The following is a 72089-nucleotide window of genomic DNA, read 5'->3' as shown; positions in this document are numbered from 1 at the left end:
TAGCAGCGCCGCGCGGCCACATGCGCACCGGCTGGTATGACGGAGGACGCCCGCGTGTGACCGCCGGCTCATCATCTAACCAGCGCCCGTACATCATCCGCAATAAAGGCTGGAATAACTACCGACCGTGGCGGTATCAGCAGCCCATCCGTAAGTCAAACAACAATCCCAACACACCAGCTCAGAACAGAGTCCAATGCCAGGATCCGGACTTTACACACAAGGTCCGCTCTTTTCTATTCACAATTGATGTGGACAGCCTTTATACTAAGATTGATACACAAGACGACATCCAAGCAATTAAAAACTTGATTTATTTATTTATTTATTTATATTTGAGGAGGAGGAATTTGTAATGTTTTTGTACATCTTAACAAGCATAATCGCTGTATAAAATGTAAATCCATAAGTCATCACAATTTGGTTAATTTCTTGGACACAACCACATTCAACGGACCCATATTCACTCTACACAACCAATTGGACACAAAAGTTTATTTCAAATGACAATTATCCCGGTTCCACAGAATATACACACAGACAGAGGACTTTAAACAAGCCACCAAAGTGCTGTTCTCGGCTTTATCCAGCAGAGGGCACTCCTGGGCCATATTTGGAATCATTTCGAACGACAAGGATTGCTAGACGACTTGCGCGAATAAGAGGGGTTTAAAAGCGCCAGACAGGGGAATATTTCTTTCAAAAATGTGTGTATATGGTGATTTGTAAATAATGTGGCAAAAGATATGTGGGAGAAACAAGCCTGACAATACATGTACAGATTGCATGTCATAAATACAATATTGTAGAACAAAAGAATACTGACCGGCATGTTTTCCAGCATTTGTCTCCCCTGACTGGGATCCAGTACATGCCCTGACCCTGGAGTGTAAACCAAAATGGTCCACGGCCCAGAGAAGAAGAGCTGAGAGAGATTGGGTTAATTAATCAGGAACAGCATATCCACACGGCCTTAATGAAAGTGTCGAGGAGGAGAGCAGAGGGTGGGGAGGGGAAATGTCAATCGAAGACAGTTTGACACATAACAACAGCTGAGTTTTAAATAGTGACATTCATCTGATTTCACTGTCAATCTCAAACTGTACGAGCGAGACAAGCACAAAATGAGACGTGTTGCATTTTTCACAGTAACCAAGTCAAAATAAATCATGTTGTCCTTCAAAAACATGCACAATTGATGTTTCTAAAGTGGGATTGTCATTCTAAGACAGTTTGACACAGAAAAAGAAATGAATCTTAAATATTGACTTTCCTTTGATTTTCCTGGCAAAATGACGCTATATGAGCGAGACAAGCACAAAATGAGACAAGATGAACACTTGTTACATTTTTCACAGTAACTACATACGGTGGTCAAAATAAACAATGTTGTCTTTCACAAACATTCACAATTGACCAGAGCTGACCAGCAGTCCCGCCGTGGTTATCCAACAGTCCCCGAAGACTTTTGTAGCAGCGCCGCGCGGCCAGATGCGCACCGGCTGGTATGACGGAGGACGCCCGCGTGTGACCGCCGGCTCATCATCTAACCAGCGCCCGTACATCATCCGCAATAAAGGCTGGAATAACTACCGACCGTGGCGGTATCAGCAGCCCATCCGTAAGTCAAACAACAATCCAAACACACCAGCGCAGAACAGAGTCCAATGCCAGGATCCGGACTTTACACACAAGGTCCGCTCTTTTCTATTCACAATTGATGTGGACAGCCTTTATACTAAGATTGATACACAAGACGACATCCAAGCAATTAAAAACTTGATTTATTTATTTATTTATTCATATTTGAGGAGGAGGAATTTGTAATGTTTTTGTACATCTTAACAAGCATAATCGCTGTATAAAATGTAAATCCATAAGTCATCACAATTTGGTTAATTTCTTGGACACAACCACATTCAACGGACCCATATTCACTCTACACAACCAATTGGACACAAAAGTTTATTTCAAATGACAATTATCCCGGTTCCACAGAATATACACACAGACAGAGGATTTTAAACAAGCCACCAAAGTGCTGTTCTCGGCTTTATCCAGCAGAGGGCACTCCTGGGCCATATTTGGAATCATTTCGAACGACAAGGATTGCTAGACGACTTGCGCGAATAAGAGGGGTTTAAAAGCGCCAGACAGGGGAATATTTCTTTCAAAAATGTGTGTATATGGTGATTTGTAAATAATGTGGCAAAAGATATGTGGGAGAAACAAGCCTGACAATACATGTACAGATTGCATGTCATAAATACAATATTGTAGAACAAAAGAATACTGACCGGCATGTTTTCCAGCATTTGTCTCCCCTGACTGGGATCCAGTACATGCCCTGACCCTGGAGTGTAAACCAAAATGGTCCACGGCCCAGAGAAGAAGAGCTGAGAGAGATTGGGTTAATTAATCAGGAACAGCATATCCACACGGCCTTAATGAAAGTGTCGAGGAGGAGAGCAGAGGGTGGGGAGGGGAAATGTCAATCGAAGACAGTTTGACACATAACAACAGCTGAGTTTTAAATAGTGACATTCATCTGATTTCACTGTCAATCTCAAACTGTACGAGCGAGACAAGCACAAAATGAGACGTGTTGCATTTTTCACAGTAACCAAGTCAAAATAAATCATGTTGTCCTTCAAAAACATGCACAATTGATGTTTCTAAAGTGGGATTGTCATTCTAAGACAGTTTGACACAGAAAAAGAAATGAATCTTAAATATTGACTTTCCTTTGATTTTCCTGGCAAAATGACGCTATATGAGCGAGACAAGCACAAAATGAGACAAGATGAACACTTGTTACATTTTTCACAGTAACTACATACGGTGGTCAAAATAAACAATGTTGTCTTTCACAAACATTCACAATTGACCAGAGCTGACCAGCAGTCCCGCCGTGGTTATCCAACAGTCCCCGAAGACTTTTGTAGCAGCGCCGCGCGGCCAGATGCGCACCGGCTGGTATGACGGAGGACGCCCGCGTGTGACCGCCGGCTCATCATCTAACCAGCGCCCGTACATCATCCGCAATAAAGGCTGGAATAACTACCGACCGTGGCGGTATCAGCAGCCCATCCGTAAGTCAAACAACAATCCAAACACACCAGCGCAGAACAGAGTCCAATGCCAGGATCCGGACTTTACACACAAGGTCCGCTCTTTTCTATTCACAATTGATGTGGACAGCCTTTATACTAAGATTGATACACAAGACGACATCCAAGCAATTAAAAACTTGATTTATTTATTTATTTATTCATATTTGAGGAGGAGGAATTTGTAATGTTTTTGTACATCTTAACAAGCATAATCGCTGTATAAAATGTAAATCCATAAGTCATCACAATTTGGTTAATTTCTTGGACACAACCACATTCAACGGACCCATATTCACTCTACACAACCAATTGGACACAAAAGTTTATTTCAAATGACAATTATCACGGTTCCACAGAATATACACACAGACAGAGGATTTTAAACAAGCCACCAAAGTGCTGTTCTCGGCTTTATCCAGCAGAGGGCACTCCAGGGCCATATTTGGAATTATTTCGAACGACAAGGATTGCTAGACGACTTGCGCGAATAAGAGGGGTTTAAAAGCGCCAGACAGGGGAATATTTCTTTCAAAAATGTGTGTATATGGTGATTTGTAAATAATGTGGCAAAAGATATGTGGGAGAAACAAGCCTGACAATACATGTACAGATTGCATGTCATAAATACAATATTGTAGAACAAAAGAATACTGACCGGCATGTTTTCCAGCATTTGTCTCCCCTGACTGGGATCCAGTACATGCCCTGACCCTGGAGTGTAAACCAAAATGGTCCACGGCCCAGAGAAGAAGAGCTGAGAGAGATTGGGTTAATTAATCAGGAACAGCATATCCACACGGCCTTAATGAAAGTGTCGAGGAGGAGAGCAGAGGGTGGGGAGGGGAAATGTCATTCGAAGACAGTTTGACACATAACAACAGCTGAGTTTTAAATAGTGACATTCATCTGATTTCACTGTCAATCTCAAACTGTACGAGCGAGACAAGCACAAAATGAGACGTGTTGCATTTTTCACAGTAACCAAGTCAAAATAAATCACGTTGTCCTTCAAAAACATGCACAATTGATGTTTCTAAAGTGGGATTGTCATTCTAAGACAGTTTGACACAGAAAAAGAAATGAATCTTAAATATTGACTTTCCTTTGATTTTCCTGGCAAAATGACGCTATATGAGCGAGACAAGCACAAAATGAGACAAGATGAACACTTGTTACATTTTTCACAGTAACTACATACGGTGGTCAAAATAAACAATGTTGTCTTTCACAAACATTCACAATTGACCAGAGCTGACCAGCAGTCCCGCCGTGGTTATCCAACAGTCCCCGAAGACTTTTGTAGCAGCGCCGCGTGGCCAGATGCGCACCGGCTGGTATGACGGAGGACGCCCGCGTGTGACCGCCGGCTCATCATCTAACCAGCGCCCGTACATCATCTGCAATAAAGGCTGGAATAACTACCGACCGTGGCGGTATCAGCAGCCCATCCGTAAGTCAAACAACAATCCAAACACACCAGCGCAGAACAGAGTCCAATGCCAGGATCCGGACTTTACACACAAGGTCCGCTCTTTTCTATTCACAATTGATGTGGACAGCCTTTATACTAAGATTGATACACAAGACGACATCCAAGCAATTAAAAACTTGATTTATTTATTTATTTATTTATATTTGAGGAGGAGGAATTTGTAATGTTTTTGTACATCTTAACAAGCATAATCGCTGTATAAAATGTAAATCCATAAGTCATCACAATTTGGTTAATTTCTTGGACACAACCACATTCAACGGACCCATATTCACTCTACACAACCAATTGGACACAAAAGTTTATTTCAAATGACAATTATCACGGTTCCACAGAATATACACACAGACAGAGGATTTTAAACAAGCCACCAAAGTGCTGTTCTCGGCTTTATCCAGCAGAGGGCACTCCAGGGCCATATTTGGAATTATTTCGAACGACAAGGATTGCTAGACGACTTGCGCGAATAAGAGGGGTTTAAAAGCGCCAGACAGGGGAATATTTCTTTCAAAAATGTGTGTATATGGTGATTTGTAAATAATGTGGCAAAAGATATGTGGGAGAAACAAGCCTGACAATACATGTACAGATTGCATGTCATAAATACAATATTGTAGAACAAAAGAATACTGACCGGCATGTTTTCCAGCATTTGTCTCCCCTGACTGGGATCCAGTACATGCCCTGACCCTGGAGTGTAAACCAAAATGGTCCACGGCCCTGGGGAGGGGAATTGTCATTCGAAGACAGTTTGACACATAACAACAGCTGAGTTTTAAATAGTGACATTCATCTGATTTCACTGTCAATCTCAAACTGTACGAGCGAGACAAGCACAAAATGAGACGTGTTGCATTTTTCACAGTAACTCAACACCAAGTCAAAATAAATCATGTTGTCCTTCAAAAACATGCACAATTGATGTTTCTAAAGTGGGATTGTCATTCTAAGACAGTTTGACACAGAAAAAGAAATGAATCTTAAATATTGACTTTCCTTTGATTTTCCTGGCAAAATGACGCTATATGAGCGAGACAAGCACAAAATGAGACAAGATGAACACTTGTTACATTTTTCACAGTAACTACATACGGTGGTCAAAATAAACAATGTTGTCTTTCACAAACATTCACAATTGACCAGAGCTGACCAGCAGTCCCGCCGTGGTTATCCAACAGTCCCCGAAGACTTTTGTAGCAGCGCCGCGCGGCCAGATGCGCACCGGCTGGTATGACGGAGGACGCCCGCGTGTGACCGCCGGCTCATCATCTAACCAGCGCCCGTACATCATCCGCAATAAAGGCTGGAATAACTACCGACCGTGGCGGTATCAGCAGCCCATCCGTAAGTCAAACAACAATCCAAACACACCAGCGCAGAACAGAGTCCAATGCCAGGATCCGGACTTTACACACAAGGTCCGCTCTTTTCTATTCACAATTGATGTGGACAGCCTTTATACTAAGATTGATACACAAGACGACATCCAAGCAATTAAAAACTTGATTTATTTATTTATTTATTCATATTTGAGGAGGAGGAATTTGTAATGTTTTTGTACATCTTAACAAGCATAATCGCTGTATAAAATGTAAATCCATAAGTCATCACAATTTGGTTAATTTCTTGGACACAACCACATTCAACGGACCCATATTCACTCTACACAACCAATTGGACACAAAAGTTTATTTCAAATGACAATTATCACGGTTCCACAGAATATACACACAGACAGAGGATTTTAAACAAGCCACCAAAGTGCTGTTCTCGGCTTTATCCAGCAGAGGGCACTCCAGGGCCATATTTGGAATTATTTCGAACGACAAGGATTGCTAGACGACTTGCGCGAATAAGAGGGGTTTAAAAGCGCCAGACAGGGGAATATTTCTTTCAAAAATGTGTGTATATGGTGATTTGTAAATAATGTGGCAAAAGATATGTGGGAGAAACAAGCCTGACAATACATGTACAGATTGCATGTCATAAATACAATATTGTAGAACAAAAGAATACTGACCGGCATGTTTTCCAGCATTTGTCTCCCCTGACTGGGATCCAGTACATGCCCTGACCCTGGAGTGTAAACCAAAATGGTCCACGGCCCAGAGAAGAAGAGCTGAGAGAGATTGGGTTAATTAATCAGGAACAGCATATCCACACGGCCTTAATGAAAGTGTCGAGGAGGAGAGCAGAGGGTGGGGAGGGGAAATGTCATTCGAAGACAGTTTGACACATAACAACAGCTGAGTTTTAAATAGTGACATTCATCTGATTTCACTGTCAATCTCAAACTGTACGAGCGAGACAAGCACAAAATGAGACGTGTTGCATTTTTCACAGTAACCAAGTCAAAATAAATCACGTTGTCCTTCAAAAACATGCACAATTGATGTTTCTAAAGTGGGATTGTCATTCTAAGACAGTTTGACACAGAAAAAGAAATGAATCTTAAATATTGACTTTCCTTTGATTTTCCTGGCAAAATGACGCTATATGAGCGAGACAAGCACAAAATGAGACAAGATGAACACTTGTTACATTTTTCACAGTAACTACATACGGTGGTCAAAATAAACAATGTTGTCTTTCACAAACATTCACAATTGACCAGAGCTGACCAGCAGTCCCGCCGTGGTTATCCAACAGTCCCCGAAGACTTTTGTAGCAGCGCCGCGTGGCCAGATGCGCACCGGCTGGTATGACGGAGGACGCCCGCGTGTGACCGCCGGCTCATCATCTAACCAGCGCCCGTACATCATCTGCAATAAAGGCTGGAATAACTACCGACCGTGGCGGTATCAGCAGCCCATCCGTAAGTCAAACAACAATCCAAACACACCAGCGCAGAACAGAGTCCAATGCCAGGATCCGGACTTTACACACAAGGTCCGCTCTTTTCTATTCACAATTGATGTGGACAGCCTTTATACTAAGATTGATACACAAGACGACATCCAAGCAATTAAAAACTTGATTTATTTATTTATTTATTTATATTTGAGGAGGAGGAATTTGTAATGTTTTTGTACATCTTAACAAGCATAATCGCTGTATAAAATGTAAATCCATAAGTCATCACAATTTGGTTAATTTCTTGGACACAACCACATTCAACGGACCCATATTCACTCTACACAACCAATTGGACACAAAAGTTTATTTCAAATGACAATTATCACGGTTCCACAGAATATACACACAGACAGAGGATTTTAAACAAGCCACCAAAGTGCTGTTCTCGGCTTTATCCAGCAGAGGGCACTCCAGGGCCATATTTGGAATTATTTCGAACGACAAGGATTGCTAGACGACTTGCGCGAATAAGAGGGGTTTAAAAGCGCCAGACAGGGGAATATTTCTTTCAAAAATGTGTGTATATGGTGATTTGTAAATAATGTGGCAAAAGATATGTGGGAGAAACAAGCCTGACAATACATGTACAGATTGCATGTCATAAATACAATATTGTAGAACAAAAGAATACTGACCGGCATGTTTTCCAGCATTTGTCTCCCCTGACTGGGATCCAGTACATGCCCTGACCCTGGAGTGTAAACCAAAATGGTCCACGGCCCAGAGAAGAAGAGCTGAGAGAGATTGGGTTAATTAATCAGGAACAGCATATCCACACGGCCTTAATGAAAGTGTCGAGGAGGAGAGCAGAGGGTGGGGAGGGGAAATGTCATTCGAAGACAGTTTGACACATAACAACAGCTGAGTTTTAAATAGTGACATTCATCTGATTTCACTGTCAATCTCAAACTGTACGAGCGAGACAAGCACAAAATGAGACGTGTTGCATTTTTCACAGTAACCAAGTCAAAATAAATCACGTTGTCCTTCAAAAACATGCACAATTGATGTTTCTAAAGTGGGATTGTCATTCTAAGACAGTTTGACACAGAAAAAGAAATGAATCTTAAATATTGACTTTCCTTTGATTTTCCTGGCAAAATGACGCTATATGAGCGAGACAAGCACAAAATGAGACAAGATGAACACTTGTTACATTTTTCACAGTAACTACATACGGTGGTCAAAATAAACAATGTTGTCTTTCACAAACATTCACAATTGACCAGAGCTGACCAGCAGTCCCGCCGTGGTTATCCAACAGTCCCCGAAGACTTTTGTAGCAGCGCCGCGTGGCCAGATGCGCACCGGCTGGTATGACGGAGGACGCCCGCGTGTGACCGCCGGCTCATCATCTAACCAGCGCCCGTACATCATCTGCAATAAAGGCTGGAATAACTACCGACCGTGGCGGTATCAGCAGCCCATCCGTAAGTCAAACAACAATCCAAACACACCAGCGCAGAACAGAGTCCAATGCCAGGATCCGGACTTTACACACAAGGTCCGCTCTTTTCTATTCACAATTGATGTGGACAGCCTTTATACTAAGATTGATACACAAGACGACATCCAAGCAATTAAAAACTTGATTTATTTATTTATTTATTTATATTTGAGGAGGAGGAATTTGTAATGTTTTTGTACATCTTAACAAGCATAATCGCTGTATAAAATGTAAATCCATAAGTCATCACAATTTGGTTAATTTCTTGGACACAACCACATTCAACGGACCCATATTCACTCTACACAACCAATTGGACACAAAAGTTTATTTCAAATGACAATTATCACGGTTCCACAGAATATACACACAGACAGAGGATTTTAAACAAGCCACCAAAGTGCTGTTCTCGGCTTTATCCAGCAGAGGGCACTCCAGGGCCATATTTGGAATTATTTCGAACGACAAGGATTGCTAGACGACTTGCGCGAATAAGAGGGGTTTAAAAGCGCCAGACAGGGGAATATTTCTTTCAAAAATGTGTGTATATGGTGATTTGTAAATAATGTGGCAAAAGATATGTGGGAGAAACAAGCCTGACAATACATGTACAGATTGCATGTCATAAATACAATATTGTAGAACAAAAGAATACTGACCGGCATGTTTTCCAGCATTTGTCTCCCCTGACTGGGATCCAGTACATGCCCTGACCCTGGAGTGTAAACCAAAATGGTCCACGGCCCTGGGGAGGGGAATTGTCATTCGAAGACAGTTTGACACATAACAACAGCTGAGTTTTAAATAGTGACATTCATCTGATTTCACTGTCAATCTCAAACTGTACGAGCGAGACAAGCACAAAATGAGACGTGTTGCATTTTTCACAGTAACTCAACACCAAGTCAAAATAAATCATGTTGTCCTTCAAAAACATGCACAATTGATGTTTCTAAAGTGGGATTGTCATTCTAAGACAGTTTGACACAGAAAAAGAAATGAATCTTAAATATTGACTTTCCTTTGATTTTCCTGGCAAAATGACGCTATATGAGCGAGACAAGCACAAAATGAGACAAGATGAACACTTGTTACATTTTTCACAGTAACTACATACGGTGGTCAAAATAAACAATGTTGTCTTTCACAAACATTCACAATTGACCAGAGCTGACCAGCAGTCCCGCCGTGGTTATCCAACAGTCCCCGAAGACTTTTGTAGCAGCGCCGCGCGGCCAGATGCGCACCGGCTGGTATGACGGAGGACGCCCGCGTGTGACCGCCGGCTCATCATCTAACCAGCGCCCGTACATCATCCGCAATAAAGGCTGGAATAACTACCGACCGTGGCGGTATCAGCAGCCCATCCGTAAGTCAAACAACAATCCAAACACACCAGCGCAGAACAGAGTCCAATGCCAGGATCCGGACTTTACACACAAGGTCCGCTCTTTTCTATTCACAATTGATGTGGACAGCCTTTATACTAAGATTGATACACAAGACGACATCCAAGCAATTAAAAACTTGATTTATTTATTTATATTTGAGGAGGAGGAATTTGTAATGTTTTTGTACATCTTAACAAGCATAATCGCTGTATAAAATGTAAATCAAAAAGTCATCACAATTTGGTTAATTTCTTGGACACAACCACATTCAACGGACCCATATTCACTCTACACAACCAATTGGACACAAAAGTTTATTTCAAATGACAATTATCACGGTTCCACAGAATATACACACAGACAGAGGATTTTAAACAAGCCACCAAAGTGCTGTTCTCGGCTTTATCCAGCAGAGGGCACTCCAGGGCCATATTTGGAATTATTTCGAACGACAAGGATTGCTAGACGACTTGCGCGAATAAGAGGGGTTTAAAAGCGCCAGACAGGGGAATATTTCTTTCAAAAATGTGTGTATATGGTGATTTGTAAATAATGTGGCAAAAGATATGTGGGAGAAACAAGCCTGACAATACATGTACAGATTGCATGTCATAAATACAATATTGTAGAACAAAAGAATACTGACCGGCATGTTTTCCAGCATTTGTCTCCCCTGACTGGGATCCAGTACATGCCCTGACCCTGGAGTGTAAACCAAAATGGTCCACGGCCCTGGGGAGGGGAATTGTCATTCGAAGACAGTTTGACACATAACAACAGCTGAGTTTTAAATAGTGACATTCATCTGATTTCACTGTCAATCTCAAACTGTACGAGCGAGACAAGCACAAAATGAGACGTGTTGCATTTTTCACAGTAACTCAACACCAAGTCAAAATAAATCATGTTGTCCTTCAAAAACATGCACAATTGATGTTTCTAAAGTGGGATTGTCATTCTAAGACAGTTTGACACAGAAAAAGAAATGAATCTTAAATATTGACTTTCCTTTGATTTTCCTGGCAAAATGACGCTATATGAGCGAGACAAGCACAAAATGAGACAAGATGAACACTTGTTACATTTTTCACAGTAACTACATACGGTGGTCAAAATAAACAATGTTGTCTTTCACAAACATTCACAATTGACCAGAGCTGACCAGCAGTCCCGCCGTGGTTATCCAACAGTCCCCGAAGACTTTTGTAGCAGCGCCGCGCGGCCAGATGCGCACCGGCTGGTATGACGGAGGACGCCCGCGTGTGACCGCCGGCTCATCATCTAACCAGCGCCCGTACATCATCCGCAATAAAGGCTGGAATAACTACCGACCGTGGCGGTATCAGCAGCCCATCCGTAAGTCAAACAACAATCCAAACACACCAGCGCAGAACAGAGTCCAATGCCAGGATCCGGACTTTACACACAAGGTCCGCTCTTTTCTATTCACAATTGATGTGGACAGCCTTTATACTAAGATTGATACACAAGACGACATCCAAGCAATTAAAAACTTGATTTATTTATTTATTTATTTATATTTGAGGAGGAGGAATTTGTAATGTTTTTGTACATCTTAACAAGCATAATCGCTGTATAAAATGTAAATCCATAAGTCATCACAATTTGGTTAATTTCTTGGACACAACCACATTCAACGGACCCATATTCACTCTACACAACCAATTGGACACAAAAGTTTATTTCAAATGACAATTATCACGGTTCCACAGAATATACACACAGACAGAGGATTTTAAACAAGCCACCAAAGTGCTGTTCTCGGCTTTATCCAGCAGAGGGCACTCCAGGGCCATATTTGGAATTATTTCGAACGACAAGGATTGCTAGACGACTTGCGCGAATAAGAGGGGTTTAAAAGCGCCAGACAGGGGAATATTTCTTTCAAAAATGTGTGTATATGGTGATTTGTAAATAATGTGGCAAAAGATATGTGGGAGAAACAAGCCTGACAATACATGTACAGATTGCATGTCATAAATACAATATTGTAGAACAAAAGAATACTGACCGGCATGTTTTCCAGCATTTGTCTCCCCTGACTGGGATCCAGTACATGCCCTGACCCTGGAGTGTAAACCAAAATGGTCCACGGCCCTGGGGAGGGGAATTGTCATTCGAAGACAGTTTGACACATAACAACAGCTGAGTTTTAAATAGTGACATTCATCTGATTTCACTGTCAATCTCAAACTGTACGAGCGAGACAAGCACAAAATGAGACGTGTTGCATTTTTCACAGTAACTCAACACCAAGTCAAAATAAATCATGTTGTCCTTCAAAAACATGCACAATTGATGTTTCTAAAGTGGGATTGTCATTCTAAGACAGTTTGACACAGAAAAAGAAATGAATCTTAAATATTGACTTTCCTTTGATTTTCCTGGCAAAATGACGCTATATGAGCGAGACAAGCACAAAATGAGACAAGATGAACACTTGTTACATTTTTCACAGTAACTACATACGGTGGTCAAAATAAACAATGTTGTCTTTCACAAACATTCACAATTGACCAGAGCTGACCAGCAGTCCCGCCGTGGTTATCCAACAGTCCCCGAAGACTTTTGTAGCAGCGCCGCGCGGCCAGATGCGCACCGGCTGGTATGACGGAGGACGCCCGCGTGTGACCGCCGGCTCATCATCTAACCAGCGCCCGTACATCATCCGCAATAAAGGCTGGAATAACTACCGACCGTGGCGGTATCAGCAGCCCATCCGTAAGTCAAACAACAATCCAAACACACCAGCGCAGAACAGAGTCCAATGCCAGGATCCGGACTTTACACACAAGGTCCGCTCTTTTCTATTCACAATTGATGTGGACAGCCTTTATACTAAGATTGATACACAAGACGACATCCAAGCAATTAAAAACTTGATTTATTTATTTATATTTGAGGAGGAGGAATTTGTAATGTTTTTGTACATCTTAACAAGCATAATCGCTGTATAAAATGTAAATCAAAAAGTCATCACAATTTGGTTAATTTCTTGGACACAACCACATTCAACGGACCCATATTCACTCTACACAACCAATTGGACACAAAAGTTTATTTCAAATGACAATTATCACGGTTCCACAGAATATACACACAGACAGAGGATTTTAAACAAGCCACCAAAGTGCTGTTCTCGGCTTTATCCAGCAGAGGGCACTCCAGGGCCATATTTGGAATTATTTCGAACGACAAGGATTGCTGGACGACTTGCGCGAATAAGAGGGGTTTAAAAGCGCCAGACAGGGGAATATTTCTTTCAAAAATGTGTGTATATGGTGATTTGTAAATAATGTGGCAAAAGATATGTGGGAGAAACAAGCCTGACAATACATGTACAGATTGCATGTCATAAATACAATATTGTAGAACAAAAGAATACTGACCGGCATGTTTTCCAGCATTTGTCTCCCCTGACTGGGATCCAGTACATGCCCTGACCCTGGAGTGTAAACCAAAATGGTCCACGGCCCTGGGGAGGGGAATTGTCATTCGAAGACAGTTTGACACATAACAACAGCTGAGTTTTAAATAGTGACATTCATCTGATTTCACTGTCAATCTCAAACTGTACGAGCGAGACAAGCACAAAATGAGACGTGTTGCATTTTTCACAGTAACTCAACACCAAGTCAAAATAAATCATGTTGTCCTTCAAAAACATGCACAATTGATGTTTCTAAAGTGGGATTGTCATTCTAAGACAGTTTGACACAGAAAAAGAAATGAATCTTAAATATTGACTTTCCTTTGATTTTCCTGGCAAAATGACGCTATATGAGCGAGACAAGCACAAAATGAGACAAGATGAACACTTGTTACATTTTTCACAGTAACTACATACGGTGGTCAAAATAAACAATGTTGTCTTTCACAAACATTCACAATTGACCAGAGCTGACCAGCAGTCCCGCCGTGGTTATCCAACAGTCCCCGAAGACTTTTGTAGCAGCGCCGCGCGGCCAGATGCGCACCGGCTGGTATGACGGAGGACGCCCGCGTGTGACCGCCGGCTCATCATCTAACCAGCGCCCGTACATCATCCGCAATAAAGGCTGGAATAACTACCGACCGTGGCGGTATCAGCAGCCCATCCGTAAGTCAAACAACAATCCAAACACACCAGCGCAGAACAGAGTCCAATGCCAGGATCCGGACTTTACACACAAGGTCCGCTCTTTTCTATTCACAATTGATGTGGACAGCCTTTATACTAAGATTGATACACAAGACGACATCCAAGCAATTAAAAACTTGATTTATTTATTTATATTTGAGGAGGAGGAATTTGTAATGTTTTTGTACATCTTAACAAGCATAATCGCTGTATAAAATGTAAATCAAAAAGTCATCACAATTTGGTTAATTTCTTGGACACAACCACATTCAACGGACCCATATTCACTCTACACAACCAATTGGACACAAAAGTTTATTTCAAATGACAATTATCACGGTTCCACAGAATATACACACAGACAGAGGATTTTAAACAAGCCACCAAAGTGCTGTTCTCGGCTTTATCCAGCAGAGGGCACTCCAGGGCCATATTTGGAATTATTTCGAACGACAAGGATTGCTGGACGACTTGCGCGAATAAGAGGGGTTTAAAAGCGCCAGACAGGGGAATATTTCTTTCAAAAATGTGTGTATATGGTGATTTGTAAATAATGTGGCAAAAGATATGTGGGAGAAACAAGCCTGACAATACATGTACAGATTGCATGTCATAAATACAATATTGTAGAACAAAAGAATACTGACCGGCATGTTTTCCAGCATTTGTCTCCCCTGACTGGGATCCAGTACATGCCCTGACCCTGGAGTGTAAACCAAAATGGTCCACGGCCCAGAGAAGAAGAGCTGAGAGAGATTGGGTTAATTAATCAGGAACAGCATATCCACACGGCCTTAATGAAAGTGTCGAGGAGGAGAGCAGAGGGTGGGGAGGGGAATTGTCATTCGAAGACAGTTTGACACATAACAACAGCTGAGTTTTAAATAGTGACATTCATCTGATTTCACTGTCAATCTCAAACTGTACGAGCGAGACAAGCACAAAATGAGACGTGTTGCATTTTTCACAGTAACCAAGTCAAAATAAATCACGTTGTCCTTCAAAAACATGCACAATTGATGTTTCTAAAGTGGGATTGTCATTCTAAGACAGTTTGACACAGAAAAAGAAATGAATCTTAAATATTGACTTTCCTTTGATTTTCCTGGCAAAATGACGCTATATGAGCGAGACAAGCACAAAATGAGACAAGATGAACACTTGTTACATTTTTCACAGTAACTACATACGGTGGTCAAAATAAACAATGTTGTCTTTCACAAACATTCACAATTGACCAGAGCTGACCAGCAGTCCCGCCGTGGTTATCCAACAGTCCCCGAAGACTTTTGTAGCAGCGCCGCGCGGCCAGATGCGCACCGGCTGGTATGACGGAGGACGCCCGCGTGTGACCGCCGGCTCATCATCTAACCAGCGCCCGTACATCATCCGCAATAATGGCTGGAATAACTACCGACCGTGGCGGTATCAGCAGCCCATCCGTAAGTCAAACAACAATCCAAACACACCAGCGCAGAACAGAGTCCAATGCCAGGATCCGGACTTTACACACAAGGTCCGCTCTTTTCTATTCACAATTGATGTGGACAGCCTTTATACTAAGATTGATACACAAGACGACATCCAAGCAATTAAAAACTTGATTTATTTATTTATATTTGAGGAGGAGGAATTTGTAATGTTTTTGTACATCTTAACAGGCATAATCGCTGTATAAAATGTAAATCCATAAGTCATCACAATTTGGTTAATTTCTTGGACACAACCACATTCAACGGACCCATATTCACTCTAAACAAACAATTGGACACAAAAGTTTATTTCAAATGACAATTATCACGGTTCCACAGAATATACACACAGACAGAGGATTTTAAACAAGCCACCAAAGTGCTGTTCTTGGCTTTATCCAGCAGAGGGCACTCCAGGGCCATATTTGGAATTATTTCGAACGACAAGGATTGCTAGACGACTTGCGCGAATAAGAGGGGTTTAAAAGCGCCAGACAGGTGAATATTTCTTTCAAAAATGTGTGTATATGGTGATTTGTAAATAATGTGGCAAAAGATATGTGGGAGAAACAAGCCTGACAATACATGTACAGATTGCATGTCATAAATACAATATTGTAGAACAAAAGAATACTGACCGGCATGTTTTCCAGCATTTGTCTCCCCTGACTGGGATCCAGTACATGCCCTGACCCTGGAGTGTAAACCAAAATGGTCCACGGCCCTGGGGAGGGGAATTGTCATTCGAAGACAGTTTGACACATAACAACAGCTGAGTTTTAAATAGTGACATTCATCTGATTTCACTGTCAATCTCAAACTGTACGAGCGAGACAAGCACAAAATGAGACGTGTTGCATTTTTCACAGTAACTCAACACCAAGTCAAAATAAATCATGTTGTCCTTCAAAAACATGCACAATTGATGTTTCTAAAGTGGGATTGTCATTCTAAGACAGTTTGACACAGAAAAAGAAATGAATCTTAAATATTGACTTTCCTTTGATTTTCCTGGCAAAATGACGCTATATGAGCGAGACAAGCACAAAATGAGACAAGATGAACACTTGTTACATTTTTCACAGTAACTACATACGGTGGTCAAAATAAACAATGTTGTCTTTCACAAACATTCACAATTGACCAGAGCTGACCAGCAGTCCCGCCGTGGTTATCCAACAGTCCCCGAAAACTTTTGTAGCAACGCCGCGCGGCCAGATGCGCACCGGCTGGTATGACGGAGGACGCCCGCGCTTGACCGCCGGCTCATCATCTAATTAGCGCCCGTACATCATCCGCAATAACGGCTGGAATAACTACCGACCGTGGCGGTATCAGCAGCCCATCCGTAAGTCAAACAACAATCCAAACACACCAGCTCAGAACAGAGTCCAATGCCAGGATCCGGACTTTACACACAAGGTCCGCTCTTTTCTATTCACAATTGATGTGGACAGCCTTTATACTAAGATTGATACACAAGACGACATCCAAGCAATTAAAAACTTGATTTATTTATTTATATTTGAGGAGGAGGAATTTGTAATGTTTTTGTACATCTTAACAAGCATAATCGCTGTATAAAATGTAAATCCATAAGTCATCACAATTTGGTTAATTTCTTGGACACAACCACATTCAACGGACCCATATTCACTCTACACAACCAGTTGGACACAAAAGTTTATTTCAAATGACAATTATCACGGTTCCACAGAATATACACACAGACAGAGGATTTTAAACAAGCCACCAAAGTGCTGTTCTCGGTTTTATCCAGCAGAGGGCACTCCAGGGCCATTTTTGGAATTATTTCGAACGACAAGGATTGCTAGACGACTTGCGCGAATAAGAGGGGTTTAAAAGCGCCAGACAGGTGAATATTTCTTTCAAAAATGTGTGTATATGGTGATTTGTAAATAATGTGGCAAAAGATATGTGGGAGAAACAAGCCTGACAATACATGTACAGATTGCATGTCATAAATACAATATTGTAGAACAAAAGAATACTGACCGGCATGTTTTCCAGCATTTGTCTCCCCTGACTGGGATCCAGTACATGCCCTGACCCTGGAGTGTAAACCAAAATGGTCCACGGCCCAGAGAAGAAGAGCTGAGAGAGATTGGGTTAATTAATCAGGAACAGCATATCCACACGGCCTTAATGAAAGTGTCGAGGAGGAGAGCAGAGGGTGGGGAGGGGAATTGTCATTCGAAGACAGTTTGACACATAACAACAGCTGAGTTTTAAATAGTGACATTCATCTGATTTCACTGTCAATCTCAAACTGTACGAGCGAGACAAGCACAAAATGAGACGTGTTGCATTTTTCACAGTAACCAAGTCAAAATAAATCACGTTGTCCTTCAAAAACATGCACAATTGATGTTTCTAAAGTGGGATTGTCATTCTAAGACAGTTTGACACAGAAAAAGAAATGAATCTTAAATATTGACTTTCCTTTGATTTTCCTGGCAAAATGACGCTATATGAGCGAGACAAGCACAAAATGAGACAAGATGAACACTTGTTACATTTTTCACAGTAACTACATACGGTGGTCAAAATAAACAATGTTGTCTTTCACAAACATTCACAATTGACCAGAGCTGACCAGCAGTCCCGCCGTGGTTATCCAACAGTCCCCGAAGACTTTTGTAGCAGCGCCGCGCGGCCAGATGCGCACCGGCTGGTATGACGGAGGACGCCCGCGTGTGACCGCCGGCTCATCATCTAACCAGCGCCCGTACATCATCCGCAATAATGGCTGGAATAACTACCGACCGTGGCGGTATCAGCAGCCCATCCGTAAGTCAAACAACAATCCAAACACACCAGCGCAGAACAGAGTCCAATGCCAGGATCCGGACTTTACACACAAGGTCCGCTCTTTTCTATTCACAATTGATGTGGACAGCCTTTATACTAAGATTGATACACAAGACGACATCCAAGCAATTAAAAACTTGATTTATTTATTTATATTTGAGGAGGAGGAATTTGTAATGTTTTTGTACATCTTAACAGGCATAATCGCTGTATAAAATGTAAATCCATAAGTCATCACAATTTGGTTAATTTCTTGGACACAACCACATTCAACGGACCCATATTCACTCTACACAACCAGTTGGACACAAAAGTTTATTTCAAATGACAATTATCACGGTTCCACAGAATATACACACAGACAGAGGATTTTAAACAAGCCACCAAAGTGCTGTTCTCGGTTTTATCCAGCAGAGGGCACTCCAGGGCCATTTTTGGAATTATTTCGAACGACAAGGATTGCTAGACGACTTGCGCGAATAAGAGGGGTTTAAAAGCGCCAGACAGGTGAATATTTCTTTCAAAAATGTGTGTATATGGTGATTTGTAAATAATGTGGCAAAAGATATGTGGGAGAAACAAGCCTGACAATACATGTACAGATTGCATGTCATAAATACAATATTGTAGAACAAAAGAATACTGACCGGCATGTTTTCCAGCATTTGTCTCCCCTGACTGGGATCCAGTACATGCCCTGACCCTGGAGTGTAAACCAAAATGGTCCACGGCCCAGAGAAGAAGAGCTGAGAGAGATTGGGTTAATTAATCAGGAACAGCATATCCACACGGCCTTAATGAAAGTGTCGAGGAGGAGAGCAGAGGGTGGGGAGGGGAATTGTCATTCGAAGACAGTTTGACACATAACAACAGCTGAGTTTTAAATAGTGACATTCATCTGATTTCACTGTCAATCTCAAACTGTACGAGCGAGACAAGCACAAAATGAGACGTGTTGCATTTTTCACAGTAACCAAGTCAAAATAAATCACGTTGTCCTTCAAAAACATGCACAATTGATGTTTCTAAAGTGGGATTGTCATTCTAAGACAGTTTGACACAGAAAAAGAAATGAATCTTAAATATTGACTTTCCTTTGATTTTCCTGGCAAAATGACGCTATATGAGCGAGACAAGCACAAAATGAGACAAGATGAACACTTGTTACATTTTTCACAGTAACTACATACGGTGGTCAAAATAAACAATGTTGTCTTTCACAAACATTCACAATTGACCAGAGCTGACCAGCAGTCCCGCCGTGGTTATCCAACAGTCCCCGAAGACTTTTGTAGCAGCGCCGCGCGGCCAGATGCGCACCGGCTGGTATGACGGAGGACGCCCGCGTGTGACCGCCGGCTCATCATCTAACCAGCGCCCGTACATCATCCGCAATAATGGCTGGAATAACTACCGACCGTGGCGGTATCAGCAGCCCATCCGTAAGTCAAACAACAATCCAAACACACCAGCGCAGAACAGAGTCCAATGCCAGGATCCGGACTTTACACACAAGGTCCGCTCTTTTCTATTCACAATTGATGTGGACAGCCTTTATACTAAGATTGATACACAAGACGACATCCAAGCAATTAAAAACTTGATTTATTTATTTATATTTGAGGAGGAGGAATTTGTAATGTTTTTGTACATCTTAACAGGCATAATCGCTGTATAAAATGTAAATCCATAAGTCATCACAATTTGGTTAATTTCTTGGACACAACCACATTCAACGGACCCATATTCACTCTAAACAAACAATTGGACACAAAAGTTTATTTCAAATGACAATTATCACGGTTCCACAGAATATACACACAGACAGAGGATTTTAAACAAGCCACCAAAGTGCTGTTCTTGGCTTTATCCAGCAGAGGGCACTCCAGGGCCATATTTGGAATTATTTCGAACGACAAGGATTGCTAGACGACTTGCGCGAATAAGAGGGGTTTAAAAGCGCCAGACAGGGGAATATTTCTTTCAAAAATGTGTGTATATGGTGATTTGTAAATAATGTGGCAAAAAATATGTGGGAGAAACAAGCCTGACAATACATGTACAGATTGCATGTCATAAATACAATATTGTAGAACAAAAGAATACTGACCGGCATGTTTTCCAGCATTTGTCTCCCCTGACTGGGATCCAGTACATGCTCTGACCCTGGAGTGTAAACCAAAATGGTCCACGGCCCTGGGGAGGGGAATTGTCATTCGAAGACAGTTTGACACATAACAACAGCTGAGTTTTAAATAGTGACATTCATCTGATTTCACTGTCAATCTCAAACTGTACGAGCAAGACAAGCACAAAATGAGACGTGTTGCATTTTTCACAGTAACTCAATACCAAGTCAAAATAAATCATGTTGTCCTTCAAAAACATGCACAATTGATGTTTCTAAAGTGGGATTGTCATTCTAAGACAGTTTGACACAGAAAAAGAAATGAATCTTAAATATTGACTTTCCTTTGATTTTCCTGGCAAAATGACGCTATATGAGCGAGACAAGCACAAAATGAGACAAGATGAACACTTGTTACATTTTTCACAGTAACTACATACGGTGGTCAAAATAAACAATGTTGTCTTTCACAAACATTCACAATTGACCAGAGCTGACCAGCAGTCCCGCCGTGGTTATCCAACAGTCCCCGAAGACTTTTGTAGCAGCGCCGCGCGGCCAGATGCGCACCGGCTGGTATGACGGAGGACGCCCGCGTGTGACCGCCGGCTCATCATCTAACCAGCGCCCGTACATCATCCGCAATAATGGCTGGAATAACTACCGACCGTGGCGGTATCAGCAGCCCATCCGTAAGTCAAACAACAATCCAACCACACCAGCGCAGAACAGAGTCCAATGCCAGGATCCGGACTTTACACACAAGGTCCGCTCTTTTCTATTCACAATTGATGTGGACAGCCTTTATACTAAGATTGATACACAAGACGACATCCAAGCAATTAAAAACTTGATTTATTTATTTATATTTGAGGAGGAGGAATTTGTAATGTTTTTGTACATCTTAACAAGCATAATCGCTGTATAAAATGTAAATCCATAAGTCATCACAATTTGGTTAATTTCTTGGACACAACCACATTCAACGGACCCATATTCACTCTACACAACCAATTGGACACAAAAGTTTATTTCAAATGACAATTATCACGGTTCCACAGAATATACACACAGACAGAGGATTTTAAACAAGCCACCAAAGTGCTGTTCTCGGCTTTATCCAGCAGAGGGCACTCCAGGGCCATATTTGGAATTATTTCGAACGACAAGGATTGCTAGACGACTTGCGCGAATAAGAGGGGTTTAAAAGCGCCAGACAGGGGAATATTTCTTTCAAAAATGTGTGTATATGGTGATTTGTAAATAATGTGGCAAAAGATATGTGGGAGAAACAAGCCTGACAATACATGTACAGATTGCATGTCATAAATACAATATTGTAGAACAAAAGAATACTGACCGGCATGTTTTCCAGCATTTGTCTCCCCTGACTGGGATCCAGTACATGCCCTGACCCTGGAGTGTAAACCAAAATGGTCCACGGCCCTGGGGAGGGGAATTGTCATTCGAAGACAGTTTGACACATAACAACAGCTGAGTTTTAAATAGTGACATTCATCTGATTTCACTGTCAATCTCAAACTGTACGAGCGAGACAAGCACAAAATGAGACGTGTTGCATTTTTCACAGTAACTCAACACCAAGTCAAAATAAATCATGTTGTCCTTCAAAAACATGCACAATTGATGTTTCTAAAGTGGGATTGTCATTCTAAGACAGTTTGACACAGAAAAAGAAATGAATCTTAAATATTGACTTTCCTTTGATTTTCCTGGCAAAATGACGCTATATGAGCGAGACAAGCACAAAATGAGACAAGATGAACACTTGTTACATTTTTCACAGTAACTACATACGGTGGTCAAAATAAACAATGTTGTCTTTCACAAACATTCACAATTGACCAGAGCTGACCAGCAGTCCCGCCGTGGTTATCCAACAGTCCCCGAAGACTTTTGTAGCAGCGCCGCGCGGCCAGATGCGCACCGGCTGGTATGACGGAGGACGCCCGCGTGTGACCGCCGGCTCATCATCTAACCAGCGCCCGTACATCATCCGCAATAAAGGCTGGAATAACTACCGACCGTGGCGGTATCAGCAGCCCATCCGTAAGTCAAACAACAATCCAAACACACCAGCTCAGAACAGAGTCCAATGCCAGGATCCGGACTTTACACACAAGGTCCGCTCTTTTCTATTCACAATTGATGTGGACAGCCTTTATACTAAGATTGATACACAAGACGACATCCAAGCAATTAAAAACTTGATTTATTTATTTATATTTGAGGAGGAGGAATTTGTAATGTTTTTGTACATCTTAACAAGCATAATCGCTGTATAAAATGTAAATCCATAAGTCATCACAATTTGGTTAATTTCTTGGACACAACCACATTCAACGGACCCATATTCACTCTACACAACCAGTTGGACACAAAAGTTTATTTCAAATGACAATTATCACGGTTCCACAGAATATACACACAGACAGAGGATTTTAAACAAGCCACCAAAGTGCTGTTCTCGGTTTTATCCAGCAGAGGGCACTCCAGGGCCATTTTTGGAATTATTTCGAACGACAAGGATTGCTAGACGACTTGCGCGAATAAGAGGGGTTTAAAAGCGCCAGACAGGTGAATATTTCTTTCAAAAATGTGTGTATATGGTGATTTGTAAATAATGTGGCAAAAGATATGTGGGAGAAACAAGCCTGACAATACATGTACAGATTGCATGTCATAAATACAATATTGTAGAACAAAAGAATACTGACCGGCATGTTTTCCAGCATTTGTCTCCCCTGACTGGGATCCAGTACATGCCCTGACCCTGGAGTGTAAACCAAAATGGTCCACGGCCCAGAGAAGAAGAGCTGAGAGAGATTGGGTTAATTAATCAGGAACAGCATATCCACACGGCCTTAATGAAAGTGTCGAGGAGGAGAGCAGAGGGTGGGGAGGGGAATTGTCATTCGAAGACAGTTTGACACATAACAACAGCTGAGTTTTAAATAGTGACATTCATCTGATTTCACTGTCAATCTCAAACTGTACGAGCGAGACAAGCACAAAATGAGACGTGTTGCATTTTTCACAGTAACCAAGTCAAAATAAATCACGTTGTCCTTCAAAAACATGCACAATTGATGTTTCTAAAGTGGGATTGTCATTCTAAGACAGTTTGACACAGAAAAAGAAATGAATCTTAAATATTGACTTTCCTTTGATTTTCCTGGCAAAATGACGCTATATGAGCGAGACAAGCACAAAATGAGACAAGATGAACACTTGTTACATTTTTCACAGTAACTACATACGGTGGTCAAAATAAACAATGTTGTCTTTCACAAACATTCACAATTGACCAGAGCTGACCAGCAGTCCCGCCGTGGTTATCCAACAGTCCCCGAAGACTTTTGTAGCAGCGCCGCGCGGCCAGATGCGCACCGGCTGGTATGACGGAGGACGCCCGCGTGTGACCGCCGGCTCATCATCTAACCAGCGCCCGTACATCATCCGCAATAATGGCTGGAATAACTACCGACCGTGGCGGTATCAGCAGCCCATCCGTAAGTCAAACAACAATCCAAACACACCAGCGCAGAACAGAGTCCAATGCCAGGATCCGGACTTTACACACAAGGTCCGCTCTTTTCTATTCACAATTGATGTGGACAGCCTTTATACTAAGATTGATACACAAGACGACATCCAAGCAATTAAAAACTTGATTTATTTATTTATATTTGAGGAGGAGGAATTTGTAATGTTTTTGTACATCTTAACAGGCATAATCGCTGTATAAAATGTAAATCCATAAGTCATCACAATTTGGTTAATTTCTTGGACACAACCACATTCAACGGACCCATATTCACTCTAAACAAACAATTGGACACAAAAGTTTATTTCAAATGACAATTATCACGGTTCCACAGAATATACACACAGACAGAGGATTTTAAACAAGCCACCAAAGTGCTGTTCTTGGCTTTATCCAGCAGAGGGCACTCCAGGGCCATATTTGGAATTATTTCGAACGACAAGGATTGCTAGACGACTTGCGCGAATAAGAGGGGTTTAAAAGCGCCAGACAGGGGAATATTTCTTTCAAAAATGTGTGTATATGGTGATTTGTAAATAATGTGGCAAAAAATATGTGGGAGAAACAAGCCTGACAATACATGTACAGATTGCATGTCATAAATACAATATTGTAGAACAAAAGAATACTGACCGGCATGTTTTCCAGCATTTGTCTCCCCTGACTGGGATCCAGTACATGCTCTGACCCTGGAGTGTAAACCAAAATGGTCCACGGCCCTGGGGAGGGGAATTGTCATTCGAAGACAGTTTGACACATAACAACAGCTGAGTTTTAAATAGTGACATTCATCTGATTTCACTGTCAATCTCAAACTGTACGAGCAAGACAAGCACAAAATGAGACGTGTTGCATTTTTCACAGTAACTCAATACCAAGTCAAAATAAATCATGTTGTCCTTCAAAAACATGCACAATTGATGTTTCTAAAGTGGGATTGTCATTCTAAGACAGTTTGACACAGAAAAAGAAATGAATCTTAAATATTGACTTTCCTTTGATTTTCCTGGCAAAATGACGCTATATGAGCGAGACAAGCACAAAATGAGACAAGATGAACACTTGTTACATTTTTCACAGTAACTACATACGGTGGTCAAAATAAACAATGTTGTCTTTCACAAACATTCACAATTGACCAGAGCTGACCAGCAGTCCCGCCGTGGTTATCCAACAGTCCCCGAAGACTTTTGTAGCAGCGCCGCGCGGCCAGATGCGCACCGGCTGGTATGACGGAGGACGCCCGCGTGTGACCGCCGGCTCATCATCTAACCAGCGCCCGTACATCATCCGCAATAATGGCTGGAATAACTACCGACCGTGGCGGTATCAGCAGCCCATCCGTAAGTCAAACAACAATCCAACCACACCAGCGCAGAACAGAGTCCAATGCCAGGATCCGGACTTTACACACAAGGTCCGCTCTTTTCTATTCACAATTGATGTGGACAGCCTTTATACTAAGATTGATACACAAGACGACATCCAAGCAATTAAAAACTTGATTTATTTATTTATATTTGAGGAGGAGGAATTTGTAATGTTTTTGTACATCTTAACAAGCATAATCGCTGTATAAAATGTAAATCCATAAGTCATCACAATTTGGTTAATTTCTTGGACACAACCACATTCAACGGACCCATATTCACTCTACACAACCAATTGGACACAAAAGTTTATTTCAAATGACAATTATCACGGTTCCACAGAATATACACACAGACAGAGGATTTTAAACAAGCCACCAAAGTGCTGTTCTCGGCTTTATCCAGCAGAGGGCACTCCAGGGCCATATTTGGAATTATTTCGAACGACAAGGATTGCTAGACGACTTGCGCGAATAAGAGGGGTTTAAAAGCGCCAGACAGGGGAATATTTCTTTCAAAAATGTGTGTATATGGTGATTTGTAAATAATGTGGCAAAAGATATGTGGGAGAAACAAGCCTGACAATACATGTACAGATTGCATGTCATAAATACAATATTGTAGAACAAAAGAATACTGACCGGCATGTTTTCCAGCATTTGTCTCCCCTGACTGGGATCCAGTACATGCCCTGACCCTGGAGTGTAAACCAAAATGGTCCACGGCCCTGGGGAGGGGAATTGTCATTCCAAGACAGTTTGACACATAACAACAGCTGAGTTTTAAATAGTGACATTCATCTGATTTCACTGTCAATCTCAAACTGTACGAGCGAGACAAGCACAAAATGAGACGTGTTGCATTTTTCACAGTAACTCAACACCAAGTCAAAATAAATCATGTTGTCCTTCAAAAACATGCACAATTGATGTTTCTAAAGTGGGATTGTCATTCTAAGACAGTTTGACACAGAAAAAGAAATGAATCTTAAATATTGACTTTCCTTTGATTTTCCTGGCAAAATGACGCTATATGAGCGAGACAAGCACAAAATGAGACAAGATGAACACTTGTTACATTTTTCACAGTAACTACATACGGTGGTCAAAATAAACAATGTTGTCTTTCACAAACATTCACAATTGACCAGAGCTGACCAGCAGTCCCGCCGTGGTTATCCAACAGTCCCCGAAGACTTTTGTAGCAGCGCCGCGCGGCCAGATGCGCACCGGCTGGTATGACGGAGGACGCCCGCGTGTGACCGCCGGCTCATCATCTAACCAGCGCCCGTACATCATCCGCAATAATGGCTGGAATAACTACCGACCGTGGCGGTATCAGCAGCCCATCCGTAAGTCAAACAACAATCCAACCACACCAGCGCAGAACAGAGTCCAATGCCAGGATCCGGACTTTACACACAAGGTCCGCTCTTTTCTATTCACAATTGATGTGGACAGCCTTTATACTAAGATTGATACACAAGACGACATCCAAGCAATTAAAAACTTGATTTATTTATTTATATTTGAGGAGGAGGAATTTGTAATGTTTTTGTACATCTTAACAAGCATAATCGCTGTATAAAATGTAAATCCATAAGTCATCACAATTTGGTTAATTTCTTGGACACAACCACATTCAACGGACCCATATTCACTCTACACAACCAATTGGACACAAAAGTTTATTTCAAATGACAATTATCCCGGTTCCACAGAATATACACACAGACAGAGGATTTTAAACAAGCCACCAAAGTGCTGTTCTCGGCTTTATCCAGCAGAGGGCACTCCAGGGCCATTTTTGGAATCATTTCGAACGACAAGGATTGCTAGACGACTTGCGCGAATAAGAGGGGTTTAAAAGCGCCAGACAGGGGAATATTTCTTTCAAAAATGTGTGTATATGGTGATTTGTAAATAATGTGGCAAAAAATATGTGGGAGAAACAAGCCTGACAATACATGTACAGATTGCATGTCATAAATACAATATTGTAGAACAAAAGAATACTGACCGGCATGTTTTCCAGCATTTGTCTCCCCTGACTGGGATCCAGTACATGCTCTGACCCTGGAGTGTAAACCAAAATGGTCCACGGCCCTGGGGAGGGGAATTGTCATTTGAAGACAGTTTGACACATAACAACAGCTGAGTTTTAAATAGTGACATTCATCTGATTTCACTGTCAATCTCAAACTGTACGAGCAAGACAAGCACAAAATGAGACGTGTTGCATTTTTCACAGTAACTCAACACCAAGTCAAAATAAATCATGTTGTCCTTCAAAAACATGCACAATTGATGTTTCTAAAGTGGGATTGTCATTCTAAGACAGTTTGACACAGAAAAAGAAATGAATCTTAAATATTGACTTTCCTTTGATTTTCCTGGCAAAATGACGCTATATGAGCGAGACAAGCACAAAATGAGACAAGATGAACACTTGTTACATTTTTCACAGTAACTACATACGGTGGTCAAAATAAACAATGTTGTCTTTCACAAAAATTCACAATTGACCAGAGCTGACCAGCAGTCCCGCCGTGGTTATCCAACAGTCCCCGAAAACTTTTGTAGCAACGCCGCGCGGCCAGATGCGCACCGGCTGGTATGACGGAGGACGCCCGCGCTTGACCGCCGGCTCATCATCTAATTAGCGCCCGTACATCATCCGCAATAACGGCTGGAATAACTACCGACCGTGGCGGTATCAGCAGCCCATCCGTAAGTCAAACAACAATCCAAACACACCAGCTCAGAACAGAGTCCAATGCCAGGATCCGGACTTTACACACAAGGTCCGCTCTTTTCTATTCACAATTGATGTGGACAGCCTTTATACTAAGATTGATACACAAGACGACATCCAAGCAATTAAAAACTTGATTTATTTATTTATATTTGAGGAGGAGGAATTTGTAATGTTTTTGTACATCTTAACAAGCATAATCGCTGTATAAAATGTAAATCCATAAGTCATCACAATTTGGTTAATTTCTTGGACACAACCACATTCAACGGACCCATATTCACTCTACACAACCAATTGGACACAAAAGTTTATTTCAAATGACAATTATCACGGTTCCACAGAATATACACACAGACAGAGGATTTTAAACAAGCCACCAAAGTGCTGTTCTCGGCTTTATCCAGCAGAGGGCACTCCAGGGCCATATTTGGAATCATTTCGAACGACAAGGATTGCTAGACATCTTGCGCGAATAAGAGGGGTTTAAAAGCGCCAGACAGGGGAATATTTCTTTCAAAAATGTGTGTATATGGTGATTTGTAAATAATGTGGCAAAAGATATGTGGGAGAAACAAGCCTGACAATACATGTACAGATTGCATGTCATAAATACAATATTGTAGAACAAAAGAATACTGACCGGCATGTTTTCCAGCATTTGTCTCCCCTGACTGGGATCCAGTACATGCCCTGACCCTGGAGTGTAAACCAAAATGGTCCACGGCCCAGAGAAGAAGAGCTGAGAGAGATTGGGTTAATTAATCAGGAACAGCATATCCACACGGCCTTAATGAAAGTGTCGAGGAGGAGAGCAGAGGGTGGGGAGGGGAAATGTCAATCGAAGACAGTTTGACACATAACAACAGCTGAGTTTTAAATAGTGACATTCATCTGATTTCACTGTCAATCTCAAACTGTACGAGCGAGACAAGCACAAAATGAGACGTGTTGCATTTTTCACAGTAACCAAGTCAAAATAAATCATGTTGTCCTTCAAAAACATGCACAATTGATGTTTCTAAAGTGGGATTGTCATTCTAAGACAGTTTGACACAGAAAAAGAAATGAATCTTAAATATTGACTTTCCTTTGATTTTCCTGGCAAAATGACGCTATATGAGCGAGACAAGCACAAAATGAGACAAGATGAACACTTGTTACATTTTTCACAGTAACTACATACGGTGGTCAAAATAAACAATGTTGTCTTTCACAAACATTCACAATTGACCAGAGCTGACCAGCAGTCCCGCCGTGGTTATCCAACAGTCCCCGAAGACTTTTGTAGCAGCGCCGCGCGGCCAGATGCGCACCGGCTGGTATGACGGAGGACGCCCGCGTGTGACCGCCGGCTCATCATCTAACCAGCGCCCGTACATCATCCGCAATAAAGGCTGGAATAACTACCGACCGTGGCGGTATCAGCAGCCCATCCGTAAGTCAAACAACAATCCAAACACACCAGCGCAGAACAGAGTCCAGTGCCAGGATCCGGACTTTACACACAAGGTCCGCTCTTTTCTATTCACAATTGATGTGGACAGCCTTTATACTAAGATTGATACACAAGACGACATCCAAGCAATTAAAAACTTGATTTATTTATTTATCTATTTATATTTGAGGAGGAGGAATTTGTAATGTTTTTGTACATCTTAACAAGCATAATCGCTGTATAAAATGTAAATCCGTAGGTCATCACAATTTGGTTAATTTCTTGGACACAACCAGGGTTCTAAATTAACACCCGCCAACCCGCCAAATGCGGGTTAAAATTCATATTGGCGGGTGTAAATAAAAACTTACTAGCCAATTTGGCCGGTAATGCATTAGGCAATCATGTCAGTCAGAGCCGCTCTACAGTTCTTGGTCATTTGTCCCCCGGACAGTCCGTCCTACATTTCCCATGAACACTGTCGTAATGCTACGTGATGACGTACAAGACGCCCATTGGCTGTGCGCAGGCACACTACAGTTTGTAGTGCAACCGGCGCGAGAAACCACGGAAACGCAAACACAAAGAAGAAGAGGAAGAATGAACGGCGGCGTATAAACTGTAAAAAAGGAGACTGAGCTAGCTAAAAGTAAAAAGTAAAGTTAAACTAAATGCGTGGTTGGGACAGACGTCTGGGGGCGAGAAGAGGAAGGAGGCAGGGGATGAGAATGTCGACAAAGCGTGCGAAACGAAGAAAAGAAAGTTTAACGCTAAATGGCTGACAGGTCGTGAATGGCTTGTGTTTGATCACGAAAATGCCGTCATGTTTTGTAAGGACTGCCGCATGTACACGAAAGAAAAAAACAAGACGAATAATTTTGTGGTGGGGACTAATAATTTTAAAGTCGAGGCAGTAAAGGACCATGAGTGCCCGAAGTCATCAGGAGAGTCGAAGGAGTCTGCAATACTGACTGCTGCACTATTTGTGTTTTCTAGTTGTACATACATAATTCAATTTATTACCAATGCAATTTTTTTGCAAGTGTTTAAGTCATGGCTGTTACTTATATATATTTCTTATTAAAGACGGGAAGCAGAAACACTTTAAGTTGAAAGGAAAAATACATTTTATTAGGAATGTAATGATACTAAATACTGGAAAAATGTCTTTTATAAAATAATAAATCTGACAGCATTTTTTGTTTGTATAAATTAAATGTTTGCACTTTCTGTGTATATTTTGTTTCATGTGTTGTACTTTCTGTGCATTTTTCATGCCAACAATGTAAATAAAATGATCAAATGCATTCAGTGGCACTCATAATCTCTCTTATTTTCACTGGGAAAAAATTTGGCTAGTGGAAATTCTGATTGGCTGGTAACTTTAGAAGGTCACCAGCCACATTGGCTGGTGATCAAAAAAGTTAATTTAGAACCCTGGACACAACCACATTCAACGGACCCATATTCACTCTACACAACCAATTGGACACAAAAGTTTATTTCAAATGACAATTATCACGGTTCCACAGAATATACACACAGACAGAGGATTTTAAACAAGCCACCAAAGTGCTGTTCTCGGCTTTATCCAGCAGAGGGCACTCCAGGGCCATTTTTGGAATCATTTCGAACGACAAGGATTGCTAGACGACTTGCGCGAATAAGAGGGGTTTAAAAGCGCCAGACAGGGGAATATTTCTTTCAAAAATGTGTGTATATGGTGATTTGTAAATAATGTGGCAAAAGATATGTGGGAGAAACAAGCCTGACAATACATGTACAGATTGCATGTCATAAATACAATATTGTAGAACAAAAGAATACTGACCGGCATGTTTTCCAGCATTTGTCTCCCCTGACTGGGATCCAGTACATGCCCTGACCCTGGAGTGTAAACCAAAATGGTCCACGGCCCTGGGGAGGGGAATTGTCATTCCAAGACAGTTTGACACATAACAACAGCTGAGTTTTAAATAGTGACATTCATCTGATTTCACTGTCAATCTCAAACTGTACGAGCGAGACAAGCACAAAATGAGACGTGTTGCATTTTTCACAGTAACTCAACACCAAGTCAAAATAAATCATGTTGTCCTTCAAAAACATGCACAATTGATGTTTCTAAAGTGGGATTGTCATTCTAAGACAGTTTGACACAGAAAAAGAAATGAATCTTAAATATTGACTTTCCTTTGATTTTCCTGGCAAAATGACGCTATATGAGCGAGACAAGCACAAAATGAGACAAGATGAACACTTGTTACATTTTTCACAGTAACTACATACGGTGGTCAAAATAAACAATGTTGTCTTTCACAAACATTCACAATTGACCAGAGCTGACCAGCAGTCCCGCCGTGGTTATCCAACAGTCACCGAAGACTTTTGTAGCAGCGCCGCGCGGCCAGATGCGCACCGGCTGGTATGACGGAGGACGCCCGCGTGTGACCGCCGGCTCATCATCTAACCAGCGCCCGTACATCATCCGCAATAAAGGCTGGAATAACTACCGACCGTGGCGGTATCAGCAGCCCATCCGTAAGTCAAACAACAATCCAAACACACCAGCGCAGAACAGAGTCCAGTGCCAGGATCCGGACTTTACACACAAGGTCCGCTCTTTTCTATTCACAATTGATGTGGACAGCCTTTATACTAAGATTGATACACAAGACGACATCCAAGCAATTAAAAACTTGATTTATTTATTTATCTATTTATATTTGAGGAGGAGGAATTTGTAATGTTTTTGTACATCTTAACAAGCATAATCGCTGTATAAAATGTAAATCCATAAGTCATCACAATTTGGTTAATTTCTTGGACACAACCACATTCAACGGACCCATATTCACTCTACACAACCAATTGGACACAAAAGTTTATTTCAAATGACAATTATCCCGGTTCCACAGAATATACACACAGACAGAGGATTTTAAACAAGCCACCAAAGTGCTGTTCTCGGCTTTATCCAGCAGAGGGCACTCCAGGGCCATATTTGGAATCATTTCGAACGACAAGGATTGCTAGACGACTTGCGCGAATAAGAGGGGTTTAAAAGCGCCAGACAGGGGAATATTTCTTTCAAAAATGTGTGTATATGGTGATTTGTAAATAATGTGGCAAAAGATATGTGGGAGAAACAAGCCTGACAATACATGTACAGATTGCATGTCATAAATACAATATTGTAGAACAAAAGAATACTGACCGGCATGTTTTCCAGCATTTGTCTCCCCTGACTGGGATCCAGTACATGCCCTGACCCTGGAGTGTAAACCAAAATGGTCCACGGCCCTGGGGAGGGGAATTGTCATTCGAAGACAGTTTGACACATAACAACAGCTGAGTTTTAAATAGTGACATTCATCTGATTTCACTGTCAATCTCAAACTGTACGAGCGAGACAAGCACAAAATGAGACGTGTTGCATTTTTCACAGTAACCAAGTCAAAATAAATCACGTTGTCCTTCAAAAACATGCACAATTGATGTTTCTAAAGTGGGATTGTCATTCTAAGACAGTTTGACACAGAAAAAGAAATGAATCTTAAATATTGACTTTCCTTTGATTTTCCTGGCAAAATGACGCTATATGAGCGAGACAAGCACAAAATGAGACAAGATGAACACTTGTTACATTTTTCACAGTAACTACATACGGTGGTCAAAATAAACAATGTTGTCTTTCACAAACATTCACAATTGACCAGAGCTGACCAGCAGTCCCGCCGTGGTTATCCAACAGTCCCCGAAGACTTTTGTAGCAGCGCCGCGCGGCCAGATGCGCACCGGCTGGTATGACGGAGGACGCCCGCGTGTGACCGCCGGCTCATCATCTAACCAGCGCCCGTACATCATCCGCAATAAAGGCTGGAATAACTACCGACCGTGGCGGTATCAGCAGCCCATCCGTAAGTCAAACAACAATCCAAACACACCAGCTCAGAACAGAGTCCAATGCCAGGATCCGGACTTTACACACAAGGTCCGCTCTTTTCTATTCACAATTGATGTGGACAGCCTTTATACTAAGATTGATACACAAGACGACATCCAAGCAATTAAAAACTTGATTTATTTATTTATTTATTTATATTTGAGGAGGAGGAATTTGTAATGTTTTTGTACATCTTAACAAGCATAATCGCTGTATAAAATGTAAATCCATAAGTCATCACAATTTGGTTAATTTCTTGGACACAACCACATTCAACGGACCCATATTCACTCTACACAACCAATTGGACACAAAAGTTTATTTCAAATGACAATTATCCCGGTTCCACAGAATATACACACAGACAGAGGATTTTAAACAAGCCACCAAAGTGCTGTTCTCGGCTTTATCCAGCAGAGGGCACTCCAGGGCCATATTTGGAATCATTTCGAACGACAAGGATTGCTAGACGACTTGCGCGAATAAGAGGGGTTTAAAAGCGCCAGACAGGGGAATATTTCTTTCAAAAATGTGTGTATATGGTGATTTGTAAATAATGTGGCAAAAGATATGTGGGAGAAACAAGCCTGACAATACATGTACAGATTGCATGTCATAAATACAATATTGTAGAACAAAAGAATACTGACCGGCATGTTTTCCAGCATTTGTCTCCCCTGACTGGGATCCAGTACATGCCCTGACCCTGGAGTGTAAACCAAAATGGTCCACGGCCCTGGGGAGGGGAATTGTCATTCCAAGACAGTTTGACACATAACAACAGCTGAGTTTTAAATAGTGACATTCATCTGATTTCACTGTCAATCTCAAACTGTACGAGCGAGACAAGCACAAAATGAGACGTGTTGCATTTTTCACAGTAACTCAACACCAAGTCAAAATAAATCATGTTGTCCTTCAAAAACATGCACAATTGATGTTTCTAAAGTGGGATTGTCATTCTAAGACAGTTTGACACAGAAAAAGAAATGAATCTTAAATATTGACTTTCCTTTGATTTTCCTGGCAAAATGACGCTATATGAGCGAGACAAGCACAAAATGAGACAAGATGAACACTTGTTACATTTTTCACAGTAACTACATACGGTGGTCAAAATAAACAATGTTGTCTTTCACAAACATTCACAATTGACCAGAGCTGACCAGCAGTCCCGCCGTGGTTATCCAACAGTCCCCGAAGACTTTTGTAGCAGCGCCGCGCGGCCACATGCGCACCGGCTGGTATGACGGAGGACGCCCGCGTGTGACCGCCGGCTCATCATCTAACCAGCGCCCGTACATCATCCGCAATAAAGGCTGGAATAACTACCGACCGTGGCGGTATCAGCAGCCCATCCGTAAGTCAAACAACAATCCCAACACACCAGCTCAGAACAGAGTCCAATGCCAGGATCCGGACTTTACACACAAGGTCCGCTCTTTTCTATTCACAATTGATGTGGACAGCCTTTATACTAAGATTGATACACAAGACGACATCCAAGCAATTAAAAACTTGATTTATTTATTTATTTATTTATATTTGAGGAGGAGGAATTTGTAATGTTTTTGTACATCTTAACAAGCATAATCGCTGTATAAAATGTAAATCCATAAGTCATCACAATTTGGTTAATTTCTTGGACACAACCACATTCAACGGACCCATATTCACTCTACACAACCAATTGGACACAAAAGTTTATTTCAAATGACAATTATCCCGGTTCCACAGAATATACACACAGACAGAGGATTTTAAACAAGCCACCAAAGTGCTGTTCTCGGCTTTATCCAGCAGAGGGCACTCCTGGGCCATATTTGGAATCATTTCGAACGACAAGGATTGCTAGACGACTTGCGCGAATAAGAGGGGTTTAAAAGCGCCAGACAGGGGAATATTTCTTTCAAAAATGTGTGTATATGGTGATTTGTAAATAATGTGGCAAAAGATATGTGGGAGAAACAAGCCTGACAATACATGTACAGATTGCATGTCATAAATACAATATTGTAGAACAAAAGAATACTGACCGGCATGTTTTCCAGCATTTGTCTCCCCTGACTGGGATCCAGTACATGCCCTGACCCTGGAGTGTAAACCAAAATGGTCCACGGCCCAGAGAAGAAGAGCTGAGAGAGATTGGGTTAATTAATCAGGAACAGCATATCCACACGGCCTTAATGAAAGTGTCGAGGAGGAGAGCAGAGGGTGGGGAGGGGAAATGTCAATCGAAGACAGTTTGACACATAACAACAGCTGAGTTTTAAATAGTGACATTCATCTGATTTCACTGTCAATCTCAAACTGTACGAGCGAGACAAGCACAAAATGAGACGTGTTGCATTTTTCACAGTAACCAAGTCAAAATAAATCATGTTGTCCTTCAAAAACATGCACAATTGATGTTTCTAAAGTGGGATTGTCATTCTAAGACAGTTTGACACAGAAAAAGAAATGAATCTTAAATATTGACTTTCCTTTGATTTTCCTGGCAAAATGACGCTATATGAGCGAGACAAGCACAAAATGAGACAAGATGAACACTTGTTACATTTTTCACAGTAACTACATACGGTGGTCAAAATAAACAATGTTGTCTTTCACAAACATTCACAATTGACCAGAGCTGACCAGCAGTCCCGCCGTGGTTATCCAACAGTCCCCGAAGACTTTTGTAGCAGCGCCGCGCGGCCAGATGCGCACCGGCTGGTATGACGGAGGACGCCCGCGTGTGACCGCCGGCTCATCATCTAACCAGCGCCCGTACATCATCCGCAATAAAGGCTGGAATAACTACCGACCGTGGCGGTATCAGCAGCCCATCCGTAAGTCAAACAACAATCCAAACACACCAGCGCAGAACAGAGTCCAGTGCCAGGATCCGGACTTTACACACAAGGTCCGCTCTTTTCTATTCACAATTGATGTGGACAGCCTTTATACTAAGATTGATACACAAGACGACATCCAAGCAATTAAAAACTTGATTTATTTATTTATCTATTTATATTTGAGGAGGAGGAATTTGTAATGTTTTTGTACATCTTAACAAGCATAATCGCTGTATAAAATGTAAATCCGTAGGTCATCACAATTTGGTTAATTTCTTGGACACAACCACATTCAACGGACCCATATTCACTCTACACAACCAATTGGACACAAAAGTTTATTTCAAATGACAATTATCACGGTTCCACAGAATATACACACAGACAGAGGATTTTAAACAAGCCACCAAAGTGCTGTTCTCGGCTTTATCCAGCAGAGGGCACTCCAGGGCCATTTTTGGAATCATTTCGAACGACAAGGATTGCTAGACGACTTGCGCGAATAAGAGGGGTTTAAAAGCGCCAGACAGGGGAATATTTCTTTCAAAAATGTGTGTATATGGTGATTTGTAAATAATGTGGCAAAAGATATGTGGGAGAAACAAGCCTGACAATACATGTACAGATTGCATGTCATAAATACAATATTGTAGAACAAAAGAATACTGACCGGCATGTTTTCCAGCATTTGTCTCCCCTGACTGGGATCCAGTACATGCCCTGACCCTGGAGTGTAAACCAAAATGGTCCACGGCCCAGAGAAGAAGAGCTGAGAGAGATTGGGTTAATTAATCAGGAACAGCATATCCACACGGCCTTAATGAAAGTGTCGAGGAGGAGAGCAGAGGGTGGGGAGGGGAAATGTCATTCGAAGACAGTTTGACACATAACAACAGCTGAGTTTTAAATAGTGACATTCATCTGATTTCACTGTCAATCTCAAACTGTACGAGCGAGACAAGCACAAAATGAGACGTGTTGCATTTTTCACAGTAACCAAGTCAAAATAAATCACGTTGTCCTTCAAAAACATGCACAATTGATGTTTCTAAAGTGGGATTGTCATTCTAAGACAGTTTGACACAGAAAAAGAAATGAATCTTAAATATTGACTTTCCTTTGATTTTCCTGGCAAAATGACGCTATATGAGCGAGACAAGCACAAAATGAGACAAGATGAACACTTGTTACATTTTTCACAGTAACTACATACGGTGGTCAAAATAAACAATGTTGTCTTTCACAAACATTCACAATTGACCAGAGCTGACCAGCAGTCCCGCCGTGGTTATCCAACAGTCCCCGAAGACTTTTGTAGCAGCGCCGCGCGGCCAGATGCGCACCGGCTGGTATGACGGAGGACGCCCGCGTGTGACCGCCGGCTCATCATCTAACCAGCGCCCGTACATCATCCGCAATAAAGGCTGGAATAACTACCGACCGTGGCGGTATCAGCAGCCCATCCGTAAGTCAAACAACAATCCAAACACACCAGCGCAGAACAGAGTCCAATGCCAGGATCCGGACTTTACACACAAGGTCCGCTCTTTTCTATTCACAATTGATGTGGACAGCCTTTATACTAAGATTGATACACAAGACGACATCCAAGCAATTAAAAACTTGATTTATTTATTTATTTATTCATATTTGAGGAGGAGGAATTTGTAATGTTTTTGTACATCTTAACAAGCATAATCGCTGTATAAAATGTAAATCCATAAGTCATCACAATTTGGTTAATTTCTTGGACACAACCACATTCAACGGACCCATATTCACTCTACACAACCAATTGGACACAAAAGTTTATTTCAAATGACAATTATCACGGTTCCACAGAATATACACACAGACAGAGGATTTTAAACAAGCCACCAAAGTGCTGTTCTCGGCTTTATCCAGCAGAGGGCACTCCAGGGCCATATTTGGAATTATTTCGAACGACAAGGATTGCTAGACGACTTGCGCGAATAAGAGGGGTTTAAAAGCGCCAGACAGGGGAATATTTCTTTCAAAAATGTGTGTATATGGTGATTTGTAAATAATGTGGCAAAAGATATGTGGGAGAAACAAGCCTGACAATACATGTACAGATTGCATGTCATAAATACAATATTGTAGAACAAAAGAATACTGACCGGCATGTTTTCCAGCATTTGTCTCCCCTGACTGGGATCCAGTACATGCCCTGACCCTGGAGTGTAAACCAAAATGGTCCACGGCCCTGGGGAGGGGAATTGTCATTCGAAGACAGTTTGACACATAACAACAGCTGAGTTTTAAATAGTGACATTCATCTGATTTCACTGTCAATCTCAAACTGTACGAGCGAGACAAGCACAAAATGAGACGTGTTGCATTGTTCACAGTAACTCAACACCAAGTCAAAATAAATCATGTTGTCCTTCAAAAACATGCACAATTGATGTTTCTAAAGTGGGATTGTCATTCTAAGACAGTTTGACACAGAAAAAGAAATGAATCTTAAATATTGACTTTCCTTTGATTTTCCTGGCAAAATGACGCTATATGAGCGAGACAAGCACAAAATGAGACAAGATGAACACTTGTTACATTTTTCACAGTAACTACATACGGTGGTCAAAATAAACAATGTTGACTTTCACAAACATTCACAATTGACCAGAGCTGACCAGCAGTCCCGCCGTGGTTATCCAACAGTCCCCGAAGACTTTTGTAGCAGCGCCGCGCGGCCACATGCGCACCGGCTGGTATGACGGAGGACGCCCGCGTGTGACCGCCGGCTCATCATCTAACCAGCGCCCGTACATCATCCGCAATAAAGGCTGGAATAACTACCGACCGTGGCGGTATCAGCAGCCCATCCGTAAGTCAAACAACAATCCCAACACACCAGCTCAGAACAGAGTCCAATGCCAGGATCCGGACTTTACACACAAGGTCCGCTCTTTTCTATTCACAATTGATGTGGACAGCCTTTATACTAAGATTGATACACAAGACGACATCCAAGCAATTAAAAACTTGATTTATTTATTTATTTATTTATATTTGAGGAGGAGGAATTTGTAATGTTTTTGTACATCTTAACAAGCATAATCGCTGTATAAAATGTAAATCCATAAGTCATCACAATTTGGTTAATTTCTTGGACACAACCACATTCAACGGACCCATATTCACTCTACACAACCAATTGGACACAAAAGTTTATTTCAAATGACAATTATCCCGGTTCCACAGAATATACACACAGACAGAGGATTTTAAACAAGCCACCAAAGTGCTGTTCTCGGCTTTATCCAGCAGAGGGCACTCCAGGGCCATTTTTGGAATCATTTCGAACGACAAGGATTGCTAGACGACTTGCGCGAATAAGAGGGGTTTAAAAGCGCCAGACAGGGGAATATTTCTTTCAAAAATGTGTGTATATGGTGATTTGTAAATAATGTGGCAAAAGATATGTGGGAGAAACAAGCCTGACAATACATGTACAGATTGCATGTCATAAATACAATATTGTAGAACAAAAGAATACTGACCGGCATGTTTTCCAGCATTTGTCTCCCCTGACTGGGATCCAGTACATGCCCTGACCCTGGAGTGTAAACCAAAATGGTCCACGGCCCAGAGAAGAAGAGCTGAGAGAGATTGGGTTAATTAATCAGGAACAGCATATCCACACGGCCTTAATGAAAGTGTCGAGGAGGAGAGCAGAGGGTGGGGAGGGGAAATGTCATTTGAAGACAGTTTGACACATAACAACAGCTGAGTTTTAAATAGTGACATTCATCTGATTTCACTGTCAATCTCAAACTGTACGAGCGAGACAAGCACAAAATGAGACGTGTTGCATTTTTCACAGTAACCAAGTCAAAATAAATCACGTTGTCCTTCAAAAACATGCACAATTGATGTTTCTAAAGTGGGATTGTCATTCTAAGACAGTTTGACACAGAAAAAGAAATGAATCTTAAATATTGACTTTCCTTTGATTTTCCTGGCAAAATGACGCTATATGAGCGAGACAAGCACAAAATGAGACAAGATGAACACTTGTTACATTTTTCACAGTAACTACATACGGTGGTCAAAATAAACAATGTTGTCTTTCACAAACATTCACAATTGACCAGAGCTGACCAGCAGTCCCGCCGTGGTTATCCAACAGTCCCCGAAGACTTTTGTAGCAGCGCCGCGCGGCCAGATGCGCACCGGCTGGTATGACGGAGGACGCCCGCGTGTGACCGCCGGCTCATCATCTAACCAGCGCCCGTACATCATCCGCAATAAAGGCTGGAATAACTACCGACCGTGGCGGTATCAGCAGCCCATCCGTAAGTCAAACAACAATCCAAACACACCAGCGCAGAACAGAGTCCAATGCCAGGATCCGGACTTTACACACAAGGTCCGCTCTTTTCTATTCACAATTGATGTGGACAGCCTTTATACTAAGATTGATACACAAGACGACATCCAAGCAATTAAAAACTTGATTTATTTATTTATTTATTCATATTTGAGGAGGAGGAATTTGTAATGTTTTTGTACATCTTAACAAGCATAATCGCTGTATAAAATGTAAATCCATAAGTCATCACAATTTGGTTAATTTCTTGGACACAACCACATTCAACGGACCCATATTCACTCTACACAACCAATTGGACACAAAAGTTTATTTCAAATGACAATTATCACGGTTCCACAGAATATACACACAGACAGAGGATTTTAAACAAGCCACCAAAGTGCTGTTCTCGGCTTTATCCAGCAGAGGGCACTCCAGGGCCATATTTGGAATTATTTCGAACGACAAGGATTGCTAGACGACTTGCGCGAATAAGAGGGGTTTAAAAGCGCCAGACAGGGGAATATTTCTTTCAAAAATGTGTGTATATGGTGATTTGTAAATAATGTGGCAAAAGATATGTGGGAGAAACAAGCCTGACAATACATGTACAGATTGCATGTCATAAATACAATATTGTAGAACAAAAGAATACTGACCGGCATGTTTTCCAGCATTTGTCTCCCCTGACTGGGATCCAGTACATGCCCTGACCCTGGAGTGTAAACCAAAATGGTCCACGGCCCTGGGGAGGGGAATTGTCATTCGAAGACAGTTTGACACATAACAACAGCTGAGTTTTAAATAGTGACATTCATCTGATTTCACTGTCAATCTCAAACTGTACGAGCGAGACAAGCACAAAATGAGACGTGTTGCATTGTTCACAGTAACTCAACACCAAGTCAAAATAAATCATGTTGTCCTTCAAAAACATGCACAATTGATGTTTCTAAAGTGGGATTGTCATTCTAAGACAGTTTGACACAGAAAAAGAAATGAATCTTAAATATTGACTTTCCTTTGATTTTCCTGGCAAAATGACGCTATATGAGCGAGACAAGCACAAAATGAGACAAGATGAACACTTGTTACATTTTTCACAGTAACTACATACGGTGGTCAAAATAAACAATGTTGACTTTCACAAACATTCACAATTGACCAGAGCTGACCAGCAGTCCCGCCGTGGTTATCCAACAGTCCCCGAAGACTTTTGTAGCAGCGCCGCGCGGCCACATGCGCACCGGCTGGTATGACGGAGGACGCCCGCGTGTGACCGCCGGCTCATCATCTAACCAGCGCCCGTACATCATCCGCAATAAAGGCTGGAATAACTACCGACCGTGGCGGTATCAGCAGCCCATCCGTAAGTCAAACAACAATCCCAACACACCAGCTCAGAACAGAGTCCAATGCCAGGATCCGGACTTTACACACAAGGTCCGCTCTTTTCTATTCACAATTGATGTGGACAGCCTTTATACTAAGATTGATACACAAGACGACATCCAAGCAATTAAAAACTTGATTTATTTATTTATTTATTTATATTTGAGGAGGAGGAATTTGTAATGTTTTTGTACATCTTAACAAGCATAATCGCTGTATAAAATGTAAATCCATAAGTCATCACAATTTGGTTAATTTCTTGGACACAACCACATTCAACGGACCCATATTCACTCTACACAACCAATTGGACACAAAAGTTTATTTCAAATGACAATTATCCCGGTTCCACAGAATATACACACAGACAGAGGATTTTAAACAAGCCACCAAAGTGCTGTTCTCGGCTTTATCCAGCAGAGGGCACTCCAGGGCCATTTTTGGAATCATTTCGAACGACAAGGATTGCTAGACGACTTGCGCGAATAAGAGGGGTTTAAAAGCGCCAGACAGGGGAATATTTCTTTCAAAAATGTGTGTATATGGTGATTTGTAAATAATGTGGCAAAAGATATGTGGGAGAAACAAGCCTGACAATACATGTACAGATTGCATGTCATAAATACAATATTGTAGAACAAAAGAATACTGACCGGCATGTTTTCCAGCATTTGTCTCCCCTGACTGGGATCCAGTACATGCCCTGACCCTGGAGTGTAAACCAAAATGGTCCACGGCCCAGAGAAGAAGAGCTGAGAGAGATTGGGTTAATTAATCAGGAACAGCATATCCACACGGCCTTAATGAAAGTGTCGAGGAGGAGAGCAGAGGGTGGGGAGGGGAAATGTCATTTGAAGACAGTTTGACACATAACAACAGCTGAGTTTTAAATAGTGACATTCATCTGATTTCACTGTCAATCTCAAACTGTACGAGCGAGACAAGCACAAAATGAGACGTGTTGCATTTTTCACAGTAACCAAGTCAAAATAAATCACGTTGTCCTTCAAAAACATGCACAATTGATGTTTCTAAAGTGGGATTGTCATTCTAAGACAGTTTGACACAGAAAAAGAAATGAATCTTAAATATTGACTTTCCTTTGATTTTCCTGGCAAAATGACGCTATATGAGCGAGACAAGCACAAAATGAGACAAGATGAACACTTGTTACATTTTTCACAGTAACTACATACGGTGGTCAAAATAAACAATGTTGTCTTTCACAAACATTCACAATTGACCAGAGCTGACCAGCAGTCCCGCCGTGGTTATCCAACAGTCCCCGAAGACTTTTGTAGCAGCGCCGCGCGGCCAGATGCGCACCGGCTGGTATGACGGAGGACGCCCGCGTGTGACCGCCGGCTCATCATCTAACCAGCGCCCGTACATCATCCGCAATAAAGGCTGGAATAACTACCGACCGTGGCGGTATCAGCAGCCCATCCGTAAGTCAAACAACAATCCAAACACACCAGCGCAGAACAGAGTCCAATGCCAGGATCCGGACTTTACACACAAGGTCCGCTCTTTTCTATTCACAATTGATGTGGACAGCCTTTATACTAAGATTGATACACAAGACGACATCCAAGCAATTAAAAACTTGATTTATTTATTTATTTATTCATATTTGAGGAGGAGGAATTTGTAATGTTTTTGTACATCTTAACAAGCATAATCGCTGTATAAAATGTAAATCCATAAGTCATCACAATTTGGTTAATTTCTTGGACACAACCACATTCAACGGACCCATATTCACTCTACACAACCAATTGGACACAAAAGTTTATTTCAAATGACAATTATCACGGTTCCACAGAATATACACACAGACAGAGGATTTTAAACAAGCCACCAAAGTGCTGTTCTCGGCTTTATCCAGCAGAGGGCACTCCAGGGCCATATTTGGAATTATTTCGAACGACAAGGATTGCTAGACGACTTGCGCGAATAAGAGGGGTTTAAAAGCGCCAGACAGGGGAATATTTCTTTCAAAAATGTGTGTATATGGTGATTTGTAAATAATGTGGCAAAAGATATGTGGGAGAAACAAGCCTGACAATACATGTACAGATTGCATGTCATAAATACAATATTGTAGAACAAAAGAATACTGACCGGCATGTTTTCCAGCATTTGTCTCCCCTGACTGGGATCCAGTACATGCCCTGACCCTGGAGTGTAAACCAAAATGGTCCACGGCCCTGGGGAGGGGAATTGTCATTCGAAGACAGTTTGACACATAACAACAGCTGAGTTTTAAATAGTGACATTCATCTGATTTCACTGTCAATCTCAAACTGTACGAGCGAGACAAGCACAAAATGAGACGTGTTGCATTGTTCACAGTAACTCAACACCAAGTCAAAATAAATCATGTTGTCCTTCAAAAACATGCACAATTGATGTTTCTAAAGTGGGATTGTCATTCTAAGACAGTTTGACACAGAAAAAGAAATGAATCTTAAATATTGACTTTCCTTTGATTTTCCTGGCAAAATGACGCTATATGAGCGAGACAAGCACAAAATGAGACAAGATGAACACTTGTTACATTTTTCACAGTAACTACATACGGTGGTCAAAATAAACAATGTTGACTTTCACAAACATTCACAATTGACCAGAGCTGACCAGCAGTCCCGCCGTGGTTATCCAACAGTCCCCGAAGACTTTTGTAGCAGCGCCGCGCGGCCAGATGCGCACCGGCTGGTATGACGGAGGACGCCCGCGTGTGACCGCCGGCTCATCATCTAACCAGCGCCCGTACATCATCCGAAATAAAGGCTGGAATAACTACCGACCGTGGCGGTATCAGCAGCCCATCCGTAAGTCAAACAACAATCCCAACACACCAGCTCAGAACAGAGTCCAATGCCAGGATCCGGACTTTACACACAAGGTCCGCTCTTTTCTATTCACAATTGATGTGGACAGCCTTTATACTAAGATTGATACACAAGACGACATCCAAGCAATTAAAAACTTGATTTATTTATTTATTTATTTATATTTGAGGAGGAGGAATTTGTAATGTTTTTGTACATCTTAACAAGCATAATCGCTGTATAAAATGTAAATCCATAAGTCATCACAATTTGGTTAATTTCTTGGACACAACCACATTCAACGGACCCATATTCACTCTACACAACCAATTGGACACAAAAGTTTATTTCAAATGACAATTATCCCGGTTCCACAGAATATACACACAGACAGAGGATTTTAAACAAGCCACCAAAGTGCTGTTCTCGGCTTTATCCAGCAGAGGGCACTCCAGGGCCATATTTGGAATCATTTCGAACGACAAGGATTGCTAGACGACTTGCGCGAATAAGAGGGGTTTAAAAGCGCCAGACAGGGGAATATTTCTTTCAAAAATGTGTGTATATGGTGATTTGTAAATAATGTGGCAAAAGATATGTGGGAGAAACAAGCCTGACAATACATGTACAGATTGCATGTCATAAATACAATATTGTAGAACAAAAGAATACTGACCGGCATGTTTTCCAGCATTTGTCTCCCCTGACTGGGATCCAGTACATGCCCTGACCCTGGAGTGTAAACCAAAATGGTCCACGGCCCAGAGAAGAAGAGCTGAGAGAGATTGGGTTAATTAATCAGGAACAGCATATCCACACGGCCTTAATGAAAGTGTCGAGGAGGAGAGCAGAGGGTGGGGAGGGGAAATGTCAATCGAAGACAGTTTGACACATAACAACAGCTGAGTTTTAAATAGTGACATTCATCTGATTTCACTGTCAATCTCAAACTGTACGAGCGAGACAAGCACAAAATGAGACGTGTTGCATTTTTCACAGTAACCAAGTCAAAATAAATCATGTTGTCCTTCAAAAACATGCACAATTGATGTTTCTAAAGTGGGATTGTCATTCTAAGACAGTTTGACACAGAAAAAGAAATGAATCTTAAATATTGACTTTCCTTTGATTTTCCTGGCAAAATGACGCTATATGAGCGAGACAAGCACAAAATGAGACAAGATGAACACTTGTTACATTTTTCACAGTAACTACATACGGTGGTCAAAATAAACAATGTTGTCTTTCACAAACATTCACAATTGACCAGAGCTGACCAGCAGTCCCGCCGTGGTTATCCAACAGTCCCCGAAGACTTTTGTAGCAGCGCCGCGCGGCCAGATGCGCACCGGCTGGTATGACGGAGGACGCCCGCGTGTGACCGCCGGCTCATCATCTAACCAGCGCCCGTACATCATCCGCAATAAAGGCTGGAATAACTACCGACCGTGGCGGTATCAGCAGCCCATCCGTAAGTCAAACAACAATCCAAACACACCAGCGCAGAACAGAGTCCAATGCCAGGATCCGGACTTTACACACAAGGTCCGCTCTTTTCTATTCACAATTGATGTGGACAGCCTTTATACTAAGATTGATACACAAGACGACATCCAAGCAATTAAAAACTTGATTTATTTATTTATTTATTCATATTTGAGGAGGAGGAATTTGTAATGTTTTTGTACATCTTAACAAGCATAATCGCTGTATAAAATGTAAATCCATAAGTCATCACAATTTGGTTAATTTCTTGGACACAACCACATTCAACGGACCCATATTCACTCTACACAACCAATTGGACACAAAAGTTTATTTCAAATGACAATTATCCCGGTTCCACAGAATATACACACAGACAGAGGATTTTAAACAAGCCACCAAAGTGCTGTTCTCGGCTTTATCCAGCAGAGGGCACTCCTGGGCCATATTTGGAATCATTTCGAACGACAAGGATTGCTAGACGACTTGCGCGAATAAGAGGGGTTTAAAAGCGCCAGACAGGGGAATATTTCTTTCAAAAATGTGTGTATATGGTGATTTGTAAATAATGTGGCAAAAGATATGTGGGAGAAACAAGCCTGACAATACATGTACAGATTGCATGTCATAAATACAATATTGTAGAACAAAAGAATACTGACCGGCATGTTTTCCAGCATTTGTCTCCCCTGACTGGGATCCAGTACATGCCCTGACCCTGGAGTGTAAACCAAAATGGTCCACGGCCCAGAGAAGAAGAGCTGAGAGAGATTGGGTTAATTAATCAGGAACAGCATATCCACACGGCCTTAATGAAAGTGTCGAGGAGGAGAGCAGAGGGTGGGGAGGGGAAATGTCAATCGAAGACAGTTTGACACATAACAACAGCTGAGTTTTAAATAGTGACATTCATCTGATTTCACTGTCAATCTCAAACTGTACGAGCGAGACAAGCACAAAATGAGACGTGTTGCATTTTTCACAGTAACCAAGTCAAAATAAATCATGTTGTCCTTCAAAAACATGCACAATTGATGTTTCTAAAGTGGGATTGTCATTCTAAGACAGTTTGACACAGAAAAAGAAATGAATCTTAAATATTGACTTTCCTTTGATTTTCCTGGCAAAATGACGCTATATGAGCGAGACAAGCACAAAATGAGACAAGATGAACACTTGTTACATTTTTCACAGTAACTACATACGGTGGTCAAAATAAACAATGTTGTCTTTCACAAACATTCACAATTGACCAGAGCTGACCAGCAGTCCCGCCGTGGTTATCCAACAGTCCCCGAAGACTTTTGTAGCAGCGCCGCGCGGCCAGATGCGCACCGGCTGGTATGACGGAGGACGCCCGCGTGTGACCGCCGGCTCATCATCTAACCAGCGCCCGTACATCATCCGCAATAAAGGCTGGAATAACTACCGACCGTGGCGGTATCAGCAGCCCATCCGTAAGTCAAACAACAATCCAAACACACCAGCGCAGAACAGAGTCCAATGCCAGGATCCGGACTTTACACACAAGGTCCGCTCTTTTCTATTCACAATTGATGTGGACAGCCTTTATACTAAGATTGATACACAAGACGACATCCAAGCAATTAAAAACTTGATTTATTTATTTATTTATTCATATTTGAGGAGGAGGAATTTGTAATGTTTTTGTACATCTTAACAAGCATAATCGCTGTATAAAATGTAAATCCATAAGTCATCACAATTTGGTTAATTTCTTGGACACAACCACATTCAACGGACCCATATTCACTCTACACAACCAATTGGACACAAAAGTTTATTTCAAATGACAATTATCACGGTTCCACAGAATATACACACAGACAGAGGATTTTAAACAAGCCACCAAAGTGCTGTTCTCGGCTTTATCCAGCAGAGGGCACTCCAGGGCCATATTTGGAATTATTTCGAACGACAAGGATTGCTAGACGACTTGCGCGAATAAGAGGGGTTTAAAAGCGCCAGACAGGGGAATATTTCTTTCAAAAATGTGTGTATATGGTGATTTGTAAATAATGTGGCAAAAGATATGTGGGAGAAACAAGCCTGACAATACATGTACAGATTGCATGTCATAAATACAATATTGTAGAACAAAAGAATACTGACCGGCATGTTTTCCAGCATTTGTCTCCCCTGACTGGGATCCAGTACATGCCCTGACCCTGGAGTGTAAACCAAAATGGTCCACGGCCCAGAGAAGAAGAGCTGAGAGAGATTGGGTTAATTAATCAGGAACAGCATATCCACACGGCCTTAATGAAAGTGTCGAGGAGGAGAGCAGAGGGTGGGGAGGGGAAATGTCATTCGAAGACAGTTTGACACATAACAACAGCTGAGTTTTAAATAGTGACATTCATCTGATTTCACTGTCAATCTCAAACTGTACGAGCGAGACAAGCACAAAATGAGACGTGTTGCATTTTTCACAGTAACCAAGTCAAAATAAATCACGTTGTCCTTCAAAAACATGCACAATTGATGTTTCTAAAGTGGGATTGTCATTCTAAGACAGTTTGACACAGAAAAAGAAATGAATCTTAAATATTGACTTTCCTTTGATTTTCCTGGCAAAATGACGCTATATGAGCGAGACAAGCACAAAATGAGACAAGATGAACACTTGTTACATTTTTCACAGTAACTACATACGGTGGTCAAAATAAACAATGTTGTCTTTCACAAACATTCACAATTGACCAGAGCTGACCAGCAGTCCCGCCGTGGTTATCCAACAGTCCCCGAAGACTTTTGTAGCAGCGCCGCGCGGCCAGATGCGCACCGGCTGGTATGACGGAGGACGCCCGCGTGTGACCGCCGGCTCATCATCTAACCAGCGCCCGTACATCATCCGCAATAAAGGCTGGAATAACTACCGACCGTGGCGGTATCAGCAGCCCATCCGTAAGTCAAACAACAATCCAAACACACCAGCTCAGAACAGAGTCCAATGCCAGGATCCGGACTTTACACACAAGGTCCGCTCTTTTCTATTCACAATTGATGTGGACAGCCTTTATACTAAGATTGATACACAAGACGACATCCAAGCAATTAAAAACTTGATTTATTTATTTATTTATTTATATTTGAGGAGGAGGAATTTGTAATGTTTTTGTACATCTTAACAAGCATAATCGCTGTATAAAATGTAAATCCATAAGTCATCACAATTTGGTTAATTTCTTGGACACAACCACATTCAACGGACCCATATTCACTCTACACAACCAATTGGACACAAAAGTTTATTTCAAATGACAATTATCCCGGTTCCACAGAATATACACACAGACAGAGGATTTTAAACAAGCCACCAAAGTGCTGTTCTCGGCTTTATCCAGCAGAGGGCACTCCAGGGCCATATTTGGAATCATTTCGAACGACAAGGATTGCTAGACGACTTGCGCGAATAAGAGGGGTTTAAAAGCGCCAGACAGGGGAATATTTCTTTCAAAAATGTGTGTATATGGTGATTTGTAAATAATGTGGCAAAAGATATGTGGGAGAAACAAGCCTGACAATACATGTACAGATTGCATGTCATAAATACAATATTGTAGAACAAAAGAATACTGACCGGCATGTTTTCCAGCATTTGTCTCCCCTGACTGGGATCCAGTACATGCCCTGACCCTGGAGTGTAAACCAAAATGGTCCACGGCCCTGGGGAGGGGAATTGTCATTCCAAGACAGTTTGACACATAACAACAGCTGAGTTTTAAATAGTGACATTCATCTGATTTCACTGTCAATCTCAAACTGTACGAGCGAGACAAGCACAAAATGAGACGTGTTGCATTTTTCACAGTAACTCAACACCAAGTCAAAATAAATCATGTTGTCCTTCAAAAACATGCACAATTGATGTTTCTAAAGTGGGATTGTCATTCTAAGACAGTTTGACACAGAAAAAGAAATGAATCTTAAATATTGACTTTCCTTTGATTTTCCTGGCAAAATGACGCTATATGAGCGAGACAAGCACAAAATGAGACAAGATGAACACTTGTTACATTTTTCACAGTAACTACATACGGTGGTCAAAATAAACAATGTTGTCTTTCACAAACATTCACAATTGACCAGAGCTGACCAGCAGTCCCGCCGTGGTTATCCAACAGTCCCCGAAGACTTTTGTAGCAGCGCCGCGCGGCCACATGCGCACCGGCTGGTATGACGGAGGACGCCCGCGTGTGACCGCCGGCTCATCATCTAACCAGCGCCCGTACATCATCCGCAATAAAGGCTGGAATAACTACCGACCGTGGCGGTATCAGCAGCCCATCCGTAAGTCAAACAACAATCCCAACACACCAGCTCAGAACAGAGTCCAATGCCAGGATCCGGACTTTACACACAAGGTCCGCTCTTTTCTATTCACAATTGATGTGGACAGCCTTTATACTAAGATTGATACACAAGACGACATCCAAGCAATTAAAAACTTGATTTATTTATTTATTTATTTATATTTGAGGAGGAGGAATTTGTAATGTTTTTGTACATCTTAACAAGCATAATCGCTGTATAAAATGTAAATCCATAAGTCATCACAATTTGGTTAATTTCTTGGACACAACCACATTCAACGGACCCATATTCACTCTACACAACCAATTGGACACAAAAGTTTATTTCAAATGACAATTATCCCGGTTCCACAGAATATACACACAGACAGAGGATTTTAAACAAGCCACCAAAGTGCTGTTCTCGGCTTTATCCAGCAGAGGGCACTCCTGGGCCATATTTGGAATCATTTCGAACGACAAGGATTGCTAGACGACTTGCGCGAATAAGAGGGGTTTAAAAGCGCCAGACAGGGGAATATTTCTTTCAAAAATGTGTGTATATGGTGATTTGTAAATAATGTGGCAAAAGATATGTGGGAGAAACAAGCCTGACAATACATGTACAGATTGCATGTCATAAATACAATATTGTAGAACAAAAGAATACTGACCGGCATGTTTTCCAGCATTTGTCTCCCCTGACTGGGATCCAGTACATGCCCTGACCCTGGAGTGTAAACCAAAATGGTCCACGGCCCAGAGAAGAAGAGCTGAGAGAGATTGGGTTAATTAATCAGGAACAGCATATCCACACGGCCTTAATGAAAGTGTCGAGGAGGAGAGCAGAGGGTGGGGAGGGGAAATGTCAATCGAAGACAGTTTGACACATAACAACAGCTGAGTTTTAAATAGTGACATTCATCTGATTTCACTGTCAATCTCAAACTGTACGAGCGAGACAAGCACAAAATGAGACGTGTTGCATTTTTCACAGTAACCAAGTCAAAATAAATCATGTTGTCCTTCAAAAACATGCACAATTGATGTTTCTAAAGTGGGATTGTCATTCTAAGACAGTTTGACACAGAAAAAGAAATGAATCTTAAATATTGACTTTCCTTTGATTTTCCTGGCAAAATGACGCTATATGAGCGAGACAAGCACAAAATGAGACAAGATGAACACTTGTTACATTTTTCACAGTAACTACATACGGTGGTCAAAATAAACAATGTTGTCTTTCACAAACATTCACAATTGACCAGAGCTGACCAGCAGTCCCGCCGTGGTTATCCAACAGTCCCCGAAGACTTTTGTAGCAGCGCCGCGCGGCCAGATGCGCACCGGCTGGTATGACGGAGGACGCCCGCGTGTGACCGCCGGCTCATCATCTAACCAGCGCCCGTACATCATCCGCAATAAAGGCTGGAATAACTACCGACCGTGGCGGTATCAGCAGCCCATCCGTAAGTCAAACAACAATCCAAACACACCAGCGCAGAACAGAGTCCAGTGCCAGGATCCGGACTTTACACACAAGGTCCGCTCTTTTCTATTCACAATTGATGTGGACAGCCTTTATACTAAGATTGATACACAAGACGACATCCAAGCAATTAAAAACTTGATTTATTTATTTATCTATTTATATTTGAGGAGGAGGAATTTGTAATGTTTTTGTACATCTTAACAAGCATAATCGCTGTATAAAATGTAAATCCGTAGGTCATCACAATTTGGTTAATTTCTTGGACACAACCACATTCAACGGACCCATATTCACTCTACACAACCAATTGGACACAAAAGTTTATTTCAAATGACAATTATCACGGTTCCACAGAATATACACACAGACAGAGGATTTTAAACAAGCCACCAAAGTGCTGTTCTCGGCTTTATCCAGCAGAGGGCACTCCAGGGCCATTTTTGGAATCATTTCGAACGACAAGGATTGCTAGACGACTTGCGCGAATAAGAGGGGTTTAAAAGCGCCAGACAGGGGAATATTTCTTTCAAAAATGTGTGTATATGGTGATTTGTAAATAATGTGGCAAAAGATATGTGGGAGAAACAAGCCTGACAATACATGTACAGATTGCATGTCATAAATACAATATTGTAGAACAAAAGAATACTGACCGGCATGTTTTCCAGCATTTGTCTCCCCTGACTGGGATCCAGTACATGCCCTGACCCTGGAGTGTAAACCAAAATGGTCCACGGCCCAGAGAAGAAGAGCTGAGAGAGATTGGGTTAATTAATCAGGAACAGCATATCCACACGGCCTTAATGAAAGTGTCGAGGAGGAGAGCAGAGGGTGGGGAGGGGAAATGTCATTCGAAGACAGTTTGACACATAACAACAGCTGAGTTTTAAATAGTGACATTCATCTGATTTCACTGTCAATCTCAAACTGTACGAGCGAGACAAGCACAAAATGAGACGTGTTGCATTTTTCACAGTAACCAAGTCAAAATAAATCACGTTGTCCTTCAAAAACATGCACAATTGATGTTTCTAAAGTGGGATTGTCATTCTAAGACAGTTTGACACAGAAAAAGAAATGAATCTTAAATATTGACTTTCCTTTGATTTTCCTGGCAAAATGACGCTATATGAGCGAGACAAGCACAAAATGAGACAAGATGAACACTTGTTACATTTTTCACAGTAACTACATACGGTGGTCAAAATAAACAATGTTGTCTTTCACAAACATTCACAATTGACCAGAGCTGACCAGCAGTCCCGCCGTGGTTATCCAACAGTCCCCGAAGACTTTTGTAGCAGCGCCGCGCGGCCAGATGCGCACCGGCTGGTATGACGGAGGACGCCCGCGTGTGACCGCCGGCTCATCATCTAACCAGCGCCCGTACATCATCCGCAATAAAGGCTGGAATAACTACCGACCGTGGCGGTATCAGCAGCCCATCCGTAAGTCAAACAACAATCCAAACACACCAGCGCAGAACAGAGTCCAATGCCAGGATCCGGACTTTACACACAAGGTCCGCTCTTTTCTATTCACAATTGATGTGGACAGCCTTTATACTAAGATTGATACACAAGACGACATCCAAGCAATTAAAAACTTGATTTATTTATTTATTTATTCATATTTGAGGAGGAGGAATTTGTAATGTTTTTGTACATCTTAACAAGCATAATCGCTGTATAAAATGTAAATCCATAAGTCATCACAATTTGGTTAATTTCTTGGACACAACCACATTCAACGGACCCATATTCACTCTACACAACCAATTGGACACAAAAGTTTATTTCAAATGACAATTATCACGGTTCCACAGAATATACACACAGACAGAGGATTTTAAACAAGCCACCAAAGTGCTGTTCTCGGCTTTATCCAGCAGAGGGCACTCCAGGGCCATATTTGGAATTATTTCGAACGACAAGGATTGCTAGACGACTTGCGCGAATAAGAGGGGTTTAAAAGCGCCAGACAGGGGAATATTTCTTTCAAAAATGTGTGTATATGGTGATTTGTAAATAATGTGGCAAAAGATATGTGGGAGAAACAAGCCTGACAATACATGTACAGATTGCATGTCATAAATACAATATTGTAGAACAAAAGAATACTGACCGGCATGTTTTCCAGCATTTGTCTCCCCTGACTGGGATCCAGTACATGCCCTGACCCTGGAGTGTAAACCAAAATGGTCCACGGCCCTGGGGAGGGGAATTGTCATTCGAAGACAGTTTGACACATAACAACAGCTGAGTTTTAAATAGTGACATTCATCTGATTTCACTGTCAATCTCAAACTGTACGAGCGAGACAAGCACAAAATGAGACGTGTTGCATTGTTCACAGTAACTCAACACCAAGTCAAAATAAATCATGTTGTCCTTCAAAAACATGCACAATTGATGTTTCTAAAGTGGGATTGTCATTCTAAGACAGTTTGACACAGAAAAAGAAATGAATCTTAAATATTGACTTTCCTTTGATTTTCCTGGCAAAATGACGCTATATGAGCGAGACAAGCACAAAATGAGACAAGATGAACACTTGTTACATTTTTCACAGTAACTACATACGGTGGTCAAAATAAACAATGTTGACTTTCACAAACATTCACAATTGACCAGAGCTGACCAGCAGTCCCGCCGTGGTTATCCAACAGTCCCCGAAGACTTTTGTAGCAGCGCCGCGCGGCCAGATGCGCACCGGCTGGTATGACGGAGGACGCCCGCGTGTGACCGCCGGCTCATCATCTAACCAGCGCCCGTACATCATCCGCAATAAAGGCTGGAATAACTACCGACCGTGGCGGTATCAGCAGCCCATCCGTAAGTCAAACAACAATCCCAACACACCAGCTCAGAACAGAGTCCAATGCCAGGATCCGGACTTTACACACAAGGTCCGCTCTTTTCTATTCACAATTGATGTGGACAGCCTTTATACTAAGATTGATACACAAGACGACATCCAAGCAATTAAAAACTTGATTTATTTATTTATTTATTTATATTTGAGGAGGAGGAATTTGTAATGTTTTTGTACATCTTAACAAGCATAATCGCTGTATAAAATGTAAATCCATAAGTCATCACAATTTGGTTAATTTCTTGGACACAACCACATTCAACGGACCCATATTCACTCTACACAACCAATTGGACACAAAAGTTTATTTCAAATGACAATTATCCCGGTTCCACAGAATATACACACAGACAGAGGATTTTAAACAAGCCACCAAAGTGCTGTTCTCGGCTTTATCCAGCAGAGGGCACTCCAGGGCCATTTTTGGAATCATTTCGAACGACAAGGATTGCTAGACGACTTGCGCGAATAAGAGGGGTTTAAAAGCGCCAGACAGGGGAATATTTCTTTCAAAAATGTGTGTATATGGTGATTTGTAAATAATGTGGCAAAAGATATGTGGGAGAAACAAGCCTGACAATACATGTACAGATTGCATGTCATAAATACAATATTGTAGAACAAAAGAATACTGACCGGCATGTTTTCCAGCATTTGTCTCCCCTGACTGGGATCCAGTACATGCCCTGACCCTGGAGTGTAAACCAAAATGGTCCACGGCCCAGAGAAGAAGAGCTGAGAGAGATTGGGTTAATTAATCAGGAACAGCATATCCACACGGCCTTAATGAAAGTGTCGAGGAGGAGAGCAGAGGGTGGGGAGGGGAAATGTCATTTGAAGACAGTTTGACACATAACAACAGCTGAGTTTTAAATAGTGACATTCATCTGATTTCACTGTCAATCTCAAACTGTACGAGCGAGACAAGCACAAAATGAGACGTGTTGCATTTTTCACAGTAACCAAGTCAAAATAAATCACGTTGTCCTTCAAAAACATGCACAATTGATGTTTCTAAAGTGGGATTGTCATTCTAAGACAGTTTGACACAGAAAAAGAAATGAATCTTAAATATTGACTTTCCTTTGATTTTCCTGGCAAAATGACGCTATATGAGCGAGACAAGCACAAAATGAGACAAGATGAACACTTGTTACATTTTTCACAGTAACTACATACGGTGGTCAAAATAAACAATGTTGTCTTTCACAAACATTCACAATTGACCAGAGCTGACCAGCAGTCCCGCCGTGGTTATCCAACAGTCCCCGAAGACTTTTGTAGCAGCGCCGCGCGGCCAGATGCGCACCGGCTGGTATGACGGAGGACGCCCGCGTGTGACCGCCGGCTCATCATCTAACCAGCGCCCGTACATCATCCGCAATAAAGGCTGGAATAACTACCGACCGTGGCGGTATCAGCAGCCCATCCGTAAGTCAAACAACAATCCAAACACACCAGCGCAGAACAGAGTCCAATGCCAGGATCCGGACTTTACACACAAGGTCCGCTCTTTTCTATTCACAATTGATGTGGACAGCCTTTATACTAAGATTGATACACAAGACGACATCCAAGCAATTAAAAACTTGATTTATTTATTTATTTATTCATATTTGAGGAGGAGGAATTTGTAATGTTTTTGTACATCTTAACAAGCATAATCGCTGTATAAAATGTAAATCCATAAGTCATCACAATTTGGTTAATTTCTTGGACACAACCACATTCAACGGACCCATATTCACTCTACACAACCAATTGGACACAAAAGTTTATTTCAAATGACAATTATCACGGTTCCACAGAATATACACACAGACAGAGGATTTTAAACAAGCCACCAAAGTGCTGTTCTCGGCTTTATCCAGCAGAGGGCACTCCAGGGCCATATTTGGAATTATTTCGAACGACAAGGATTGCTAGACGACTTGCGCGAATAAGAGGGGTTTAAAAGCGCCAGACAGGGGAATATTTCTTTCAAAAATGTGTGTATATGGTGATTTGTAAATAATGTGGCAAAAGATATGTGGGAGAAACAAGCCTGACAATACATGTACAGATTGCATGTCATAAATACAATATTGTAGAACAAAAGAATACTGACCGGCATGTTTTCCAGCATTTGTCTCCCCTGACTGGGATCCAGTACATGCCCTGACCCTGGAGTGTAAACCAAAATGGTCCACGGCCCTGGGGAGGGGAATTGTCATTCGAAGACAGTTTGACACATAACAACAGCTGAGTTTTAAATAGTGACATTCATCTGATTTCACTGTCAATCTCAAACTGTACGAGCGAGACAAGCACAAAATGAGACGTGTTGCATTGTTCACAGTAACTCAACACCAAGTCAAAATAAATCATGTTGTCCTTCAAAAACATGCACAATTGATGTTTCTAAAGTGGGATTGTCATTCTAAGACAGTTTGACACAGAAAAAGAAATGAATCTTAAATATTGACTTTCCTTTGATTTTCCTGGCAAAATGACGCTATATGAGCGAGACAAGCACAAAATGAGACAAGATGAACACTTGTTACATTTTTCACAGTAACTACATACGGTGGTCAAAATAAACAATGTTGACTTTCACAAACATTCACAATTGACCAGAGCTGACCAGCAGTCCCGCCGTGGTTATCCAACAGTCCCCGAAGACTTTTGTAGCAGCGCCGCGCGGCCACATGCGCACCGGCTGGTATGACGGAGGACGCCCGCGTGTGACCGCCGGCTCATCATCTAACCAGCGCCCGTACATCATCCGCAATAAAGGCTGGAATAACTACCGACCGTGGCGGTATCAGCAGCCCATCCGTAAGTCAAACAACAATCCCAACACACCAGCTCAGAACAGAGTCCAATGCCAGGATCCGGACTTTACACACAAGGTCCGCTCTTTTCTATTCACAATTGATGTGGACAGCCTTTATACTAAGATTGATACACAAGACGACATCCAAGCAATTAAAAACTTGATTTATTTATTTATTTATTTATATTTGAGGAGGAGGAATTTGTAATGTTTTTGTACATCTTAACAAGCATAATCGCTGTATAAAATGTAAATCCATAAGTCATCACAATTTGGTTAATTTCTTGGACACAACCACATTCAACGGACCCATATTCACTCTACACAACCAATTGGACACAAAAGTTTATTTCAAATGACAATTATCCCGGTTCCACAGAATATACACACAGACAGAGGATTTTAAACAAGCCACCAAAGTGCTGTTCTCGGCTTTATCCAGCAGAGGGCACTCCAGGGCCATTTTTGGAATCATTTCGAACGACAAGGATTGCTAGACGACTTGCGCGAATAAGAGGGGTTTAAAAGCGCCAGACAGGGGAATATTTCTTTCAAAAATGTGTGTATATGGTGATTTGTAAATAATGTGGCAAAAGATATGTGGGAGAAACAAGCCTGACAATACATGTACAGATTGCATGTCATAAATACAATATTGTAGAACAAAAGAATACTGACCGGCATGTTTTCCAGCATTTGTCTCCCCTGACTGGGATCCAGTACATGCCCTGACCCTGGAGTGTAAACCAAAATGGTCCACGGCCCAGAGAAGAAGAGCTGAGAGAGATTGGGTTAATTAATCAGGAACAGCATATCCACACGGCCTTAATGAAAGTGTCGAGGAGGAGAGCAGAGGGTGGGGAGGGGAAATGTCATTTGAAGACAGTTTGACACATAACAACAGCTGAGTTTTAAATAGTGACATTCATCTGATTTCACTGTCAATCTCAAACTGTACGAGCGAGACAAGCACAAAATGAGACGTGTTGCATTTTTCACAGTAACCAAGTCAAAATAAATCACGTTGTCCTTCAAAAACATGCACAATTGATGTTTCTAAAGTGGGATTGTCATTCTAAGACAGTTTGACACAGAAAAAGAAATGAATCTTAAATATTGACTTTCCTTTGATTTTCCTGGCAAAATGACGCTATATGAGCGAGACAAGCACAAAATGAGACAAGATGAACACTTGTTACATTTTTCACAGTAACTACATACGGTGGTCAAAATAAACAATGTTGTCTTTCACAAACATTCACAATTGACCAGAGCTGACCAGCAGTCCCGCCGTGGTTATCCAACAGTCCCCGAAGACTTTTGTAGCAGCGCCGCGCGGCCAGATGCGCACCGGCTGGTATGACGGAGGACGCCCGCGTGTGACCGCCGGCTCATCATCTAACCAGCGCCCGTACATCATCCGCAATAAAGGCTGGAATAACTACCGACCGTGGCGGTATCAGCAGCCCATCCGTAAGTCAAACAACAATCCAAACACACCAGCGCAGAACAGAGTCCAATGCCAGGATCCGGACTTTACACACAAGGTCCGCTCTTTTCTATTCACAATTGATGTGGACAGCCTTTATACTAAGATTGATACACAAGACGACATCCAAGCAATTAAAAACTTGATTTATTTATTTATTTATTCATATTTGAGGAGGAGGAATTTGTAATGTTTTTGTACATCTTAACAAGCATAATCGCTGTATAAAATGTAAATCCATAAGTCATCACAATTTGGTTAATTTCTTGGACACAACCACATTCAACGGACCCATATTCACTCTACACAACCAATTGGACACAAAAGTTTATTTCAAATGACAATTATCACGGTTCCACAGAATATACACACAGACAGAGGATTTTAAACAAGCCACCAAAGTGCTGTTCTCGGCTTTATCCAGCAGAGGGCACTCCAGGGCCATATTTGGAATTATTTCGAACGACAAGGATTGCTAGACGACTTGCGCGAATAAGAGGGGTTTAAAAGCGCCAGACAGGGGAATATTTCTTTCAAAAATGTGTGTATATGGTGATTTGTAAATAATGTGGCAAAAGATATGTGGGAGAAACAAGCCTGACAATACATGTACAGATTGCATGTCATAAATACAATATTGTAGAACAAAAGAATACTGACCGGCATGTTTTCCAGCATTTGTCTCCCCTGACTGGGATCCAGTACATGCCCTGACCCTGGAGTGTAAACCAAAATGGTCCACGGCCCTGGGGAGGGGAATTGTCATTCGAAGACAGTTTGACACATAACAACAGCTGAGTTTTAAATAGTGACATTCATCTGATTTCACTGTCAATCTCAAACTGTACGAGCGAGACAAGCACAAAATGAGACGTGTTGCATTGTTCACAGTAACTCAACACCAAGTCAAAATAAATCATGTTGTCCTTCAAAAACATGCACAATTGATGTTTCTAAAGTGGGATTGTCATTCTAAGACAGTTTGACACAGAAAAAGAAATGAATCTTAAATATTGACTTTCCTTTGATTTTCCTGGCAAAATGACGCTATATGAGCGAGACAAGCACAAAATGAGACAAGATGAACACTTGTTACATTTTTCACAGTAACTACATACGGTGGTCAAAATAAACAATGTTGACTTTCACAAACATTCACAATTGACCAGAGCTGACCAGCAGTCCCGCCGTGGTTATCCAACAGTCCCCGAAGACTTTTGTAGCAGCGCCGCGCGGCCACATGCGCACCGGCTGGTATGACGGAGGACGCCCGCGTGTGACCGCCGGCTCATCATCTAACCAGCGCCCGTACATCATCCGAAATAAAGGCTGGAATAACTACCGACCGTGGCGGTATCAGCAGCCCATCCGTAAGTCAAACAACAATCCCAACACACCAGCTCAGAACAGAGTCCAATGCCAGGATCCGGACTTTACACACAAGGTCCGCTCTTTTCTATTCACAATTGATGTGGACAGCCTTTATACTAAGATTGATACACAAGACGACATCCAAGCAATTAAAAACTTGATTTATTTATTTATTTATTTATATTTGAGGAGGAGGAATTTGTAATGTTTTTGTACATCTTAACAAGCATAATCGCTGTATAAAATGTAAATCCATAAGTCATCACAATTTGGTTAATTTCTTGGACACAACCACATTCAACGGACCCATATTCACTCTACACAACCAATTGGACACAAAAGTTTATTTCAAATGACAATTATCCCGGTTCCACAGAATATACACACAGACAGAGGATTTTAAACAAGCCACCAAAGTGCTGTTCTCGGCTTTATCCAGCAGAGGGCACTCCAGGGCCATATTTGGAATCATTTCGAACGACAAGGATTGCTAGACGACTTGCGCGAATAAGAGGGGTTTAAAAGCGCCAGACAGGGGAATATTTCTTTCAAAAATGTGTGTATATGGTGATTTGTAAATAATGTGGCAAAAGATATGTGGGAGAAACAAGCCTGACAATACATGTACAGATTGCATGTCATAAATACAATATTGTAGAACAAAAGAATACTGACCGGCATGTTTTCCAGCATTTGTCTCCCCTGACTGGGATCCAGTACATGCCCTGACCCTGGAGTGTAAACCAAAATGGTCCACGGCCCAGAGAAGAAGAGCTGAGAGAGATTGGGTTAATTAATCAGGAACAGCATATCCACACGGCCTTAATGAAAGTGTCGAGGAGGAGAGCAGAGGGTGGGGAGGGGAAATGTCAATCGAAGACAGTTTGACACATAACAACAGCTGAGTTTTAAATAGTGACATTCATCTGATTTCACTGTCAATCTCAAACTGTACGAGCGAGACAAGCACAAAATGAGACGTGTTGCATTTTTCACAGTAACCAAGTCAAAATAAATCATGTTGTCCTTCAAAAACATGCACAATTGATGTTTCTAAAGTGGGATTGTCATTCTAAGACAGTTTGACACAGAAAAAGAAATGAATCTTAAATATTGACTTTCCTTTGATTTTCCTGGCAAAATGACGCTATATGAGCGAGACAAGCACAAAATGAGACAAGATGAACACTTGTTACATTTTTCACAGTAACTACATACGGTGGTCAAAATAAACAATGTTGTCTTTCACAAACATTCACAATTGACCAGAGCTGACCAGCAGTCCCGCCGTGGTTATCCAACAGTCCCCGAAGACTTTTGTAGCAGCGCCGCGCGGCCAGATGCGCACCGGCTGGTATGACGGAGGACGCCCGCGTGTGACCGCCGGCTCATCATCTAACCAGCGCCCGTACATCATCCGCAATAAAGGCTGGAATAACTACCGACCGTGGCGGTATCAGCAGCCCATCCGTAAGTCAAACAACAATCCAAACACACCAGCGCAGAACAGAGTCCAATGCCAGGATCCGGACTTTACACACAAGGTCCGCTCTTTTCTATTCACAATTGATGTGGACAGCCTTTATACTAAGATTGATACACAAGACGACATCCAAGCAATTAAAAACTTGATTTATTTATTTATTTATTCATATTTGAGGAGGAGGAATTTGTAATGTTTTTGTACATCTTAACAAGCATAATCGCTGTATAAAATGTAAATCCATAAGTCATCACAATTTGGTTAATTTCTTGGACACAACCACATTCAACGGACCCATATTCACTCTACACAACCAATTGGACACAAAAGTTTATTTCAAATGACAATTATCCCGGTTCCACAGAATATACACACAGACAGAGGATTTTAAACAAGCCACCAAAGTGCTGTTCTCGGCTTTATCCAGCAGAGGGCACTCCTGGGCCATATTTGGAATCATTTCGAACGACAAGGATTGCTAGACGACTTGCGCGAATAAGAGGGGTTTAAAAGCGCCAGACAGGGGAATATTTCTTTCAAAAATGTGTGTATATGGTGATTTGTAAATAATGTGGCAAAAGATATGTGGGAGAAACAAGCCTGACAATACATGTACAGATTGCATGTCATAAATACAATATTGTAGAACAAAAGAATACTGACCGGCATGTTTTCCAGCATTTGTCTCCCCTGACTGGGATCCAGTACATGCCCTGACCCTGGAGTGTAAACCAAAATGGTCCACGGCCCAGAGAAGAAGAGCTGAGAGAGATTGGGTTAATTAATCAGGAACAGCATATCCACACGGCCTTAATGAAAGTGTCGAGGAGGAGAGCAGAGGGTGGGGAGGGGAAATGTCAATCGAAGACAGTTTGACACATAACAACAGCTGAGTTTTAAATAGTGACATTCATCTGATTTCACTGTCAATCTCAAACTGTACGAGCGAGACAAGCACAAAATGAGACGTGTTGCATTTTTCACAGTAACCAAGTCAAAATAAATCATGTTGTCCTTCAAAAACATGCACAATTGATGTTTCTAAAGTGGGATTGTCATTCTAAGACAGTTTGACACAGAAAAAGAAATGAATCTTAAATATTGACTTTCCTTTGATTTTCCTGGCAAAATGACGCTATATGAGCGAGACAAGCACAAAATGAGACAAGATGAACACTTGTTACATTTTTCACAGTAACTACATACGGTGGTCAAAATAAACAATGTTGTCTTTCACAAACATTCACAATTGACCAGAGCTGACCAGCAGTCCCGCCGTGGTTATCCAACAGTCCCCGAAGACTTTTGTAGCAGCGCCGCGCGGCCAGATGCGCACCGGCTGGTATGACGGAGGACGCCCGCGTGTGACCGCCGGCTCATCATCTAACCAGCGCCCGTACATCATCCGCAATAAAGGCTGGAATAACTACCGACCGTGGCGGTATCAGCAGCCCATCCGTAAGTCAAACAACAATCCAAACACACCAGCGCAGAACAGAGTCCAATGCCAGGATCCGGACTTTACACACAAGGTCCGCTCTTTTCTATTCACAATTGATGTGGACAGCCTTTATACTAAGATTGATACACAAGACGACATCCAAGCAATTAAAAACTTGATTTATTTATTTATTTATTCATATTTGAGGAGGAGGAATTTGTAATGTTTTTGTACATCTTAACAAGCATAATCGCTGTATAAAATGTAAATCCATAAGTCATCACAATTTGGTTAATTTCTTGGACACAACCACATTCAACGGACCCATATTCACTCTACACAACCAATTGGACACAAAAGTTTATTTCAAATGACAATTATCACGGTTCCACAGAATATACACACAGACAGAGGATTTTAAACAAGCCACCAAAGTGCTGTTCTCGGCTTTATCCAGCAGAGGGCACTCCAGGGCCATATTTGGAATTATTTCGAACGACAAGGATTGCTAGACGACTTGCGCGAATAAGAGGGGTTTAAAAGCGCCAGACAGGGGAATATTTCTTTCAAAAATGTGTGTATATGGTGATTTGTAAATAATGTGGCAAAAGATATGTGGGAGAAACAAGCCTGACAATACATGTACAGATTGCATGTCATAAATACAATATTGTAGAACAAAAGAATACTGACCGGCATGTTTTCCAGCATTTGTCTCCCCTGACTGGGATCCAGTACATGCCCTGACCCTGGAGTGTAAACCAAAATGGTCCACGGCCCAGAGAAGAAGAGCTGAGAGAGATTGGGTTAATTAATCAGGAACAGCATATCCACACGGCCTTAATGAAAGTGTCGAGGAGGAGAGCAGAGGGTGGGGAGGGGAAATGTCATTCGAAGACAGTTTGACACATAACAACAGCTGAGTTTTAAATAGTGACATTCATCTGATTTCACTGTCAATCTCAAACTGTACGAGCGAGACAAGCACAAAATGAGACGTGTTGCATTTTTCACAGTAACCAAGTCAAAATAAATCACGTTGTCCTTCAAAAACATGCACAATTGATGTTTCTAAAGTGGGATTGTCATTCTAAGACAGTTTGACACAGAAAAAGAAATGAATCTTAAATATTGACTTTCCTTTGATTTTCCTGGCAAAATGACGCTATATGAGCGAGACAAGCACAAAATGAGACAAGATGAACACTTGTTACATTTTTCACAGTAACTACATACGGTGGTCAAAATAAACAATGTTGTCTTTCACAAACATTCACAATTGACCAGAGCTGACCAGCAGTCCCGCCGTGGTTATCCAACAGTCCCCGAAGACTTTTGTAGCAGCGCCGCGTGGCCAGATGCGCACCGGCTGGTATGACGGAGGACGCCCGCGTGTGACCGCCGGCTCATCATCTAACCAGCGCCCGTACATCATCTGCAATAAAGGCTGGAATAACTACCGACCGTGGCGGTATCAGCAGCCCATCCGTAAGTCAAACAACAATCCAAACACACCAGCGCAGAACAGAGTCCAATGCCAGGATCCGGACTTTACACACAAGGTCCGCTCTTTTCTATTCACAATTGATGTGGACAGCCTTTATACTAAGATTGATACACAAGACGACATCCAAGCAATTAAAAACTTGATTTATTTATTTATTTATTTATATTTGAGGAGGAGGAATTTGTAATGTTTTTGTACATCTTAACAAGCATAATCGCTGTATAAAATGTAAATCCATAAGTCATCACAATTTGGTTAATTTCTTGGACACAACCACATTCAACGGACCCATATTCACTCTACACAACCAATTGGACACAAAAGTTTATTTCAAATGACAATTATCACGGTTCCACAGAATATACACACAGACAGAGGATTTTAAACAAGCCACCAAAGTGCTGTTCTCGGCTTTATCCAGCAGAGGGCACTCCAGGGCCATTTTTGGAATTATTTCGAACGACAAGGATTGCTAGACGACTTGCGCGAATAAGAGGGGTTTAAAAGCGCCAGACAGGGGAATATTTCTTTCAAAAATGTGTGTATATGGTGATTTGTAAATAATGTGGCAAAAGATATGTGGGAGAAACAAGCCTGACAATACATGTACAGATTGCATGTCATAAATACAATATTGTAGAACAAAAGAATACTGACCGGCATGTTTTCCAGCATTTGTCTCCCCTGACTGGGATCCAGTACATGCCCTGACCCTGGAGTGTAAACCAAAATGGTCCACGGCCCTGGGGAGGGGAATTGTCATTCGAAGACAGTTTGACACATAACAACAGCTGAGTTTTAAATAGTGACATTCATCTGATTTCACTGTCAATCTCAAACTGTACGAGCGAGACAAGCACAAAATGAGACGTGTTGCATTTTTCACAGTAACTCAACACCAAGTCAAAATAAATCATGTTGTCCTTCAAAAACATGCACAATTGATGTTTCTAAAGTGGGATTGTCATTCTAAGACAGTTTGACACAGAAAAAGAAATGAATCTTAAATATTGACTTTCCTTTGATTTTCCTGGCAAAATGACGCTATATGAGCGAGACAAGCACAAAATGAGACAAGATGAACACTTGTTACATTTTTCACAGTAACTACATACGGTGGTCAAAATAAACAATGTTGTCTTTCACAAACATTCACAATTGACCAGAGCTGACCAGCAGTCCCGCCGTGGTTATCCAACAGTCCCCGAAGACTTTTGTAGCAGCGCCGCGCGGCCAGATGCGCACCGGCTGGTATGACGGAGGACGCCCGCGTGTGACCGCCGGCTCATCATCTAACCAGCGCCCGTACATCATCCGCAATTAAGGCTGGAATAACTACCGACCGTGGCGGTATCAGCAGCCCATCCGTAAGTCAAACAACAATCCAAACACACCAGCGCAGAACAGAGTCCAATGCCAGGATCCGGACTTTACACACAAGGTCCGCTCTTTTCTATTCACAATTGATGTGGACAGCCTTTATACTAAGATTGATACACAAGACGACATCCAAGCAATTAAAAACTTGATTTATTTATTTATATTTGAGGAGGAGGAATTTGTAATGTTTTTGTACATCTTAACAAGCATAATCGCTGTATAAAATGTAAATCAAAAAGTCATCACAATTTGGTTAATTTCTTGGACACAACCACATTCAACGGACCCATATTCACTCTACACAACCAATTGGACACAAAAGTTTATTTCAAATGACAATTATCACGGTTCCACAGAATATACACACAGACAGAGGATTTTAAACAAGCCACCAAAGTGCTGTTCTCGGCTTTATCCAGCAGAGGGCACTCCAGGGCCATATTTGGAATTATTTCGAACGACAAGGATTGCTAGACGACTTGCGCGAATAAGAGGGGTTTAAAAGCGCCAGACAGGGGAATATTTCTTTCAAAAATGTGTGTATATGGTGATTTGTAAATAATGTGGCAAAAGATATGTGGGAGAAACAAGCCTGACAATACATGTACAGATTGCATGTCATAAATACAATATTGTAGAACAAAAGAATACTGACCGGCATGTTTTCCAGCATTTGTCTCCCCTGACTGGGATCCAGTACATGCCCTGACCCTGGAGTGTAAACCAAAATGGTCCACGGCCCTGGGGAGGGGAATTGTCATTCGAAGACAGTTTGACACATAACAACAGCTGAGTTTTAAATAGTGACATTCATCTGATTTCACTGTCAATCTCAAACTGTACGAGCGAGACAAGCACAAAATGAGACGTGTTGCATTTTTCACAGTAACTCAACACCAAGTCAAAATAAATCATGTTGTCCTTCAAAAACATGCACAATTGATGTTTCTAAAGTGGGATTGTCATTCTAAGACAGTTTGACACAGAAAAAGAAATGAATCTTAAATATTGACTTTCCTTTGATTTTCCTGGCAAAATGACGCTATATGAGCGAGACAAGCACAAAATGAGACAAGATGAACACTTGTTACATTTTTCACAGTAACTACATACGGTGGTCAAAATAAACAATGTTGTCTTTCACAAACATTCACAATTGACCAGAGCTGACCAGCAGTCCCGCCGTGGTTATCCAACAGTCCCCGAAGACTTTTGTAGCAGCGCCGCGCGGCCAGATGCGCACCGGCTGGTATGACGGAGGACGCCCGCGTGTGACCGCCGGCTCATCATCTAACCAGCGCCCGTACATCATCCGCAATAAAGGCTGGAATAACTACCGACCGTGGCGGTATCAGCAGCCCATCCGTAAGTCAAACAACAATCCAAACACACCAGCGCAGAACAGAGTCCAATGCCAGGATCCGGACTTTACACACAAGGTCCGCTCTTTTCTATTCACAATTGATGTGGACAGCCTTTATACTAAGATTGATACACAAGACGACATCCAAGCAATTAAAAACTTTATTTATTTATTTATTTATTTATATTTGAGGAGGAGGAATTTGTAATGTTTTTGTACATCTTAACAAGCATAATCGCTGTATAAAATGTAAATCCATAAGTCATCACAATTTGGTTAATTTCTTGGACACAACCACATTCAACGGACCCATATTCACTCTACACAACCAATTGGACACAAAAGTTTATTTCAAATGACAATTATCACGGTTCCACAGAATATACACACAGACAGAGGATTTTAAACAAGCCACCAAAGTGCTGTTCTCGGCTTTATCCAGCAGAGGGCACTCCAGGGCCATATTTGGAATTATTTCGAACGACAAGGATTGCTAGACGACTTGCGCGAATAAGAGGGGTTTAAAAGCGCCAGACAGGGGAATATTTCTTTCAAAAATGTGTGTATATGGTGATTTGTAAATAATGTGGCAAAAGATATGTGGGAGAAACAAGCCTGACAATACATGTACAGATTGCATGTCATAAATACAATATTGTAGAACAAAAGAATACTGACCGGCATGTTTTCCAGCATTTGTCTCCCCTGACTGGGATCCAGTACATGCCCTGACCCTGGAGTGTAAACCAAAATGGTCCACGGCCCTGGGGAGGGGAATTGTCATTCCAAGACAGTTTGACACATAACAACAGCTGAGTTTTAAATAGTGACATTCATCTGATTTCACTGTCAATCTCAAACTGTACGAGCGAGACAAGCACAAAATGAGACGTGTTGCATTTTTCACAGTAACTCAACACCAAGTCAAAATAAATCATGTTGTCCTTCAAAAACATGCACAATTGATGTTTCTAAAGTGGGATTGTCATTCTAAGACAGTTTGACACAGAAAAAGAAATGAATCTTAAATATTGACTTTCCTTTGATTTTCCTGGCAAAATGACGCTATATGAGCGAGACAAGCACAAAATGAGACAAGATGAACACTTGTTACATTTTTCACAGTAACTACATACGGTGGTCAAAATAAACAATGTTGTCTTTCACAAACATTCACAATTGACCAGAGCTGACCAGCAGTCCCGCCGTGGTTATCCAACAGTCCCCGAAGACTTTTGTAGCAGCGCCGCGCGGCCAGATGCGCACCGGCTGGTATGACGGAGGACGCCCGCGTGTGACCGCCGGCTCATCATCTAACCAGCGCCCGTACATCATCCGCAATAAAGGCTGGAATAACTACCGACCGTGGCGGTATCAGCAGCCCATCCGTAAGTCAAACAACAATCCAAACACACCAGCGCAGAACAGAGTCCAATGCCGGGATCCGGACTTTACACACAAGGTCCGCTCTTTTCTATTCACAATTGATGTGGACAGCCTTTATACTAAGATTGATACACAAGACGACATCCAAGCAATTAAAAACTTGATTTATTTATTTATATTTGAGGAGGAGGAATTTGTAATGTTTTTGTACATCTTAACAAGCATAATCGCTGTATAAAATGTAAATCAAAAAGTCATCACAATTTGGTTAATTTCTTGGACACAACCACATTCAACGGACCCATATTCACTCTACACAACCAATTGGACACAAAAGTTTATTTCAAATGACAATTATCACGGTTCCACAGAATATACACACAGACAGAGGATTTTAAACAAGCCACCAAAGTGCTGTTCTCGGCTTTATCCAGCAGAGGGCACTCCAGGGCCATATTTGGAATTATTTCGAACGACAAGGATTGCTAGACGACTTGCGCGAATAAGAGGGGTTTAAAAGCGCCAGACAGGGGAATATTTCTTTCAAAAATGTGTGTATATGGTGATTTGTAAATAATGTGGCAAAAGATATGTGGGAGAAACAAGCCTGACAATACATGTACAGATTGCATGTCATAAATACAATATTGTAGAACAAAAGAATACTGACCGGCATGTTTTCCAGCATTTGTCTCCCCTGACTGGGATCCAGTACATGCCCTGACCCTGGAGTGTAAACCAAAATGGTCCACGGCCCTGGGGAGGGGAATTGTCATTCCAAGACAGTTTGACACATAACAACAGCTGAGTTTTAAATAGTGACATTCATCTGATTTCACTGTCAATCTCAAACTGTACGAGCGAGACAAGCACAAAATGAGACGTGTTGCATTTTTCACAGTAACTCAACACCAAGTCAAAATAAATCATGTTGTCCTTCAAAAACATGCACAATTGATGTTTCTAAAGTGGGATTGTCATTCTAAGACAGTTTGACACAGAAAAAGAAATGAATCTTAAATATTGACTTTCCTTTGATTTTCCTGGCAAAATGACGCTATATGAGCGAGACAAGCACAAAATGAGACAAGATGAACACTTGTTACATTTTTCACAGTAACTACATACGGTGGTCAAAATAAACAATGTTGTCTTTCACAAACATTCACAATTGACCAGAGCTGACCAGCAGTCCCGCCGTGGTTATCCAACAGTCCCCGAAGACTTTTGTAGCAGCGCCGCGCGGCCAGATGCGCACCGGCTGGTATGACGGAGGACGCCCGCGTGTGACCGCCGGCTCATCATCTAACCAGCGCCCGTACATCATCCGCAATAAAGGCTGGAATAACTACCGACCGTGGCGGTATCAGCAGCCCATCCGTAAGTCAAACAACAATCCAAACACACCAGCGCAGAACAGAGTCCAATGCCGGGATCCGGACTTTACACACAAGGTCCGCTCTTTTCTATTCACAATTGATGTGGACAGCCTTTATACTAAGATTGATACACAAGACGACATCCAAGCAATTAAAAACTTGATTTATTTATTTATATTTGAGGAGGAGGAATTTGTAATGTTTTTGTACATCTTAACAAGCATAATCGCTGTATAAAATGTAAATCAAAAAGTCATCACAATTTGGTTAATTTCTTGGACACAACCACATTCAACGGACCCATATTCACTCTACACAACCAATTGGACACAAAAGTTTATTTCAAATGACAATTATCACGGTTCCACAGAATATACACACAGACAGAGGATTTTAAACAAGCCACCAAAGTGCTGTTCTCGGCTTTATCCAGCAGAGGGCACTCCAGGGCCATATTTGGAATTATTTCGAACGACAAGGATTGCTGGACGACTTGCGCGAATAAGAGGGGTTTAAAAGCGCCAGACAGGGGAATATTTCTTTCAAAAATGTGTGTATATGGTGATTTGTAAATAATGTGGCAAAAGATATGTGGGAGAAACAAGCCTGACAATACATGTACAGATTGCATGTCATAAATACAATATTGTAGAACAAAAGAATACTGACCGGCATGTTTTCCAGCATTTGTCTCCCCTGACTGGGATCCAGTACATGCCCTGACCCTGGAGTGTAAACCAAAATGGTCCACGGCCCAGAGAAGAAGAGCTGAGAGAGATTGGGTTAATTAATCAGGAACAGCATATCCACACGGCCTTAATGAAAGTGTCGAGGAGGAGAGCAGAGGGTGGGGAGGGGAATTGTCATTCGAAGACAGTTTGACACATAACAACAGCTGAGTTTTAAATAGTGACATTCATCTGATTTCACTGTCAATCTCAAACTGTACGAGCGAGAC

Source organism: Chaetodon auriga, unplaced genomic scaffold, assembly GCF_051107435.1.
Source record: "Chaetodon auriga isolate fChaAug3 unplaced genomic scaffold, fChaAug3.hap1 Scaffold_132, whole genome shotgun sequence".
Taxonomy (NCBI): domain Eukaryota; kingdom Metazoa; phylum Chordata; class Actinopteri; order Chaetodontiformes; family Chaetodontidae; genus Chaetodon; species Chaetodon auriga.
This window is presented reverse-complemented; position numbering follows the sequence as displayed.